The 59,070-nt window shown below is 38.4% G+C and overlaps 6 protein-coding genes and 1 pseudogene across 7 annotated transcripts in view; 6 read left to right on the top strand and 1 right to left on the bottom strand.

Annotated features, from left to right (window-relative positions):
- Positions 1 to 19,219: 19,219 nt before the first annotated feature.
- LOC309978048 (fibrous sheath-interacting protein 2-like) lies at positions 19,220 to 21,525 on the top strand (the record flags this gene model as incomplete). Its single annotated transcript, XM_082864406.1, is given in 2 exon segments — positions 19,220 to 19,526; positions 19,529 to 21,525. Coding segments are annotated over 2 exon segments (2,304 nt in total).
- Positions 21,526 to 21,713: 188 nt separating this feature from the next.
- LOC309978047 (fibrous sheath-interacting protein 2-like) lies at positions 21,714 to 23,983 on the top strand (the record flags this gene model as incomplete). Its single annotated transcript, XM_082864405.1, is given in 4 exon segments — positions 21,714 to 22,651; positions 22,653 to 23,040; positions 23,044 to 23,523; positions 23,525 to 23,983. Coding segments are annotated over 4 exon segments (2,265 nt in total).
- A 200-nt stretch (positions 23,984 to 24,183) lies between these two features.
- On the top strand, positions 24,184 to 28,803 carry LOC309978046 (fibrous sheath-interacting protein 2-like; the record flags this gene model as incomplete). Its single annotated transcript, XM_082864404.1, is given in 8 exon segments — positions 24,184 to 24,199; positions 24,525 to 24,912; positions 24,914 to 24,956; positions 24,960 to 26,378; positions 26,380 to 26,832; positions 26,836 to 28,003; positions 28,006 to 28,236; positions 28,796 to 28,803. Coding segments are annotated over 8 exon segments (3,726 nt in total).
- A 34-nt stretch (positions 28,804 to 28,837) lies between these two features.
- On the top strand, positions 28,838 to 31,912 carry LOC309978045 (fibrous sheath-interacting protein 2-like; the record flags this gene model as incomplete). The annotated part of the gene is given in 5 exon segments (XM_082864403.1): positions 28,838 to 28,847; positions 29,547 to 30,850; positions 30,854 to 31,386; positions 31,388 to 31,707; positions 31,710 to 31,912. Coding segments are annotated over 5 exon segments (2,370 nt in total).
- Positions 31,913 to 32,272: 360 nt separating this feature from the next.
- LOC309978044 (fibrous sheath-interacting protein 2-like) lies at positions 32,273 to 35,179 on the top strand (annotated as a pseudogene). The gene is made up of 2 exons: positions 32,273 to 34,092; positions 34,310 to 35,179. The product of its transcript is annotated as a fibrous sheath-interacting protein 2-like (transcript).
- A 787-nt stretch (positions 35,180 to 35,966) lies between these two features.
- On the top strand, positions 35,967 to 38,789 carry LOC309978043 (fibrous sheath-interacting protein 2-like; the record flags this gene model as incomplete). Its single annotated transcript, XM_082864402.1, is given in 6 exon segments — positions 35,967 to 36,066; positions 36,361 to 37,541; positions 37,545 to 37,966; positions 37,968 to 38,169; positions 38,171 to 38,415; positions 38,417 to 38,789. Coding segments are annotated over 6 exon segments (2,523 nt in total).
- A 13,708-nt stretch (positions 38,790 to 52,497) lies between these two features.
- Positions 52,498 to 59,070, bottom strand: part of RBMX2 (RNA binding motif protein X-linked 2) — a 9,576-nt gene continuing 3,003 nt past the window's right edge. The window contains exons 4-6 of the mRNA XM_082864521.1: positions 55,746 to 55,875; positions 53,881 to 54,058; positions 52,498 to 53,416 (exon numbers count right to left, since the gene is read on the bottom strand). Of these exons, the coding sequence (XP_082720647.1) occupies positions 52,914 to 53,416; positions 53,881 to 54,058; positions 55,746 to 55,875 (811 nt within the window). The 3' untranslated portion in view covers positions 52,498 to 52,913. The remainder of the gene's footprint in view (positions 53,417 to 53,880; positions 54,059 to 55,745; positions 55,876 to 59,070) is intronic.

Genomic DNA, 59,070 nt, shown 5'->3' with positions numbered 1-59,070 from the left:
AACTAACACACCATTGTAAAGCAATTATACTCCAATAAAGATGTAAAATATATATATATATATATATTTTAAAAATGTCTCCAGACATGTCCAAATTCCATTATCCCCTGGGATACAAAACTGCCTCCCATTGAGACCCACTACCTATCCTCTCTAATTCCTCCCCACAACCCCATATACAGATTAGGCTATGGCTCCCTCCTGTTGGGCATGAAAGGATAAATAAAATCTATCTTGAATAACTTTGTCATCAGCACTATTAAAAATAAATATTGTGTTTTTTTAAGCTTCTTATCCAAAGATCAAGGAAATGAGTATCACTGCCGGTCACCAGAAATTACACCAAGGACAAAAACGTAATTGTAATATTATGATTAGAAATACTAAAATAGTAATTTGTGTAAAGACTGGATTTGGTACTGATTGCTTTTGCTTATAAGATGGATAAATCCTCTGTCCTCTGTTATAAATGATGGATTTTGAGTAATGCTTACCAACAATGCTACAGCCTCTCTTGCGGTCCTAATTACTCAGTTGGAGTCACTGTCTCCACACGCCTCTGAACAGGACAGCCCACGTTTTGCAGCTGACAACTCTGCAAGCCCAGTGCAGAGCCCTGTCCCCTCCACACACAGCCCCTGCTCCTGATCTCATTTCTGTACTTTTCCATTCCCAAAAAGATCCCAAAGCATTTTTTTACGCTGTGCTTCACTGACTGCTGCCACCACAGCTCCCATACCTTGCTCAGCAGTTCTGCCTCCTAGTGAAGCTCATTGGTTTCACCTGGAGCATCATCCTTGCAAATTGTTCACTGGAGGTGCTTGCTACTGATGTTTCTGAAGCCTATGGCCCTAAAGACCTCGTGAGGATCAAGACCTGGACCAGTGCTTTCTCTCAAAACCCTGCCCTTCCTTAGGCTTTGGACTTTTCAGGCCGAAGTAACTTGTCACTTTACTAGCAGAAGTATTTCATTCTGCCACATATTTTTCTGCAGCAGTGGAGTGTGCAATCAGTGTCACCACTCTTTTTTTTGCGGTACGTGGGCCTCTCACTGCTCTGGCCTCTCCCGTTGCGGAGCACAGGCTCCGGACGCGCAGGCTCAGCGGCCATGGCTCACGGGCCCAGCCACTCCGCGGCATGTGGGATCTTCCCGGACCGGGGCACGAACCCGTGTCCCCTGCATCGGCAGGCAGACTCTCAACCACTGCACCACCAGGGAAGCCCCAGTGTCACCACTCTTATTCCCCTGTTCCTTTTAGAACTGCCCAACTGAGTAGTAGCTGTTGCCATTTTAACATTTCAACCTACTTCTTGAGTTGGCTTCTTTAGCACATGTAGGGCTAGCACTATTTGCTGGATCTAAGTGCCTTCCTTCCTTTTGTTTTCTGGCTCAGTCATTGATTTTTCTAACATACTCCTCTAGATTCTGCCTTTGTGGGGTCCCCAAAATGGCTCAGACCTTCAGAGAGCCTCCCCACTTTTCTGCTTCTTTCCGAAAGATGTTGTCTGGGGCAAGAGGTGTGGCTTATGTTCTTACTCCTTTAAGTGTTAGCAGTATGGGCATCACCAGGGCGCTTATTAGAAATGCAGATTCTCAGGCCCCACCCCAGACCTACTGAGTCAGAATCTGCATTTTCATAAGATCCCCAGTGTATTATATGCACATTAAATTTTGGGAAACACTGGCTTCCATGACCTCGTGGAGGTGGAATAAAGTAAGGGGGCTTGGATGACTTTTTTGTCCTCTGCCTTCTCTGGTCTTCAGAGAGATGCCCTTATCTCCACTGAGATAGTCCTTGGCCTGTTGTCATTCACAGCTGATTTGGCCATCACTGCCATGACTCATGGTCTAGTCTCGCTGGGCTTAGTAGAATCCTCTGGCTTTCCCATTCCACCTCAGCTCTGGCTGGCTGCTCCACTAACACTCGGGATGGAGCCCTCTTACCCCCAGCCTAGTGACTCCCCATGGCAAGCTTCCCAACTAGATTCTCAGCCCTTTCTGGGCCATGTGTATACCACATGGGAACCAAGAGTGGCTTAAGAAAGCAAAACCTCAAGGGGAAATAGGGAGAGGTTGGTAAAAGGGTACAAATTTTCAGCTATAAGATGAATGAGCTCTGAGGAGCCGGTGTATAACATGGCAACTATAGTTGAAACCACTGTTTTGTATAATTAAAATTTGCTAAGAGAGTAGAACTTAAATGTTTTCAACAACAACAACAAATGTAAATATGTGAGGTGATGGATGTGCTAATTAACTAAATGGGGGGAATCCTTTCACAGTATACATATATATCAAATCACCACAATGTATACTTCAACTATCTTACAATTTTATGTCAGTTGTAAGATAGTTAAAGCAAAACTTCAGAGAGAGCCTTGCTCTGCCTGACCACACTGTATTGCAACGTTTCTGGGTCATGCCCCAGGTGAGGAGGAGGCGGCAGGGGCGGGGGTAGCCGAAAAAATCTCTTTCTAGAGTCCAAAACAGAGAGCAGAGCAATAGCTCTTCTTTTCTCTCCATATTAACCTCAGTTATCTGAAGCACCAAGGCCCAAATGTGAAGCCCCATCTTTGCTCTCCAGCCTCTCCCACCACCTTTCCATTTTCCCACCATCTCTGAGCTGCTAAAGGAGTGGACTTTTTTCCCCCTAACTTTTCTTAAGTCATATCCCTTCTTTCTGAGCCCAGATAACTGTTATTGGTGGGCTTAGGGTATCTCCAGTACACTAAAGGAGAATTTTCTAAGTATTCCAGGCTCTTGCTACACAAAAAAGAAGATAAAATTTAGGGAAATTCTTGAGACAATTGCATGGCTTGCAGGTCATACTGTCTTGGCTGTGTCATCGTATTTTGGGATGACAGGTGCTGAATATTACCTGGGTGTTTATCGTGGCATTCCTCCTGTTAAAAATTCTAACCTCCCCTCCCCTAGTTCCACCCCCAGGCAGGTGGATATCCGCCTATGGAAGACTAGGGTAGAGGTCTTGTACTTAGAGAGTCAAAAATGAAAAAAATAATATACAATTTAAAAAATAGCCCTGTTGCATAATGGCTGTTTCGCATCTGTCAAGCCCCAAAAGTGAGCACAGCAAAAGATGGTCTCCAGACCTACATGTAGAAGGCATGATCACTGTAAAAAGTGTAAAATATAGAAAAACATGCAATATATGTAATGTGACAACCGAATAAACTTGGGCAAAAGGCATGAACAACCATTTTACTGAAGACGTACAGATGGCAAATAAGCACACAAAAAACTGTTTAACATTATTAGTCATTAGGGAAATATAAACCAAACCACAGTGAGATAACATTATACACCCTGTAAAATGTCTAGAATTTAAGTAACTGACCATACCAAGTATTTGCAAGGACGTGAAGCAACTAGAACTCTCTGACATTGCAGGTGGGAATGTAAAATGGTACAACCACTGTGGAAAACATTTTGGCAGCCTGAGTCAAACTTACATCTACCACATGATTCAGTCATTCCACTCCTAGGTATGTGCCCACAAGAAATGAAAATATATGTCCACATAAAGACTTGTACATCAATGTCCATAGCAACGTTATTCATAATAGCCAAAAAACTGGAAACAACCCAAATGTCCTTCAGCAGGCAAATGGATAAACTGTACTGCATTCATACCATGGGATACTACTCAGTAACAAAAAGGAAAAAACTATTAATACAGGCAACAATATTGATGAATCTCAAAATAATTATGCTGAATGAAGGAAGCCAGATCACCCCCCCCAAAAAAAAGGATTAGTTCATCCGGTTTGATTCCATTTATAGCAAACTCTAGAAAATGCAAACTAATTTATAGTGAAATAGATCAGTGATTTCTTGGGGGACAGGAGTAGAGAGAGGGATGAACTATAAGGGGGCACAAGGAAACTTTTGGGGGTGATGTAAATGTTTATCTTGATTGTGGTGATGGTTTCATAGGTTTATATACATGCCAAAACTGAACAAATGGTACATTTTAAATATGTTCAGTTTATTGTACTTCAATTATAATTCAATAAAGTTTAAAAATTAAATGATTTCTCTTTCATTTGCTATAGGACCATCTCACCATTTGTATAGTTCTGTAAATATTCCTGAAAAAACATCACCCTCATTATCTTCTCCTCATGATGTACAGAGTAACACAACAGAACAAAAGGTAGAAAGCTGTATGTCTCGGGTGTTTTGTATTGATCATTTATTTATCTGGTTAACTTTCTTGTCTATGGGATAGCCCCTTCACTGGCATGGTACTGATTGGTTAGAAATAATGGGGTTCTACACAGGTCTGGACCCTCTCCTTGGTAGAGAAGGTTCTGAGTCAGCTTCATGCTAAATGTACCATGTAGTTGAGCAGAAACTAACAAATATTCGATGATGATGATGATAGCTAACATTGATTGAGAACCTGCTGTGGGCCAGGTCCTGTGCTAAGCTAGAAGGAAGGAAAAGGGGGGAAAGTAGGTGACATAGGATACAAAGATGGAAAAGACATCATCACTGCTCTTGAGGACTCATCTTCCAGGGATCAGACACACATAAACAGAAGTCCTTACACTCAAAGGAGTGAAGAGTTTTGATTTGTACAAAATGTAGAAGCACATAAGATTTAGAGAATAGTCCTGCCAAGAGAAATCTAAAAATGCTTTATAAAAGGAGGGCTTAATTGAATTAGGTCTTGAAACATGAGTGGGAAGTTTCCAGATGAGTAGATGTGAGGATATGGTGAGGCCGTATTACAGACAGGCTTAAAGTGTTAAGTGAAGGCATGAAAGTTCAAGCCAGCAAAACCATGGCACAGGAGGAAAGCAGACTAAAAAGGTAGGTTGAAGACAGAACTTAGTATACCTTGCTGAGGTATGAATTTATTCTCTCAGTAGTAGGGAGCCGATGCAGGTTTTTGAGTAGGGGTGTGAAATAAGAATGATTTGGGTTTAAAAAGATAATCTGGTTGCAGTGTGTGATATAGATACATAGAGAAAAGAGATTAGAAGCAAGATAGTTTTGAGTCTATTGGGATAGTCCAGATAAAAGTGATAAAGGCCCAAACTAAAGCAGTGACAATGAGGGTAAACAAGAGGCCACAGACTTAAGATATTTCAGAATCAGACTATGTCAGGATTTGGTGACTCAACAGATGAGTAGAACCAGAGAAAGGGAGACGACGATGACGACGATGATGACGATGATGATGATGATGATGATGATGATGATGATGATGATGATTTAATTTTTGTGTATGGGTTTTCTGTGCTCCCATAGTGCTGAGGCTTACCTCTATCTCAGAACTCATTATACTCCATCATATATGCCTGTCCTTTCTACTGGATGATAAACTTCTTGAGGTCGGGAATTATGTACCTTATTTCAGTTACAAGCCGTGTACTCAATAAGCAACAGATTGGATTAAACTAGCCTTATCTGAAATAAACGGAACAATTCTAAGCTTTCTGGAATGGAGCACTGGATGGATTGTTAGGCCTTTAACCAGAATATGGAAGACTGAGAAGTAGCAAGTTTGGAAAGATGGGAGTACCTGAGTACACGATAAGCTTCATTTTAAACTAGTTAAGTTTAGGTACCTGTAAAAGATATCCAGTAAGAGGTTAATAATAGATATTAGCATTGAGACCAGAGCTTAGGAGAGAAGTAGGGGATGAGGGGAAAGGGGAGATACTGTATTAATTTGATTGCTCTAGAGTCAGCAAAAGTCTCTTTTAGAAGGCTGAGTACTAATTAATTTTTTGTCTTGAATGTTAAACCATACAGAAAGATAGAGAAACAATTAAGACATCATATCCTTTAAATGATGGAGGTAAGAAAATGAACAATATTTGCAATTGCTCTGATATCTTCCAGTTAGTTTTATCATATAGTTTTCCAAGTTATGCTTTTTACCCTGATTATAAAATCTATGATTAATTTGATAAAGGAAGATATAAAAATTATTCATGATGTAATTTAGGGCCAGAAGTTAGGGAGTTCAGGCTTGCCCCTGATGGCAGTGGTGGGCCACTGGAAGCTGGTAAGCAGGGGACTTCAAAAAAAGGCCTTTTATACTTAGAGATACTGCCTTAACTTCCATAAATAAATACATCGCTGACTATGGTAATTCTAGACATTATGGCAGCCCAACAAGGAGAACTATATCATTTTTTCTTATTTAAAGGTACCTCTTCTTTCCCCCAGAAATTACAAGTACTTCACTTCAAACTCCAGGTGTTTCTGCAAAAACAGCAAATGTCTATAGACACTCTCTACAGGATACTTCAAAACAAGAGGCAAGTAATATTTCTTCTGTTCCAGATAGACAGAACAAATGACATACGAAATTATGATCAAGATTGGCATAACACAGTTTCATGTATTAAATGACAATTCAGAACAGCCTTATTCCCTGAAATTAACCACCCTATAGTAAGATTTTATAAAAATTGAAATGTGAACCCAAAGGAATAATCCTGTGCTACTTCAGACTTCCAGCACTCATGGTTCTCAGTTATGTTAATGTTGCCATACTCTAAGTGTAGGGAATATCAGTAACAAGCTGTAAGCTAACAAAAGAAAAATGGTGAGCCTGAGAGTTTAAATGTGTTAAATAGATCCAAAATTTGAATATTTGTCTCAATTCTTAATAGAGATTTACCAGAAACAACTTGAGTGTTCCCACTTAGCCCTTAGGTTACAGTCTTCCTAAATGATGATCTTCAAGAGCTTCAAGGTCCATACCTATGCCCTGCAGAAGAATCAATATATTGGGCTTTTGTGAATCATTTCTCTTCTAGTGCTGATGGGTTGTGCAGAGACAGCCATACTGCCTCGCCCTATCCCCTTTGTGACCAGTGATCACTCATCTGATTGCAGGAAGTTGGCCACAGACATTCAGGGTACCTGGTCACAACATATATTACCTCTGTGGGTTGCCAATTTGTCATTCATTATAAGAATCAAATGTACCTCCTTGGCTCCGTTAGCACTGCATTAACTGGCTCACCTGTTCTAAAAAGTTAACATATTTTGCCATATTCTGTGTTAAATGCATAGAAAGTGACAGACCCGATTACATATCTCTTCAAATGTAGCATGTTAGCCACAATATGCTTCTCTATATAAACACATATTTATAAAACACCTGCTGTGTCTAGGGCACTGTGCTACTGTGCTAACATCCATAATCTGTATGCTTAGTATCTAATTCAAGAATCTTAACTACTTTAAGATAGTTTAGTAGTTGCATATCAGGAATTAATAACTTTTTTCACTAGCCTCACTATACAGTCAAAAAAGAAGTATTCTCTGAGTGTAGCATGGACGGCAAACTTAGTACTACATATGTTATCAAAAAAACCCAATAAACGAATTTAGACCATCTGTTTTTAAAGAAGGCTTTAAAATACATTGGACAATATGCATAAATCAAATGGTCACAAATACCTAATTTATTTTGAGAAATAGCATGACCACTTTTATTACAATAGAATCCAATGCTATTTTCCAGCTTATTTCACCCATCCCATCAGTGTCAGGAAATGTACTTCTGGTGGCTTGTGTTCAGCTCTCAGGCCTGGAAAACAAATAAAGTCTACTCTGTTGGATTTATCTTCCTGTATAATTACCTAAGCAGGTAGAGCTCTTGGCCAAATCAAAGAGTCACATCCCTTGTGTGCAGAAAACCTGCTCTGTGCTTTCCAGCTCTCTCAAAACATTTTCCCTATAGTTAACTTTCTTTTAAAACCACACATACTCTTTTTAGCTATTCAACTGATTACCTTCCATTCTGATCAGTGCATTCCTCAGTTAGTTAATTTTAGTAGATTAATGAATTCTATAAGCCTTTGAATTCTGTAAGTAATGTACGTAATGTAAACCAAATGAAACACGTGTATATTATAAATGGACTTTTTAAATCACTTTATTAAATTTCTGTGAGAAATAGATGATGTTCAAATTCTTTGAAAACTCATTTGAGGATTTTCTTTGTTTTTTCTTGTGGCATGTATAGGTGACATATGCTGATGTGAATGGGGAAAAGGCCAAGAAATCAAGCTTAAACTATGAGTCAGGTAAACATTAACAATAACTATTAAGGAAATCCTGCAATCCATTAATGCATTCATTCAACTAACATTTATTGAGCTTTTGCTACATGCCATGCACTATGCTAATTATTGAACACATGAAGTAGAGAAGCCATGGTCCCTATCCTGGATTTTACAGTTTAGTGTAGAACAGTCATGCCAGTAATCACAATCACAATATAATAAGCCCAATAAAGGAGGTATATAAACAAAGTCCACTCTCCATAGGGAAGCCAAGGAAGCTTTTACAGAAGGTGCCACAATTGAGCTGAGACATGAAGGATGAGAAAGAATTTTCTAAGCAGACAAATGGAAAGAGAACCTTCCAGGAGAAGGGAATACATCTACCAAGATATATACATTAGAGCATAGTGGGTTTGTGGAAATAGTTTTTTTTCAGAATTGCTTTAACTAAAAGTTCAAGTTAGAGAATTACAGATGAAGCTTGACTGGTAGATAAGGGTTAGATCATTAAGATTCTGGTAAGCTGTGCCAGGAAATCTACCTTTTATCCTGTTATCGAAGGGCAACTATTGAAGAATATTCACAGGAGCATAATATGGTCAGACTTTGCCTTTTCTGCTCACAGACATAGAAAACAAACATACGGTTACCAAAGGGGAGAGTGGGGGGGGATAAATTAGGAGTTTGGGATTAACAGGTACACACTATTATATATAAAATAAATAAAATACAAGGACCTACTATATAGCACAGGGAACTATATTCAATATCTTGTAATAACCTATAATGGAAAAGAATCTGGAAAAGAATCTGAATCACTTTCCTGTACACCTGTAACACAACATTGTAAATTAACTAGACTTCAAAAAATGACCAAAATAAAGAAAGAAAAAAAAGAATTTGCCTTTTATAAAAAAGGAAAGTGGAAGTAGACGTGAAGAGACTGGAGGCAATGAGACAATAAAAATAACAGTTAGCATATTGAACACTTACTATGTACCAGGAACTATACTAAACTATATTCTCTCATTTAACCCTCCCGACAATAAAAGTATTTTTATCTAACATTTTACACATAAGTAAACTAAGTCTCAGAGTGGTAAATTATCATGCCCAAGATTTCACATAATATGTGGCAAAGCCAGGGTTTTAACCTAGGTCTATCTTGCTCAACCAATCCTAACTGCAATACCATACTGCCCCTTATTACAATTAAGAGGCTATTACAATAGTGAAGGCTAGAAATGAGTCCTGAACAAAGTCAGTGGCAGTGAGGATGAAGAGCTGGGCACAGATTGGACTCAGACTAAGAGGGTCAAATGGATGAGATTTGGTTACTGATTGAATATGGGGGAAGAATGAATTGAAGACAACTCCCAGATTTCTAGTCTGAGCCACTTAATGGATAGTGAATAGTGATGCCATTCAGTTGACAGGCAATACATTAAGATGAACAAGTTTGGAAGAGAAAAAATAAGTTCAGCTTTGAATATGTTGAGTTTGAGATGCCTGAGGGCATCCAAGTGGGACATCTAAATGGAATAGTCAAGGGGGCAGTTGTAGATATTGGTCTGGGATGCATGGGAGAAGCAGTGAAAAGAACACCTTATATCAAAACCTACGGGAAATAATAAAAGCTGTTCCCATAGGTTTGATATAAAGTGTTCTTTTTAAGGTAGATTATACTTTCTCCTTTTTATTCCCTCTTTGACCTAAGAGTTATCCATAAGTATGTTTCTTAATTATCATGAAATTAATATTTTCGGCCACATTTTTAAAGTTAGGTTCAGAGAATGTAGCCTGTAGATCTTTAACACATTGAAGTTGTTAACGTTTTCTTTGTGGCCAAATATGTGACTGATATTTGAAAGTGTTCCATGGACATACAAAAAAATGTATAATTCTTTATTTAAAGGATGTAAGGCTCTAAATGAATTTTAAATTATATTTACTGATTATATTATTCAATTATTATATGTCTTTACTGATTTTTTTGTCTACTAGACTCTTTTCTTACTGCCTGCTAGATGTATCTAGCCATCAAAGAGGTGTATGGAAGTTCTACACTATAATTGTATTTTTATCAAATTCCCATTGCATTTCTAATAGGTTTTACACAGGCTCTTTAGGGTATTTACTGCACCATGTTGCTAGAAACCATAGAAGAGTTCCTTATTCTTTTAACCGCGCCATTATTTATCTATTGCTGAATAACCAAAAAAAAACCCTAAAACCTGGCAGCTTAAAAAAATCATCTCACAGTTTCTGTGGTTAGGAATACAGAAGCAACTTAGCTGGATGGTTCTGATTCAGGGTCTCTCATGAGGTTATGGTCAAGATGTCATCCAGGGCTGCTGCAGTCATCCTAAAGGCTTGACTGCGACTGGAAGATTCACTTCTAAGGTTTCTCACTCACATGACTGTTGGCAGGAAGTCTCAGTTCCTCACCATGTGGGCATCTCCATACATCTCTTGAGCATCCTCATGATATGGCATCTGGCTTCCCCCAGAGTGAGCAATCCAAGAGAAAGGGGCTGAAGCCACACTATATTTTACAACCTAGTCTCAGAAGTTATACACCATCACTTCCACTACATATTCATTAGAAGCAAGTCACTAAGTCCAACCCACACTTAGGAGAAAAGAATTAACCTCCACCACAGGAGGGAGTATTATGAAAGAATTTGTAGATATATTTCAAAAACACCACAACAGTATTATCTTCACACTTTTTTTCAGGTTTGTTCACTATTAATTCCAGCTCCTTCCTTTCCAAAACTGTACACACTCAAAAACATACTCATACACAAAGAAACTCAAGAAGGTACATAAAATTTAAGTAAAACTTCTATGCAGATCGTTGGAATTTACTGGTTATTCACAATACACTTTACATTTATTGGGAGAAAAATAAATAGATATTCACCTTGACTTTGAACTGGCTTTAATTGGTAATACTACCAATACTTTCTAATACTTTCTATTATTCAAAGTATTCTGTTTGTTTAAGACTGTTTAGTCATGATTGTGCACAACTGACATACACCATCCCAGTATTCCTATGGATGTATTCTACATGAAGACTTGCTTTAGTATCATTATCCAGAAATAGTTACTAAAATCCACTTATGGAACTTTGCTAGATGGCATACAAAGCATGTTAGACAGTATTTGAGTGGGAAGAGATTAATGACAGGCAGACTAATGAACAAACATTGAGCCAACGCGTGTGTTAAAGAATTAATTCAAGGGACTTCCCTGGAGGTCCAGTGGTTAAGACTCTGCGCTTCCACTGCAGGGGGTGCGAGTTTGATCCCTGGTTGGGGAACTAAGATCCTGCATGCCACGTGGCGCAGCCAAAAAAAAAGAAGAATTAATTCAACAAATAGATGTTCTTGAGTGCTTACTATATGCCAGGCACTGTAATCTAGTACTCACAATACAGCATAGTAAGTCCTATAACAGAAGGATGTATAGGGTGCTTCAGGAGCATTGACAGAGAATGCGTCTATCTAGGCAGATATCAAGGAAGGCTCTCTGAAGGAGGTGACACAAGCTGAATGAGTCCTAAAAATGAGAAATTTAAGAGGGACACTAGAGTTACAAGGGAAATAGTGAGGGCAGAGGCAAAGGGAACTGAGTGTTGTTCAGTATCTCTGGAGCATAGAATATATGTAGAATGGTGACCAGAGATGAGGCTGGTGAGGAAGGCAATCATCCCAGACCTTAAGGTGTATTTGATGCCTGACTGGTAGTCCCTGGAGGGTTTAAACAGAGCATTGACAGCAGGGAATAAAAGACCTATTAAGATATGTTAATTACCATTTTACAAGTAGCCCATGAAGGATACCAATAAATAGTAATTTTCTTTTTGTCTCTGAAAATTCACCTGCAGCTCCCGGAATCTTCTTTTCTCATGACTCATCAATTAAGTAAATATCTAAGAAAACTTAATAAAGTAATGTGTTGCTTTAAATTAATATTTAAATAATTACACAGGAGTGCTGTTTGAATCCTCCATTCTTGTAGTTTTACTTGTCTGTAGTAAAACTCTCCCCTTTTGCAACCTCTCAGGACTAAGCTAAAACTGTAAAGTAGGCAAAGCTAGCTGTTCGTACTCTTCCACCTCCTTCTCTCTTTGTTCTCCCTTTAGTCCTGTGCCCCCCTGATAGACAGTACTTTAACTCCCCTTTCAGGGAGCACTACTTCTGGGATCTGGACCTATTCTTTTCCCCTGTCCCCACTCAAAAATGCTGCATTACTTTTGCCTTTTCAGGTTACTGGTTTTCTAATGATGATAAATTAGTTTACTATATATTTATTTATTTATTTTTAACATCTTTATTGGTGTATAATTGCTTTACAATGATGTGTTATATATATAGTATTAATGACTTAATCTGTTACCCCCCCTAAGGATATTTGCACTGTAATCCGAAGTAATCAGTCTCTCATGATGCAAAATAAAGGCCAGTGGAGAACTTTTCTTTGGCCTGGGAGCCTTTCACCCCTCAAACCTTGGTGGCCACCCATTCTGCTGATGTCCTATTCCCCTCAAACTTGAATAATAGTTCATGCACATAAAATAACTCCTGATGGAACACACATACCCAACACCATCATCTTTTAAACACTCAACAAACCAAATGAGGTTCAGGATAGTTTTTATAAATCCCAAACTCTGATGCAAATGGTTGGGTAAAGTGAAGTAGTGTGTGGTGGTAAATGGTGTTGATGTTCAGACCAAGGTTTTTAGAAAAGGATTTGGGGGTAGGAGTGATAGCAGTCAGTTTGTCTAATTTGCTGAGGGCTCATGGGATACAAGGATGCTGAAGGAAGGAAACTGACTAGCTCAGTATCAAGGTAGTTTCAAGAAATAAAAGTGAGAGAATAATGATTATGTGTAGTTTTATACAGTGTTAATTCCTGCCTCCCTCTTCCTCCTGACCAACTCCCACCCTAGACTACAGAATCACTTGAGTCTTTTCAATAGCAAATGCTCTGGATACCCTTTTATTAAAAATCAGCTAAGATGCAGAACTCTGTATATGACCTGGAGCTTCTCTCCCATTCCTTTCAAATACACAGGGTTAAAATACCTTTAGCTATACCTAGGACAATTCCAGGACACAGCACAAGAAAACCTAGCTACAACACATCTGGTATGACTCTGCCCATTGCACCCACGTCACATTCCTTTACCTTACAGAAAAGAACCCAGGTTCAAGGCCTTTGGCTTAGTCCTCTTGTTCTGATGCAGCTCTTTGCTTCCCAAGACTCAACTGTGGACGCATCATGTCTGTTCCACCATTTACCTCCTCTCTCTTCTCTTCCTCCAACTCCTTGGTTCTGTTTTTTCTAATGCTAACGTAAAGGACATACATAGTAAGCTTAATAAAATAGAATTAGGAACCAAAGAAGTCAGGACAGGAGGAAGCAAATGTGATAAGATAGCGATGTGGTAAACAGTTGTAATTATTAAGCTTTGCATTTAGATACTGAGTATGTTCTGATGATTGGGATAGAAGATGAGAGGAGAAACAGAGTAAAGAAGGCAGTGAGTCTGTTGCCCTGAAGACTGTGCTCAGAAGTTTGTATTTCACTCATTGAGTGACAGTCTAAGGTTTTGAGGAGAGATGTAATATTATCAAATCAGTAACTTTGCTGAACACCCCTGATAGCATCATATACGACAAATTGAAGACAGACACTTCTTCTCTGCAGAAGTCCATTAATGATTTGCAGCCTGCACAGTGGCCTTCATTTGTACACATAGAGCTAAAATATGTTAAATGGAAATTTATTTACCAAACTTTCTTGAGAACCTACTATGTTCAAAGTATAGTGCTGGTTATTAGACAGATACCAAGATGAATAAAGCACTGCCCCTGACCTCATTTGTGCTTCACAAAGCACGAGGAGAAAAGACAGGGAGACATGAGCAATACCAGAGAGTGAATTGAGGGCAGGACAGTGGATAAAATGTTAGGCAAAGGGAGGGCCACCCATGGAACTACCCAGTTTTTGGCTTATCAGATTGGACCACTGATGTTAGGATACAGAGGTGCTGCTTTTAAATCCCATTCAACCACTGGAATGAGTAAATGGATTTGGCAATAGAATGGACTACATGTATGTATGATCAGGAGGTATGAGACATCACTCCAAAGCTGTGGGCCTGAGGTACCAGTAGAGGACCACCAGTTACATTAAAACTTAGATATTCAGAAGGATTAGGCAGACAGACTAAAATTCAGTCTTGTCACATTAATCTTCAAGGGGTGGTTCGCCAGTTATCTTTTGGACTAAAGTGAGGTTGTATGGAGGAGAAGGTTAGGAAGAGAAAGGTTATATTTATAGTTTTTTGACATAGCAAGTTAAATGGTGAAAAACTGTGCCTTATCTTTGGGGCTTCTAAACTAATTATCATTAATATCACTGCCCTCTTTATTTAAGAAGTAAAGAGTTGGCAGTACAAATGACCTAAACCTTAGACGCTTTAGTAGCATCAGCCTATTAGGGAAAACCACCTAAGACTAGGGAAAAGTGGATGGAATATTATAGCACTCCTAGAATTGTTGCGGAACTTTCCAACATAACAGTGAGTTCATTTGCATGTTTCTGCTCAATTGACTCCAAAGAGAAACTGATAATTCATTGCAAATTGCAGATTTGTATCCAATATTACAACTAGTTTCTAGTGGTCTTATATAAGGCTTTTCTGATCTATATGATTAGTTTTGTTCTTAGTTCTGTGCTATTTCCTTTTATCTAAATGCATGCCTTTGGGACAGAAAGTCTGTGGGGAGAAGTAGAAACATACACAGGACTCCACTTGCTGCCTGTGGTATAAGATAGGGAGAGCAGAAAAAAAGAATCTGGGTGCATTGGATTGCCAAGGATCTACAAAAAAGAAATTGTGCTGGAGTTGGCCTAAGAAACTGGGTCTTAGAAAAATGAATGAAGCCAAAGGATAGGAATTATGTCACTGATGTGAGCATTCATGTTCTAGGTTCTATATTGCAAAAAGGTATTAGTCTGTGGATGGGCTATTGATGCCTAACCCTAACTGAGACCTTTTCCTGCTAGGATTTAGGTTGTAATTTCACAGTCTGACTGTATGTCTCAAAATTAAATTGTTAGGCCTTGGAGGAAAAAGTAAATTTGATAACATAAAGGCAGGACAAGTAAAAATGAAAATAGAAGCACCATGTTTCCTTTAAGAAGGTCAAGAAGAAGAGAGGCAAGGGATCCATGGAGGCAGAAAAATATGAAAGTAAATCATAATTAGTCTTAGGCCTTGATTTTTTAAAACTTTTTGTTATTATTCTATTATTTACATGATTTTGTTGTTCTCTTGCTACAATTTAGTAAAATATAATTTTGGTTCCATGTAGTAGGTCATAACAAATAATTCTGATTAGAACACAGAATAGAATATTGTGATACCTAGAAAAGGGCTCCATCTAATTTGGTATTGCATATGATCTGAAACCCGTTATTTTAATCTATCATTGTCAGTGGATCATCCATAGATCTTTTCCTACTGTGGGGCAAGGAGAGGAGATTAGGAATTTTGAGGAGGTGGGTAGAAAGTGAATTATCAGAAAGCTCTGATCAAGCAGGACAGGCAGAAAGGACTAGCCCATCCCCTCTCTCGCCAACCCCATCCATGCTCTTCTCAACTCACTACAGAACAAACATGGCTAAGGTGGATCAACAGTGGTAATATCAGATAGGTGTTAGTTTACTCAGCACCTATTATTCTACTCTTTATGCAGCAATTATTCTACTCCTCTGAGTAATTAATAGAGCATGTCCTATACCCAGGGGCCAATTTCTAAATAAGAGGCTAAATAGGAGGGTTAGATAAAAAAATAAAGCTTATTCTTCTCTGTGAATTGCTGGGGAGGAAAAAAAACTCCCAAGCACAAAGCGGGTAATCTGATTCAATGATTAGGAATTTGGAGGAAAGTTACATAAATTATTAACCATAAGAAATAAAATCAATCTCTTTTTACTTTTTCAGGCAACAAGACTACCATCAAAATCACTGTCAAGAAAAAGTATGTACGATGAAACTCACTGATAAAGCAATTAACTATATTTTCTAATATGTTACTAGAGAAAAATCTGTGAATCAGACAACCAGCAAAATCATCTGCTGATATTAGTCAGTTTCCCTCTTGGCCGTTTTCTCTTCCTTGCCTTTCACTCTCAGTTAATCTTGAGTTTTGCAGAGGTCCAAAATTATTGTTAAAAGAGTTATTGTTAAGGGGGGTACAAAGTTACTGTTATTGGCCTTTTGCCCAGGGGGCTCAGGAGGGTAGATTGAGGGAGGCTTAGGAGGTTTAATCATCACGGGGAAAGCATCAAATACCACAAACCCACTTCATAATGGGAAGGCATTAAGGGAAATACCTTTGCAGACCGCTGCAGATCTGGCTCAGGGCTGAGCATCCTGCCCCTCAGGCAGGTGAGCCAGGATGCCTAGATCTGTCTCTTAATTCTCCTGGGAGTAAGAAGAGTCTTACGATAGCCACTCCATCAAAAGAAGGGACCTGGTCACAAGAGAGCTGCAACTTGGGCCTGGCAGAGAAGAGGGTAAATTTGATAAGCCCCAACTCTGGGGCTAGACAGAGGAATCATGAACAAGAAAGGGGTTCAGGGGAGTAGCACACTCACACACTCTTTCAAACATACACCTGATCAATTCATAGAATGTGCAACAAACACAAAGGCTGAGACATACTGGCACCAAAACGATATTTCTTGGTTTAATAGTATAGTGAAAATGAGCTGAATAATCAGATTCTACTTATCGCATTTCGCTTCATTAAAAACTTGATGAATGTTCCAATTTTATATGTCAAAGTTGGACATGCTTCTTCTCAGCTACCCTAAGAGTAGTAATGTAGGTCTGCTGTACATTATCTCTGGTGATAAGAAAATAATATATATTGAAATTCTTAGCTCATATGTATTGGAACGGATTTAGATCAATTTAGACCAAGAAGGTGAGTAACTTACTTATTAATGTTTAAACATTATTCTTAGAAGTGTTTGATTTAGGACATTTTACATAAGTAAAACAAGTCTTTTTCAACCATATGCTGTCATTTCAAACTATGTTTTTCAAACTCAGTAGCCATTTTCTGGTCTGCACAATAGGTGAAAAAAAATACATTACGAGAGCTAGATAGTAGTGATGTTTGTGCAACATTGTCAATGTACCTAATGCTGCTGAACTATACACTTTAAAATGGTAAATTTTATGTTATGTGTATTTTATCACAATAAAAAATGCATTAGGAGATTTGGGAAATGGACTCGAATAAAACAGCTTTTCCTTGAAGCGTCCCTCAAACCTTCTCTAATGGGTCAGGAGAGAATATGCTACATACGGCAAGGTGTTAACTTTGATTGTTGGCCTAAACCTGAACAATCTGGGGCTACCTTTGGAGATAATTCTGAGGCAACAACAACATTATAGGGAATCGGGTGCCCAAATGCCAGGATATCAAACAATGCACAGCTAAAATGCCAGGCATCCAGCCTTTGCTGCCACTGACTTGTAGCCACAGCCTTGAAAAGTAGAGTTCCTGTGGAAGGTTCACACTCCTGGTCTGGCTGTCTTGAGGATAACAACTTTAAAAAGAATACTGTTTTATTATAGGCAAAAGGATTTTTATGATCCCAAAATATATCTGCAATAAGTACACATACATAAACAGTTATAGAGTTTGGCAGGTGCACTTTGCATCTGCCCCTGGTCCAGTCTAAGCTGTAATAGTGAGCATAATTAACCATGAGGAAATGGCCATTCAAGTCTGGTCCCTGGGTTTCTACTTCAGCTCATACTAAAAGAGCCCCAACTTCCCTCCACTGCTTGGCCTTCTGGCCCTTTGAGTACGAGTTCTGGCTCAACCTTCTTTCCTTCCGAAATTAATGTGTTTCTTTATTTCTTGAGCTGTCCTCTGCCTCCCAATCCAAGAGAGTTTGCACTGATAATCTTTCGTTGGACCTAAGCCTGTTCATTTCCCTTAAATCATCAGTGCTAACCGTTGCCCATTGATTAAACTTTAACAACTAGCTGTAGTCGTTTGCATATATAAACACAGTCAATTGACAGAGGAAGGCAGCAATAGGCCAGCCACAGAACCCACAGGCTGATGCCTCCACTATGGGGCTTCATTTTTTACCCTCATCTCCTAGCTAAATGGATGCCTAAGTAAAAGGAGGCTATATCCACAAAGGCACATAAATGTTTGAACTGCAAATTTGTTTCATGAAATAGTTTGTTAGAGGTAACCTGGTTTGTATTTTTAAGAAATATTGCTTGGGTCATAAACACAGTCTTACTTCTTGCCAGGGCATTTGTTTTCTACGAGCCTAGACACCCACTTGGCTGTTTTTTTTTTTAACCAGGAAGCCATTTATCCTCAGCAATAAACTTTTATAGTTCCAAGGGATTTGGGGGGTTTTTTCTGCTTTATTTTATTTTAATGGGTGTACTATTTTATTAACATTTAAATTTCACCAACAATGAGCTCAAGTATATGCTAGCCCTGTGTTCAGATTTTTGAAACAAAGATAAAATGGACAGACAGCTTTAAGGGTGCAATGTATTTAACACTACACAATATATTCAACAATTAGACAATCTAGGTGGTGGTATAACTATACGCTTAGGAGCACAAGTATAGGGTCCAAGGGATTTTGAATCAAAGAAAATCTTATTCAAAAAATAGATCACAGCCACAGAGAATAAACCAACTTGAAACTAATCTGGTGTTCTAAATAGATTTCCTATGTTCTCTCTATACACCGTGGCTGGATTGTAGCTATGCATTGTTTGATAAAAGGAATTAAAGGTTAGTCCCTGTCCCTAAAATAGAGTAAATTCATATGTGATTTCCCTTGTATCCCCGCTCACCTCCTTTCCAGATAACTTCTGAAGTATTGAACAGTATAATTCAAAATATAATGACCTGCATTGTGGCTGCAGTGACTAGTGTATTATATCCAGCCATCACAAAATATGAAGAAAGGTCACGAAATATTATATACCCAATGCCTGATGACTCTACCCTCTCTTCTGATAGTGAGAATTGCTGTAGCACATGCCGTGAAACATTTCTATATGAAACAAGTAAGATAGATGGTTCAGGCAGAGCCCTGTGCAGAGGCAGCTGACAAGTCAATAGGGCAACCAGTGGCACCGTCAAAATCATCTTCTGCCCATAAAGAAAGAACAGATGTAGAAAGAATACATCATAGGAAAGAACACTCAGAAAAGAAACCTAAAACCCCCGAACCTAAATATAATGAGAAATCTGAACCCCCCAAGCTTAAAACCCGTAAATCCAATAGTCACCTTGTTGCACTGATTGAAACAGGCACAAGGAAATGTAAAGATGCTACCACTGAAACAGATGGCTTAGAACGCCCACTGTCTCCTGATGAAAAAGCAAAGCTGTAAATGAGATGCAGGAGTTAAATGATGTTTTACTTAACTTTAAATATCACCTAAAAAAGGAAACTGAGTTGATTTTAGAAAACATTTTTCATGAAATGGTGTCTGAATTAACCCAGACCATTCCCACCCTTTCCTTTGTTACGGCCGAAGCTTTGGTTGACCAAACTGACACTGACAAAGGAGACTTGCTCTCCAGTGTTGATATTTCCTCAGCAGCTGCTGAAATTATGGAAAATGTGCTTGAGAAGCTACAGCCTGCAGTTGAGAAAAAATGTACCGAGGAATTTTCACAAGAAAATGTATCCGTTCACTTTAAATCAAACTTAGTCAGTGGAGAACATTTCATTTCTCCAAAAGAAAAAACTTCAAAAGCTTCACTGCCCTATGCTTTGGAAAACATGAATGATATTGCAGAGAATATGGTTCATGCGATTTTAGAAAAGCTGACGGCTCTTGCATTTTCTAAGCAAAGTGAACTTTTTCATCTTGAAATCACAACTGAACTGGCTTATCAGCAACACAGGGAAGATCGAACATATACATTCCTTCAAAGAGCCAGCAAAAGGAAATCCAGTGTTGAACCTGATGCTGCCAATTTGATTGGCAAGGAAGAAATACAAAATTCAGTGTCAAATATTTTTTCCCAGTCCTCTCTGGTTGGTTATATAGAGGAAGCAATCAGCACTATACTAGGCTATATACAAATTGGACTTAATAATGAAAGGCTCATTGCAACTGAAGAAACAGTGATCATCCTTCAGCTACTTGATGATATCTTGGCTCAGCTACATCAGACACCAGTGAAAACAGATGTCCAAAAGAGTAGACACTCCAGAATGAGCAGTCCTTCTGGCACTGAAGAAGACAACAGACTCACCAGCACTAGAGTAACTAATGCTCCTAGGTATGTGTGCCTATTTCCACCTATTAATGTCCCTGGTATGGTCCTTTACTCTGAAGACAAAAATGAAGAAATAGACAAAATTGTAGAAAATGTATTGATTTCATCTATCAAAGATGAAAAAGCAAAATTACAAGAACAGGTTCCTGATCACTGGTTAACAAAGGAAAATGCTGGTTTTAAACACAAAAGCAGTATGAACTTACCTACAAAGCCTGCTTATCAAGACAAAGTAGTATTTCACGATCAGGGATTAAATACTGACCTTCCAACTTTTAATAATAAGGACCTTTTTAAGGACAAGCCTGGTGTGAATAAAGACATTTTACTTTTCAGCCAAGATGAAACGGATCAAATACAAAAAGCTTTAGAAAATATAGTTAGAAGTATTTTAGCACAGATGCTCAAAGATATATCTTCTGGGCTCTCTGAACACTTAGACTATAAAAATGGTAGAGAGGCTTCACTTCTTACCTCAGGAAAACCACAAGATCTGTCACATCAAGAATGGATGGACCAGATGTTCTCTGTGTCAGAAATCCATACGGTAGCTCAAGATATTATAGATGCTGTATTAAAAATACTTCACATGGCTTCTAGTCACATTATCGGACATTCTTCATCAGTACATCAAACTTCTCTAGATAATACTGACATACCAAATAAAGAGCCATTAGCAACATGGTTTGACAGTAAACAGAAGAAATTTTTATCTGCACTTGGTGTAGACACTACAAAACATACCTGGTTAGAATCTGGAGCAAGTGGCTCGACATCTGAACCTGTAGATCACATTAATGATAAGATCATTAACACGATTTTTAAGAAGTTGAACTCATTTGTTTGTCCAAAATTACAAAACCGCTTCAAACCAGAAAGCCATGCTGCCCATTCAAAGCCTGCGCCTGACAAGAAATATTTGTCTCGATCTCACCTTAGTGTTTACACAATTAAAGTGATAAAAATTGTTTTGGATGCTATCCAGGAAGAACTACAATACAATAAGAAAAATCTAAATCTTAGCAGGGGTACCCTCCCAAGAATTTTAGAGGTAGAGGATTTTTCACTGACACTGAAAATGAATTAGACTCTGTTGTCACAAAGCTAAGTAATGACATTATGACAACTTCATTAGCAACTTGCATTTGTGAGGTGTTAAGTGGAAACACAGATAAAAGCAATATTTTACTCCCTTCAGATAAACTAAGGTCTAAAATCTCATATGGAACTGGTGGCATCGATCAACAAAAACTTTTGCCTTCTCATTGCCAGCACATGCAGGAGGAAGTTCACCAATGTACTAGATTGCAAGTGCTAGATAGAACTGGAGATACCTTATATGACATGTTATGCAAGCTCATAGGAGACCATCCACAGTCTCCCCTACCTGATGAGCAAAATACAGAGAGGATCAATGAGAAGCTGAGAACAACCAGTACATTGCAGTCCAATCTTAAGCTAATTTCTCATACAATTCTACAAGGTATTGTTTCAAAATTATGTGGTGTTGAGATAGATTGCATTTTCAAAAATTCAGAATTTAAAGCTATCTCAGAGTATATTGACACTGATAGCCTGTCATTTGCTTTGCTTCTTGAGGAAATGAGCAGAGGCTCTGACATAATCTTCAGCATGGTGCCCAATGTGACCTGGCCAGGTAGCCAAGAGGTGACTAACAAAAAGGGAAAAACTACTGCCCCCAAAACAGGAACCACAAAAGAAAAGCATCTAAATAAACTGAAAGTCATGGCTTCAGATATCCTTAAAATGGTTTTTGTTAAATTGGAAGGGTTTGCCAATGGAAATTTAGAAACTCTGGATGCTATAATCAGTGGAAATAAAAAGAACAGCAGGACATACTGGGAAAGTGAAAATACCAACATTTGTGCTAACACACGTGAAAAACGATTGCAGTCGACTTTATACATGCATGCAAAGAAAGTGTCAAGTACTATTTTGAAAGCTATTCAAACTGAATTAAACGTGAGCTTGCCAGATTTGGAAACATGTATAAGCAAGCCACTACAAGAGAAACAAACACTTAAGAACTTAGTCAATTTCATTTTGGATGCAATTTCTCCAGATATCTTTAATGAAACTGAACCAGAAGAGAGAGGCATTGAAAATTATAGATACAGGCCAACCTATGGAAATTTTCTTCCTGGAGGAGCTGACCCAGAGTCATATCTAGAAGACCCTGCAGAAACAGAAAGAAAGTGCTGAAGAGGAAAGACCAACAGAAGAAGAAACTAAATCAGATTCTCTTAAGCAACAGGAACTCGAAAGAACATTAAAAAAATTTGAAGTAGAACTCAAAGAGCTACAAAAGTCCCCAGTCGTGCCCATTATAAGAAATATTTTGAATGAAATTTTTCAGAATGATTTAATTGATCAACCAAATGTGCTTCCTCTTCCCCAGTCCCATTTATGTGACATTCCTCATGCTGGTGATGAGCCACTTGCTCAAACATCTGTTCAACCCCTGGATAAAACAATGGGCCCTTTAGTGTCTGAAGCGGATGGAACCATTGTTGCAGATAATATTGTTAGAACCATATTTCAAAAACTTTATTCTGCTGCTATGACAGATAGAAATGAAAATTAAAATAGGTATAATACTATCACCTTTCCAGCAAATATCTCTTTTACTGAACATACCAGTGGAGGAAAGTCCCCTGTTTATTCTACCATACTGGACAGAAATCCATGTACACTTCAGTCCACACTCAATATTGGTAAACTGACCAAAATAAATGTAGTTGAAGATATTATACAGTCAGTATTAACAAATTTAGAAACATTTGCTAGCACCAAAGTAAAAGCCCTCTTTTGTCCTCTTATCAATTTCACAGTTCCAATGGCTTTACCTTTACAGCAGGATGAGACTGCTTCAAGCCAACCATGCTTATCAACCAAAGATTCATATTCTGATGACCAATTTTCTTGTTGCTCAGTGGATCATAATAAATCAGGAAAGACCACCTCAATATGTCAACTGAGTGCCTCTAAATTAAATATATATGCAACAGAAGTGGCTACACAAATTTTACAAGGAATCAAACGTAAGTTAGATAAAGAAATAAAAAAAAACTCCATTCTTAACACATAATGTTGTGGCTTCTGAAAGTATTCCAAGTCAGGTTGTTAACACAACGTTAGATATTGTGTCTACTAAAGGCAAATATGAAAAGAATATATTTGACAGAGAGACTGATCCAGGTCGGCCAGAAGATATTGTTGAAAAGCTGTTCAATAAAAGTGATTATCGGGAAAAACTTCAATGTCAAATACTAGATATCATTGAAGGTATCTTAATTGACATCTGTGAGGAAACAATAGATGAGAATAATCTCCCATTTGCTGTATCCACTCTTAAGTGTAATGTAAGTGGGAGACATTTAGAAACAAACTCTGAAAGGGACCCCGAGTATGCAAATAAGGCTATTCTTAGGCTTTTAGTTCCTAAGGAGTATGTTGCTATGATTTCCAATGTATGGTGGATATTGTTCTTCAAAATCTCACTTCTGCTATCATGCTTGCAGTAAATGCAAAGGATTCTATTTCTCCAAGACTGCCTCTGATATTTTCTGACGCATTTCCCATAGCAGAGGTCAACAATCTCCTGTTATAGACTCAATGAATGAAAGGAAAAGGGAGAGATTTCCATTTGCAAGAAATGAAAGAGATGTACAGCTGAAATCAGCTTATTCTGATGATAATCAGACAACTGTACTTAAGAAACAAGATGCCGGACTTCCCTGGTGGCGCAGTGGTTAAGAATCCGCCTGCCAATGCAGGGGACATGGGTTCGAGCCCTGGTCAGGGAAGATCCCACATGTCGCAGAGGAACTAAGCCAATGTGCCACAACTACTGAGCTTGAGCTCTAGAGCCTGCGTGCCACAACTACCGAAGCCCGGGCACCTAAATCCCGTGCTCCGCAACAAGAGAAGCCACTGCAATGAGAAGCCCGTGCACCGCACGGAAGAGCAGCCCCTGCTCGCCACAACTAGAGAAAGACCATGTGCAGCAGTGAAGACCCAACACAGCCAAAAAATAATAATAAAATAAAAATTTTTTAAAAAAAGAAAGAAAGAAACAAGATGCCAAGAAATCTGCTCCTGAGCCATGTGAGGAAAATGCTCATTTCATTACTAAAACTATTTTGAATAGATTAAAATCTTTTGCCACAGAAAGAATAGATTTGCTACTTATTCCTCATATGGAGACTAGAGAAAAACCATATGTTGGATCAGAATTTACAAACTGTAAACAAGATGACAGCGTATTTCTTGAATCAAACCAAATGCCATTAGATATGAATATCCTGAAAATATCAACAGCTAAAACCGTTCTCAGTCAACAAGTCACAAATTACATATTTGCTAATTTCAGAGAAAAACATGGACCTGCAATTCATGTATCACAAGCTAGTCTTAAGGAATATGCTGACATAATCGCCAGTACCATTTTGACACATAAAAAATGACATATACCTAGAAATCCAAAAGATGTATACATAACAAAACAATACTTCATTCCAAGAAAACATCATTGCAAGTGAAACTGTCAACAACATCTTAAAGAGTTTACATGATAAAATATCTTTAAAGGCAAGTAGCTTTTACTCAAAGCAGGACCCTGGTCTTTTTACACAACTAACTGTACAAAATGAAATATTGCCTGCTCAAAGAAAAATGGAAGACAACACTGAACTGCCTCTCTTTTCAAAATGCTCAGATCAAAACCAAATTATATCAGAAGGAGAAAACCAAAGAAGGACTTTGGAAGAAATATTTAGAAATGGAGAATATGGACAGGAAAAAATAACTTCTTTGTTAAGTGTAGTTAAGGATATTTTAAAGAAGGTATATCAAAGGGTAATGGAAGATACAGACCATTGGCCTCCATTTAATGAACTCCCCCACTTTACATCTGATTCTAAAATTAAAACATCAGCACACAAAAAAGCTTTCCAGTCACATATAAACAGTGTCGCAAATGACATAGTTGAAAGTGTTTTCAGAAAAATGTTCTCAATAATTATGACATCTTTATATGAAAACAGTGAGACCAGGGGAGAATTGGAAGCATCTGGCAATGAAGAACTGATGATGAATCCATCGTGCTTTAGAGAATTGAAACAAGCAGAAAAAAGAAGTGTTCCCCCTGAACCTGTGATACCGCAAGTTTATCCTTACACAGGTATTGGAAGTGTCACTTCATTGGAAAACACTGTATTGCAATTTTCTCCATTGCGACTGGGTGAACAATTGGTCCAAAAGGTTCTCAAAAAGAACACAGATTTTGCTTTGCTGAATCTAGAAGAGAGTTCATCCCTTAAAGGTCAATCTGATGAAATTCGATATCTGAGGCCATGCAGTTCTAAAGCTAGCCCCAAGGGCAGCCCTAAGGCAAGTTTTAAAACAAAATCAAAAGTTACCTCTTTGGCTAAATTTGGAACAAAGCCACAGCTAGGACCTGGTGGAGCTAAAGCCAAAAGCAAAACCAAGTTAGGTCTTAGAGAGAAGACTCTAAGAGGCAACCAGTCCAAGACTTCCATGGGGCTACCAGGTCTGCTATCCACAGGGGATGCCAAAAATCTCTCAGTGAGAGCAAAACTCCCCACTGTGGAGGTAAAAGTGTATTCCAGGGATATAGTAAGTAATATTCTGGAAACAACTGTGAATGAATTTCAAGAAGTGAGGCAAAATAGAGCAATGGTAAATGTAAATACTTTACCTTCTGATCAAATTGAGATAGCAAGTGAAATAGTTGATGCAGTTTTGCAAGGATTATACGCTACAAAGAATAATTTGGCCCATCCAATAAAAGGCTCATACTCAGATGATCTCAAACTTTCACAGGGATATTTTAGTACAATCTCTTTTGCAAATCCAGAAGCCCATTTCTCTTCGGAGAATGTTTCTTCACAACTAGAAAAAAATCTTTCCTAAAGAAAATATTTTTAAACAAATGTTTGATAAATGGCAAACAGAACCAAGTGACGTGGATAACGAAAAATATAAGCTATCGACGATAGCTGAGGCTGCTTTGAATGAAATTTCAATGAAAGCAAAAGAATTAGAACAATCTGTTTCACTTTTAAGTTTGTCAGTTCTTGAGCCTTGTGAAAGCAGGCACCATAATTTTAAAAGAGCTGCTTCTAGAGTTGAGGATTCCCAAACACAAATTAATACATTTGGCCAGGAAATTGTTGAAAAACTATTCGAAAAATTAGAGTTGTGCTTCTTGACTCAGATGTTCACAACAGATAGTAAAGAAACCCTAGAAAGCAAGAAAGAAACTGCTGCTACAAGTAAACGTAGTTCCTTGAGAACAAACAATCTCAATTATGTACCATGTTATAACACAAAGTTATATTTGCTCAAGAGATAAATTGCTCAAGAGATCTTGGAAGGGGTTCTGAAGACCTTAGAGTCATTTGTAGACCTACAGTTTAAACATGTCTCTACATATGCTTTTTCCAAAATTGTGAGAACACCTATTGAAAACTTTTTTGCTGTGCAAAGGAAACCATTAATGAAAATAATATTGCCCAAGTTACAAACACTGAATAAATTTCCTGATGAATCTAAATCAAGTAGTACGATTTCCCAGGAAAACATACAGAATACCCTTCAACAGCTTTACTCATTCCACTCAGAATTGCTTACTTATACTGTTAATACTGTCAATGACATGCTTAGTATAATTAAGAACAAACTAGACAAAGAAAAATGCCATGAGGAACCATCTTCAATTAGCATGTTTGAAGAAAACATTGTAGCAAGTCAGATCATCTGCACACTGATGGACCAGTGCACTTATTTCTATGAGCTGATGAGCCAAAGCCGCCCAAAGGAAAATCTGCTCCAAGGAGCTAAAAATGCCTGCACTGCTAATTGGTCCAGATTTGCAACTGGAATGGGAATGTCCACTTCAAAGTCAAAGGGAATTAGCTTCCAGGATGATCCTCCACAAATCCCTGCCTTGCCTTATTCAGAGAAAGATATGAAAATAAAGGACAAGACTTCCTCAAATATACCTTCAGATGTCAGATACTCTGCAGGAAATTCAACTAAAACCACAGAGCCAATGGAAGGGCTCGAATCTGACCTTAAACCATCATCTTCTAGAAGTGAAGCTCAAGTCTTCAGCCATTTTGATCAAGCTGTGAAAGGATACTGCTCTCTCCTCGAAGGCACTGTCTTACAAAAGCCATCTCAGAAATCTAGTGACTCTGCACAAGCAGCACTAGAGCACCCCATGTCCTTCAGAGAAATGGGAGAAGGTAAAAATCAAAGAATGCTTCACTATGATCCCCCCAAACCAGTTGTTAATCCAAACCAAATACAGACAACCATTTCTCCACTCAAAATATGTTTAGCTGAAGACAATATTGTCAATACCATGCTGTTGAGTTATGGCCTTTCAAGTCAAACCCCACACACTAACGAAAGTATGAAAACTATGAAGCCATTTTTTGTATCAAAGGAAAGGCCTTTCTCTGTAATGTGTGAAGAACAAAAGGATGCGAAAAGCTTGCTTAAAATATGGGGGAAAAAAACAGCTATGAAATTGAAGAAGAAAACAAAAGCTTTGTGGCAAGTGGAGAAGATTCCACTTTACAGGAAAAGTGGAAAAATAAGTACCCAAAGTTAGAGAAAATAGCAACTCTCGAAGAGGCTGAGGTCATTGCTTTTGCAGATCAGGAACTGGGACCACATGAAATCCATCTAGTAGCAAGATATGTTACTATATCTGTGGTCACACATTTCAAGAACTTCGAAACCAGAGGTGAGTGAGGACTGGCTTATAAAGAGTTGGCATCATTTTAGGGAAAAAAAAGTTATTGATAATTTTAAGAGTTTTATTTTTAAACCTCACACGCAAGAAGCTACATTCACTGCTTCTCTGAAAATAGCCTTAGATTTGGGGTGGCTGTTTATTTACTTGTGTGTTTTCAACTGGTCAGTATGATAAAAGAAAAAATGTTACCCATTTACATAATTTTTATATGGAGGAGTGTTTTTCAGTTTTCCCTATCTACAGATGAGATTAAATGGGCATAATTTGAGGTGGGATATTTTGGTTGGGCATGAGGTATGGCTATGAAATGATGTTTTGCTTGGGACATACAACTGCTCTAAAGGCAATTCCCAAACAGAAGTTCCAAGAGGGTTTTTTTAAAGTTCTTTAAAAAAAGACTTCTTACATTATAGTCAGACCTCATGCATAGTTAATTGACTGTAATGATCCAACTTCTTTTTGAGGTATACAGTTAAAGTCTTTACAATTATTGATGATAGTTTATAAGAACAGTGGCGTTAAACTTCTTGTTCTGTTCATGTTCCAGTGTTCTGACCTAAATCCTTTTTAGGTATAATACTCTAAACCCATGCTTACGAGTATGATATCTGCACTCCCTTTCTATGAATGCTTACATGCATATATTGGGTTGAACCATATGAAATAGCCATTTTTATATGTCAAACATCAGCAGTTTCATTCTGTTCTATTTATTATATACTATTTAGTCCCAAATGGGATAATTAGCTGAAGAGCCAAAAATGTTTTCAAGAATTATATGAGACCTCTAGATATCACTGGAATCACTCTAGGGCCTTGTAACACTAAAAGCTAGAAATCATTTCTCTGCCCCAGGATTTCAGCTTCTTAAAGCAACATAGCTATCCAAGGAAGAAACCAGCAATTAGAGATTTGAATTCTAAATGGGCTGCCCAGCAGAAGTAAAGATTCCACAGGTGGGAAACAGAGATTTGAAGAAAACCCAGTTCCTTTCTTGACTAGTTTTTCCTATTTCTTGAGTGAGGTACACCCAAAGTGAAATTCATATGTAAAATATTGCCAGTATTTTGAATGGTCAACATTTTTCCTTAATGCATGTTAATAATACCAATGTTTTCTGTTTCAAGGTCCTCTTGATGAAAAAGTGTCTATTATTTCCATGCTGTTAAGCAAAAAATACAAATCAAAACAGCCTCTAAGAAGCATAAACAGTGATTCTTCACTTAATTAACTTTGTGAACATCTCACTGAATTGGTTATTTCCTATATAATTTCAAGCATTTCTGATTGCACCAAAGATGGTGGAACAATACAGAAATCACTGGAAAACCAAGATGCAACTTTTAGCAAGGTTATTTTAGTTCATTCCCAAGTGTTTGAGAGTTGGTCAAGTTCTATCAGAGGACTTGCTTTAAGCATTTCTGAAATCATTATTCGAAGCCTTTTAAATAGTGACATTTTAAAGGCAGAAGTTACACAAGTGGTTTCTGTAAAAGCAAAATATATTTATTGCCCAAAACCAGCTGTGGCTGACTTCAGCGATCTCTCTCAGGATCTCTTAATAGGAGTAACCCATGTTCTGTCCAAAGAAATAGGAATAAATCATCACCTTGACAGCAAAGGAAGAAACAAATCACCGTCCACACCTAAAAGCCATAGTTTTCCCATTTGCAACAAAACCAAAACTATGAAAAGACAGATAGGTGCCAGAGGTTGGAAATCAGCTCCTACTCACCAAATTAATCAACTAGCACAGAAAAATAAACTAAATTCTCTAGCATGTAAGTTAGACATTCTGGTTGGCAGCCTAAGAACTCATGAATTCAAAGAAGTAGTCAACAAAATTTTCAATATTGTTTTCAATTTGTTTTTGCCAGATGAATGCCCAAATTGTGATACAGATTCTGGTAAAATAGCAAGAGAAATGTTCCTATCTTCAAATAACCAGCAATGTCATAGAATTCCTAGAAATAACCTAGGGCTCTCCCCCAAATCAGCTTTTCTTCTGAATGTTGTGTGTGAGAAACTTATTAGAATACTCTTGGAAGAATGCACAACCAACAACTTCCTTACAGATGGTCCTCTTTCTGATGAAATATCAACAGAATGTCAACTGTTCAACATACTTCAAAATGTAGAGGATTATTGCAGGGGAACAATGGACTATGGCTTACCAGTTGAAGGATATGACATATCAGACCTTTTGGAAAATCTGGCAGAAATAGATCAAGAATCTATGCTTAGTATTATTTCCCATAGCTTGGTAAAATCCTTAATGGAAAAATTGTCATGCAGTATACAGCAACCTCCCAGAAGTCTACCACTTAGAAACAAGCATTTAGCATATAGGACAAGAGAGAGACCTCCTAGTTTCCCAAAAGCAAAAAGGCCAGAATTAAAAGAATCAGGACAGGGTAAAGACTCTGTGAGATTCATGAGTTATGACAGCAAGCCTCTGACAGGACCATTGAATAATCGTAGGGTGATTCATTCCAAAATGCAAACCCCATTCCGTAAGCAATTTTCAGGAAAATTCCCTTCTCTACCTCCTCTTCGAAGACCAGGTAAAAAGGAATTGAATGCAACAGCCTTTCTTAACATGTGATATCCAGGAGGCATGAACACAGGAGTGTACTCTGCCACGTTTCTGGAGGAAATAATTGCAGACATTTTTCTTAATCTCACCACCTCGGTGCAGGGCAAAAATGTAAATATCACTGAAGCCCAGCTCAACGAGATGAATATATTAGATGTCAACTCTGTGGTGAATGAGTTTAATAATGCTCAAGTCACTGTTTTACAGGATGTTGAAGAAAGGATATGTTTTCCACCAATCTATAAAGAAACTGTTAGTAAGATTGTTGACTCTGTTTATAATGATGTATTGTGGGACTATGCATTTCAAGTTACCTGTGGCAATCATCTGGCACATGCTGCCACGTCAGTAGCAGAACAGATAACTAATGGCATATTGAAAGAGAGTATAGACTACCAACTCCCACTGTACTTTGTTGGAAAGCTCATGCCTAATTCATATTACCCTCTCAAAGCTGAAAATATACTACAGAAACTTCAAAACAACCTGAGTGAACTTAATTACCAAGGTCAACATTCAACAGGCTATACTACCATCCTAACATTCAACAGGCTATACTACCATCCTAACACACGCATTTTTAGAAGATGTCATCAGAAGACTATTATCTCAGCTCATTCCTCTACCCAGCGAGGCTTCATGCTTGGGAAAGAAATACTTAATGACTTTGGATTTTAATGAGATGGCCACCTATATAATAAATAAGGTTTTGTTAGCCATTTCAAAGCATAAGATTTGGCTCACTAAATACGATTGTCAATATCTATATACAGAAAAAACCCTTCAAAATATGCTGGAGTCTGTTTATAATAATATTTTGCAGATGTCTGGCTTGATTGCGTCAATACAGAAAAGTATAGAAACCTAATAATGGTTGACCGAATGGCCAGTCTTATTATTCAAGAGATTATTGAAAATCATCTTCAACCCTTTTTGTGTGAAGAGGGCTTACCTCATTCAACGACTCTATTGGATGAAATACCAAATATGGTTAAAGAGGTTCTCAGTGAAGTCACAGGGTCACACAGACCCCAGAAGCCATCATCACTAGGTATGGACTTTTTTTAAAAATTTTTTTTAAAACTAGATCCTTACTCTATCTACAGTTTCCCCTTTCTTCTTTGCCTTTAATATTTATTTATTTATTTATTTATTTTTGGCTGTGTTGGGTCTTGGTTTCTGTGCGAGGGCTTTCTCTAGTTGCGGCAAGAGGGGGCCACTCTTCATCGCGGTGTGCAGGCCTCTCACTATCGCGGCCTCTCTTGTTGCGGAGCACAGGCTCCAGACGCGCAGGCTCAGTAGTTGTGGCTCACGGGCCTAGGTGCTCCGCGGCATGTGGGATCCTCCCAGACCAGGGCTCGAACCCATGTCCCCTGCATTGGCAGGCAGATTCTCAACCACTGCGCCACCAGGGAAGCCCCACTAGGTATGGACTTTTATCCTAATGCATTTGTAGAAGAAATTGTTGCCAGACTATTTGCAAAGCTCTTCGATCCAAAATATAACACTGAGTGTGATTTGGATAAAGTGACCCAAAAAATAGTAAACTCAATAAACAACCATTTTAACAAAGCTAAAATCTGCATTCTTCATGATGACCAAGAGCAGCCATTCCCCACTGTAGATACAGACACTGTGGATGAACTTGTCAATCCAGTTTATGAAAATGTTCTGAAACAGCATGGGCTGGCCCCTGAGGTTGATAATAAAGAACTCAAAGACAGTGATATTTTTGTGGAAAACATTACCAATTTAATCATAGCAGATATTTCTGATTATCTTTTCATCCACTGTTTTCTGGGGATTTGTCGGCTTCTTCCTATGCTACTTTAACAGCAGAAAACATTATTCAGAACATCTTTAGTGGCATCACTGAACCTACCCAGCCAAGCCAGCATTTATCTCCATATAACACCTTGCTGCCATACACATTTTTAGAAGACATAATCAGAGTATTATTATCTAGAATCTTTCCTTCTTCATCTAACATGGTTCTATACAGTGAAACTCCAAGATAGATCAGGAATTAATCACAGCGAAATCTCTTCAAAGTTAATCAGTGATATTAGGATGAAAATTTCCCAACGTGAAATTCGATTTTCAAAAGAAGGTGAAACCGAATCTGTTTATTCAAAGGATGATGCTCAGCGTCTCGTTGATTCCACATTCAGAAATATCTTGCAAAACTCTGGGTCTCAAGAAGCAGTTGAGCACGATAACACAAGCAGTGACAATGTTCTTATTGATAGAATAGCAGGTTTTATCATTAAAAATATCTGTCAACAACATCTTCATCCATTTGTGTATGGAAAGTTGTCATTTCCCTCATCATATGCATACTTTGATAGTATGAGAAGAAGGCAATGTTTTTTTGCCAGTGTTTACTCCTCAGCCTTTTTGGAAGATGTGATCTCTGGGGTTTTAAGCAAAATATTCCACAGGGTATTAGGTATTGTGCAAACAAAATCACTAAGAGATTCAGAAAAAGAACTGTTGGAAACAGCTGGAAAACTCATATATTTGATAATGGAAGAATTCTCAAAAGTTCAAGTTAGCATCCTAGAAAATGCTAAGGAACAATTGTGCTTGCCCCTAGTAGATAGAGACATAGTGATAAAAATTATTGACACGGCATATAGCAAAGTTTTACAAGAATGTGAACTGGAACCTAATAAAGACCTTCTCGGTGACACCAAGACACTGGCGGAGAGGGTAACTAAAATTATCCTGGCTGAAGTTTGTGATTTCCGAATTCCTTCACATTTCATAGCAAAGCTGCCTTTTAAATCATACTCAAAACTCAATGCTGATGTTTTGATAAAGAGAGTTCATTATGCGATCAGTAAATCAAGACTCCGAAGACAGACTTGTACAATATATACCACCATATTATCATATACACATTTGGAAAATATAGTCACTCGGGTTTTATCTCAGATATGTCCATTGAACTGCAGTGCAGAAGACCCATGCCTTTCGCAGTCACACTTCAGCAACACAGTTGTGAGAATGATCGATGAGATCATGTCAATAATTTCTAAACATGCAACATGCATTATTAAAGATGGAAGTGAAAAACAAAATGTGATTTCAGAAAAGATATCCAGGCTATGGTTGATGCCATTTATAATGACATTTCTAATTCAAATCTATACCAGTCTCTTTCAAAAGATAAAAAAGGCATAAGTAATATACCTGTTACAAAAATAGCAAGTTATATAAGGGAGATATTTAACCATCATCTTGAGTCATTCTTTTTTTTTGCGGTACGCGGGCCTCTCACTGCTGTGGCCTCTCCCATTGCGGAGCACAGGCTCCGGACACACAGGCCCAGCGGCCATGGCTCACGGGCCCAGCTGCTCAGCAGCATGTGGGATCTTCCCAGACCGGGACACGAACCCGTGTCCCCCACATCAGCAGGCGGACTCTCAACCACTGCACCACCAGGGAAGCCCCCATCTTGAGTCATTCTTATCTGGAGATAAAACTCTTCCTTCAGGTACAGTGGATCAAACTTATCAACAGAGAGCAATAGATCCTAAACAAAGAGAATTATCTTTCATTGTGAATTCAGCCATCTTTTTGGAGGAAGTAATTTCTGAGCTTTTATGCAAAATCCTTCATGTATTCTCACATAATGTCCTGGCTGCCGAAAACCCATGTAAAGCAAAAGCCAATGTTACTGATATTGTTACAAGATTAGTAAAATCAATTGTGCTGGAGTTCACCAGATCACAAATTTTAGTTGCAGATCACTTGGATGAAATCTGTATTTTTCAGAAGGATATAAAGAAATGGTTAAAAAACTATCAACATTATTTATGAAAAAATATTAGATGATTATCGATCTCTGGTTCATGTTTATAGAGCTATACAAAATGATGCTGTCAATTTGGGGGAAAAATGTATTATTTGCTGTTAGGAGAATTTTATGATTATCAGGTGGAGTCATTAGTTACAGGAGAATTAGCAACTTCTTCCTATTCCTCCCTCCAAGAGGAGAACATCATCAGAAATGTACTTGACACCATCAACGATGATAGCCATGACTTGCCATCATGCATCACTGTATTGCCTCGTTCCCTTTTAGAAGATATGATTTACAAGCTTCTAGCACATATGTTCCCTTCATCTGAGACTGAAACAGAACCAAATGAGGAAGAGGTGCTACCAGATTATGAGTTTGTGAACAGTGCTTCAAAACTAACTGATGATATCATAACAGAAATTTCTGAACATGAGATTAGACTTGCCAAGGCAGAGGAGCATGTGGAGAGTTGGCAATTAGGGGTAATCAATAACTTCGTTGACTCCATATGTAACAATATTATTTAAAAAATTAAGTTTGAAGATGAAGTACAGAAAGATACATGCAAAAGAGGAGGCTCATTCCTCAGGAGAATAGCTGGTTTCATTATGGAGGTAATTGTGGACCACCATCCGCAGCTATTTTTATGTGAGGAAGAATCATTTCCCAGTGACTTACCCCAAAATGACCATGTCACTGAACTCTTGAATCCCATGAAAGAAAAAATACAGTCCTTCCCACAGGTTTCTGTATACTCTGCTGCATTTTTGGAAGATGTTGTAATTGACCTTGTTCGCAAATTTTATACTCTACCAAGAATTGCTGAAAATCCTAAGGACAAAGAGATATCAGAAAGAGATATCATGGGTCTAGCTATAAAATTTGCAAATGCCCTGATAGGGGAATTTAGGAAAAGTGAAATTAAAGTTCTAGCGAATGCTGAAAAAATGTTTTCATTTCCACCGATAGATAAAGAGACAAGTCGATAAAGTATCTGATTCTGTGTATGATGAGGTCATAGACATATATGGATCTAAAAATGTTCAGAAACATGATAGAAGTAACATTGTTATAGAGACGATTGCTGTTTTGGCCAAGAAGGCAATCTCTGCTTTCCAGATTCAACCACTTTTTTCAGGAAGCTGGTCTTCCACCTTCTTTTCATTTCTAGATGTGGATAGCATCATCCAAAGAGTTCAACAACTACCATATAAAACCTTTACAAAGATAAAGAGAAGCTTGAAGGAGAGCCCAGTTTCTTCACTAGAACAATTATCTACACTTATTCCTCTAAGCTCAGACCTGAAAGACAAAATGGACACTTCGGAAATAGACGGAAGAGCACTTAACGGAAAAGAGAACTTCAAAAAGGAGAAGACATCAAAGAAAACAGGCAGCATCCAGAAGCCAGTATGTACCAATATACATAGCATTATGAAGAGCGAAGTAACTACCCTAGCATCAGGGTGAGGTGGAGGTGTGCCAAAGAAAAAGAAAGAGGATGAAAAGAAAAAGGAAAGTTCAATTGGAAAAGATAATGAGAAGGTATCGAAACTCACTTCAACAACAACCAGTGTGAAAAGTAAAGATACTCAGGGGCCAGATTTGGGTACAGAACTTACAAAGAATGAAATCAAGAAGAAAGACCGTTTGGCTAGAAAAGATGAGAAAGGGTGAGGTGATGAGGTATACCAAAATCTTTCACCAGCTATCGATGATACAAAAAACAAGGTTGTCCTGGAACCAGATTTTAAAATAGATGATAAAAAGAAGAGTGACAAGAAAAAAGAAAGTTCATTACGAAAAGGGGACAAACCTTTTGAATTACCATCTCTGAAATCCAAGGTGAGATATAGAGAGATCCAAAAGAAGAGAAGAGATTCTCCAGCTTACGCAGTTACAGATGACAAACAGATCTTGCATTCTAAACATGCCCAAAATGTCACTGGAATCATTTACAGAAATGTTTTAGAAATATCTTCTTTCCAAGGACCAGTGGATGACTCAAAATCCCCAAATCCTGTAGGTGATAAAGCAGCATATGTAACTCAAGCGGATGGCAAGGATTTTGCAAAACCTGCTTCAATGAATTCAGCTAAACAGAATGCTCCTGCAAAAGAGGAAGAGAATGAGAAAAGTAAAGATAAAGAGATTAAAAGTACACCTAGTAAACGGGACAATCCTCAGAACCCACCAGAATATAAACCCGGGATTTTCCCTGCTAACTTTTTAGAAGATGTTATCTCTGAAATAGTTAACAGATTGATTTTTTCTTCCTCATCGGATACAGATGATGCATGTCAAAATGTAAGCAGAGGTGTAAATCAAGCTGAGCTCTATGACACGGCTATGAAACTGATTGATTCCCTGTTAAAGGAGTTTTCAGATGCTCAAATTAAAGTATTAAACCCAGATCAAGGAAGTAGGTTCCTACCATCTGAAGATAACATTTCATCAGTTCATAAAGTACCTCTCAGGCAAAAAGAACTGTCTGTGGAAAAAAGACCTCCCAAGAAAAAGATAATTATGGATAATATACCACCCATGCATAACACGGCACCTGCAACTAAAATACCTTCTTCAGATCAGGCATCTTTTATAGCTAAAATACCATCAATCAATAAAATTTTGGTCAATAAGATTGTTCACTCCTCTATATGCAATATTTTGCAGGAATATAGATCTCAAGACTCTATTTGCGAGGACATAAAGAGTAATGTTGAAAAATTAGCAAGAAGGCTAGCTAATGCAGTAATAGAAGAAACTTTTCAGTATCAGCTAAACTTGCTACTTTATGATGAGACTCCAGATTCAGTATGTTTGCCTCTAGAATCTAAGGAGGTTATGAAAAATGTCCATAAGGTGGCCCAGACAGCCTGCAAAGAATGTTAGACATCATCGCTATATACCATAATGCTGCTTTATGAATTTTTAGAAAGGATAATTTCTTCTCTTCTTTCAAAAATTTTCTCAACAGTAGCCAATGCTAAAACAGAAATATCTGAGGATAATTTGTACACAGAATTGGACTTCCTTCAAATGAAATTAGCAAGTATAGTTATAACAGAGATCTCCAAAAATGAAGATATGATTATACATTATGTAGAATCTTTACATCCTAATGATGATGAAATTATTCAATTAGTGGTTAAGACTATTTATAATAATCTTTTGCAACAATTTGGATCTCAAGAGAGCACACAAAAGTGTGTCAGCAGTGGTTGCAAAATCCTTTCAGAAGGCATAGTTAATTTAGTTGTACAAGAAGTGACCAGAAATCACCTACAGAACTATTTTTCTGGAGAACTAACGCCACTGTAAAGAAGTTGACAGTGTTGTTGAAAATATCCTTAAAGATGTTATCCAAACCACTGAAATTCCCCAGCCTCAGCCATCACAGGCTTACAAACTGCCTTTTAACATAATAGAAGAAATTGCTATAAATTTTTTGTCAAAGCTTCTATTTAAGTTTCCAAAAGCGGATAAGGAACAAAACAATTCTCTAAATGCTGAAATGCAAAAAAATAAGCTCAAAAATCTTAAATTCATTTCAAGAATATATCTCTAAAAGTCAGATTACAGTAGTACCACAGGTCAAAGAATCATCCACTGTATCTTTAGCAGACAGTGCGACTATTGAAAAAGTAGTTAATTCTGTTTATAACACTGTTTTAAAGCACTCTGGCTCCCATATTTCAGTATATAAAGATTTAACAGGTAAGAACAATGTCCTCTCTGATATAATAGGATTTTTAATGGTGAAGGGAATTTCATCCTCAAGTAGAGGAAGAAACATCAAGTTCAGAGTTAGCTCTGGAAGCTGTCAAAATTATGGAAAAGATGGTTAAGATTACTGATGATCTTAAGTCAAAGAAAAAACCTTCATCCAAAAAAGAGGCTGTATTAGATGCCAGGTTTTTAGAGGAAACACTTGCCTTGTTCTTGGCTAAACGAGTAAAGTTGCCAAGTGCCTCAAGCAAAGATGCTAAAAACTTATCAAAGCCTGAGTTAAATAAAATTGCATCTCAATTGACAAAATCCGTGACAACTGAAATTTCCAGAAAAAACATTAGTATTGTAGCTGCTAATCCTGAAGAAAAATTTTTAAATCCAGAAAGTATAGAAATTATTTCTTAGATGGCTGATTCTGTTTATAATCATGTACTACAACAATCTGGAACACATGAAGAACTTTATCATGACATGAAAGGTACAAACCACATCTTTCCTAAAGAGGTGGCTTCTTTAATAATCAGGAAAGTTTCCAATTGTCCATTAGAAACAATTAGCCCAGAAGATTCACATGCTAATCTCTTTGGCGATCTGGACATTGGTCAAATTGTTGAAAAGGCACATGAGCATGCTGTCAAAATGGAACCTGAGCTACAGCAAAAAGGGTTACATCAAGGTTTAAGGCAAGAGGAGTTTTCAGTTAGGATAATTCTTCACCGTGGGAAACAACCCATCAATATTGATCCAGACATTGTTACAGAACACTTAGGGGTCATTTCTATAAAAACTCAATCGCTTAAGAAGCTGCAGGTGGAGTGTTTAGCTAGAACTGGACACAGCATTGAAACACTGAGAAGAGGGTCAATAAGTGGGAAGAGTTACTCAACTGATACACCTGATACAAGAAAGAGAAAGACAAATGCATCTCTTTGGATCAGGCGGGACGACTGAACATAAAGCTGTTAGAGGTAAGTGCAAAAGGCACTAGTGAAAAGAAATGAGCAGTCAGTGAGACCTGGCTGTCCTTCTGTGATTTCCTTCCTCAGGTAGGTCTACGGGAATGCATTTGTAAAATATGGTCAATTTTCTCTTGTGCATCCCAGTAGAACCGAGGACTCTGATTCCTCCAATACAATCCTCTGCTTTCCTGGGACTAACCCCATCAGCAATGTGGCTCAGTGTAAAGGTGGCAGGCTAGTTTCCATTAGCCAGTCAAACTGAACTGCCATTTTCTGAAGAACGGGAGTACAGAGAAATACCCTTAACAGCAAACAAGACTGATTGGAATTGTAGTCCTCATTTGGCAACTCAGAGGAAATGCAGTTTTTACAATCACCACAGTTCTTTTTAATGGATATACATTATCATAGTACTATATGGATCTAGAAGGACCAGTTAGAATATCAGCTAAACTAGCCTCTATTAGAGATTGAAATCCTCAAACTTAATTTAAGGTTCCACAGTAGTATTGTTTTTATTTAGCAACATTCATCAACAAACATTAGACTGCAAGCTCTTTAGAGTTCGTTTCTCCTTATTTCACTTTTGTTACATAACACCTTCCCAGTTCTCCATATTCTTACATCCTCAGGATGTACTCGGTTTCTTTCCTCTTCTACCCTTGTCCTAGACCCAGTTGTCTTCATGCTGCTATTTTTATGAACTAGTTTCTCTGCAGTCCCATATTTGGGCTCCAAATGTACTTCAATAACGGGGACCTGAAATGCAGAAATGCTGTCCCTGGTACAACGCATCTATTGAAAAAGTAGTTAGTTCTGTTTACTGATCTTAGGGATGATGTTGCCAGGAGATGGAGTTACACCGATCCAGCCCAATATTCTCATTTAACGCCAAAGCTCCTAGGTAAAAACTTTGCAAACGGAGCAAAGTTCTATGGGACCAGCCTGCCTGAAGCCTAGGCCTAGGAGTATGTTTTCATTACCATTATTTTCCAACTCACTGAACTAAGTCTAAGAGCTGGTGAATACATTGATGGATACTTGTTTTGTCTCAAATACTGAGACTTTCATAGACACTGATGGAATCGCCTTGGTCCTTAGTTTCTTGGACTAGATGAAGGTCTTTTCTAGCTCTAAAATGTCCTTTTCTCTCTGGGTTCTCAAAGTTATATTAGCATTTACTTAGTAGTCTTCATTTATATGTAAGTAACTCCGTGGGCACAAAACCTGTTTGTCTAAACTGTAGAACATTACTCCCAAGTCATTACTTCTTAACCATGTGCAGAAATATCTATCAGTTCTTCTTCTTGGCAACCTGCTTTCTTCTCTTACATCCTTTATCAGTACTTTAACTATCTCTTTATAGCCTAGAGGAACTTGGAAGAGAATAGCTAATCCAAAACAACTACCCCTGCTAATCTTAAGGGAAGCAAAAACTGTCTTAAGGAAACTAGACGTAGATGGTGCAGCAAGTTTCAGCCATGTTTTGATGCTATCTGGATAGCAGTGCCATCCATCCCCAGCATGAGGATGAGGGTTGCAGAAAGAACAGATCAGTTTAGGGAACCCAGACAACTCCCGGGCTATTGCTCAGTCAGAAGTCCACAAGCAGGGTTTCATTTGCTATTTGGAGGTACCAAAACTTCCCAATACACCAGACACATGCCTATTAAAGGCTCATACAGTGTTACATTCCAAAGCCATATAGAATGATTTTTGATTTTTTGAACCACTTTCCTTCCACCAGCACAAATACCCAAAATTGATTGTGTTTCCATTTCTTACAGAAGTTCTTTAATTTTGTATTGCACAAAAGATATTCCTTTAAGGCAGCATTTATCTGAAAATCTGGTTTGCAGTGTTGCAAAGAGATCTAAGATTGATAACTCAAATTAACTTAAAAGTTCTGTGGCATCATCAAAAGGCTACAGAAATGGGAGAAGTCATTTGTTTAATTAAAACTGTCTCTTCCTTGATCTGTCTTTAACATTGCAAAATGGAAAGTGACACTTGACTAGGGAGGTGAGGAGAATGAAGATTTGCTCTTTGAAGCTTCCTTTAGAAAATACATTCAAAGGATTAGGGTGTGGAGGGGTGAGGAGTGAACATTCAAAGTCCTTCACAATTTTGGCTATTACTCATCATTTTAAAAAATCCAAGTCAGCCAATACTTTGTCTTTTTTCATGAAAATTTCTGTATTTAGTTGGTCTATTAGTTCCCTACTAAGAAGTTTAGAAAAACATTTAATCATGTCTAAATCTGTTAAAAAACTTTCAAGACAAGTGATGAAAACAGTGTAATTAAAGTATTTATGCATTTTGCACCTCTTGGCGAGTAAAAGGTAAAATTTGAAGTAAGAGAAAGAACCTTAGGGTTTCTTCTTTGAACTGGAGTGATAATCTTGAATGCAAAACAAATTATAGAAATGAGCAAATATTGCTTGTGATCTTCATTTATTTCTTCTTTTAAATATATCACTAATATATAAGTAAAAGCACTTGAAGATAAATAATTTTACTAAATTGAAACTAGATACCATGTGAAAGTTGCCTTATTACAATAGAACCACAGCAAAAAAGACTGAGGCGATTGTTTTTAATATTCATTGTCTCTTTAATTCCAGACTGCTAGTAGGAATTCATTTCAGAGTTTAATAAAGCCTGACATCACCAAAGTGGAGCTTTTAAAAGATGTCCAAAGCAAAAAAGATCTTATCATTCGGTTGATAACTCATGATATTAATCAAGAAGTTTTACAAAAGAAAGCAGAAGAGAGCTTTACTTCTGATGAAGATGAAGTTGTTTTACAAGAGGTTGTAAAAGAAGAATTTCCAGAAGGCCCACCTGAAAATCAAATAAAAGAAGACGTGAAGCCCACTGCCAGCACAGGGGCTTTTCCCAAGCCACTGATGAGCAAAAGCAATCTGAAAAAATTTTTGTCACTAGGAAAATGTTGTCAGCCAAAATCCAGTGTAACTACAATTACTGAAGCATCACCAGCTCAAAAGACAGAATCTAAACAGACACAAATAAGAACTGTTTCTAAAGTTGATGTAACTACCTCAAAATTCTCGACTGACACAAACTCCTCCTCTTGGGAGAAAAAGACACAACTGAGCGTAAGTGTGAGAACTTTAAGTATCAGTGACTGGGTTTCTATAGAAAGGGTAGAGAGTTTCACAAACTTAGTACAAGTAATATACACTGGGTAGGAAGACAAGGGCACAAACTAGATCTAGGCAGTCTCTCCCACCTCTGACGATATTTACAACAAAAGGGAAATGATTAACAGATGAAGCCAGGAGCTTCAGTTGAAGAAAAACAGATCATGGAAAGAGTCCTAGGCTAGTTAGAAGGACAAGAAAAACAGAAAATGGAAACCAGTTAGGAGAAATACAAGCTAATTATTTAAAATGATAGATTGCATTCTTTTTTTGTACTCTTAACTATAAATATTCATTGGAAGTTTTGTGCATACAAACTCCATGCCAGTGGGCAGGACCAGAAGATGGGCTTGGAAGGGAGTAAAAAGATTCATGCAAATTCAGCCTATCTGGGTTTGAATTCTGACTTTGCCACTTAGTAGCTATGTGACCTTTGGGCAAGTTACTTAACCAACTATTTTCTTAAAAATTACTTACCCGGCTTGTTGAAACATAGCAAGTTAGTTGAATATGTTGAATGTTCCTCCTGTAATCAGCCCATAAACTCCACTATCACTTTGACACACAGCTCTTGTCCCTGGTTCTGTATCCTTCTAGTGATGGTCTGGGCCTCACTGACCTCTTGGGTTGGCCCTACCCCCAAAATTGTATCTTATCATGTGTATGGAGATTACATATGATTTAGAATTTCCTGGTAAGACAATTCCCTGGATTATCCATTTGCAGTGATTCCCACTTAACCCAGAAGCTGCACTGAACCAGAGAAAATAAAACACAGGGATACAATTCTGGCCAGTTCAGGAGCTCATCAGGTCAATAGCCTTAACACAGACTCTAATCTATTTATTGGGATCTATTTATTTACTGGGAAGCCATGTGAAATTTCAGGACCAAACAAAGTGTGCTTGGTCAGAAATGCTGGCAGTATATGTTACAGTATATTTTATTTGATTTGTTGTAAACTCTCCTTTGTGTTTTACCTGACTTGTACTTTTCCAGGGAATAGAAATGAAATCTAGCACCAAACCGACACATTACTTCATACATAGAATTATGAGTTCATCCTCATATAATGAAGAGGATCTGCCTTCATTTTCTCGGTATAGTCAGTTAAAGCAATACTAGTTGACTAAGGAAATAGAAATCTGAAATGAAGATTATGCTGATCGAAGAATGGGCCACTCAAATAAACCTGTGAGGAAGCCAGTGTTTAGCCCTTCAACCTCCCCTCACTCCTTCCCCTAACTCCCCTCTGTGGTTACTTCCTGGGCCTTCCCTTCCCATCTTCTCTCCCATTCCTATTTATCTGGTCTCTACTTCTCCTGGGACCTACTTTCTAGTATAGTGATCTACAGTATGGTTAGATTAAGTCTTTAACTAATGTGTTAGGTTCTTGAACCCGGGAGACAGGCCCTGAGTCAATAGTCCCCACTCTAATGGCCCACCTAAAGGAGTTCATATTTAGTTCCCATATGTCCCTAAATGCTCAACTGGGTGGCACTGTCAGAAGAATCCCAAGAATGGAGGGGGCGGTGTAAGTTGGAGCATTCAGGGAAGAATTCTCAAAAGCAGTGGAGTTTGAGTTGGGCCTTAAAAGATGGATAAGATTTAGATAAGACCATCCAGGTTGGAGAAGACTACAAGAGAAAGGCTGGACTATGCAGTACCTATAGGGACAGGGCAGAACAAAGTACACTGCAGACTTGAAGTCTGATTAATACTTTTTCTAGAATAGCCAAAACGTGTCTAAAATCATTCTTGTGTTTATAAGAATATTCACAAACTGGGAACAGTAGCACTTTGTATCATGGGAGAAATAGGGCATAGGAGAAAAATCAACCTTGTTCTAACTATATTCTTTTCCACCTGGCACTATGAAATTAAGTTTTCTTTTTGACCTGATGCCATTTTAGGACATCGCTCCTGGCCTACCACTGGCCCTATCTCCCGTCACGATTGTTTTAACATAAATAATTAGTAATGCAGGCAAATCTCAATTATTTGTATCATTGCATAAGAAAAGGGCAAACATATAAAACCAAATAAAGTCAATGCAGCAATCATTTTTCATTATTTCACAATAATCATTTTATCATTTTTACTTGAGAACTCAAAGACATACCATTCCAGGTTTGCATCTATATGAATAATGACTTTGACAGGTTGTTCTTTAACTAGTATTCCTTTAACAAGTATAAAATACAAAGAAAATGAAATGTTTTTTACCTTTTTCTTTTAGTGGTGATGACGAGCACCCCTCAGATCCAACTGCCAAAATAACAGAAGGTTGGATTGATTATTTTTTCATTCAAATTAGATAGTATTTAAAAAAGAGACTTTGTTCATTGAATTGATGAATTTTCCTGTCAAACCTAAAGTTAATACTGAGCCTTCTGGTAGGTTGATCTACATTGGGGGAGTACTGGGTCAGATAACTAGTTAACATGAGCCAACTAGTTTGCTTTTTCTGAAACACTAATAATATTTCATTAATAATTTTGGTGGAAAGTATGTGGTGTGACTATAATTATGAGTTTACAATTACCAGGCTCCTGTGGGAAATATCTAGGAAATAAGGGTTTATCACATCTATATGTGGACTACAGCCCATGCTACTAGGATTTAATCATCTCTTTAACAGTGTATGTTTGTATTTAAAGTGATGAAATGGAAAAACCTACAAGCAAGATTACTCTTCCCAGCAAGGATCTCATTCAGATTCGATGGAGAAATTAAAACCTTTATAGACAAGCAAAAGCTAAGAGAATTCAGCACCACCAAACCAGCTTTACAACAAATGCTAAAGGAACTCCTCTAGGCAGGAAACACAAGAGAAGGAAAAGACTTACAATAAGAAATCCAAAACAATTAAGAAAATAGTAAGAGGAACATACATATCAATAATTACCTTAAATGTGAATGGATTAAATGCTCCAACCAAAAGACATAGACTGGCTGAAAGGATACAAAAACAAGACCCATATATATGCTGTCTACAAGAGACCCACTTCAGACCTAGGGACACATACAGACTGAAAGTGAGGGGATGGAAAAAGATATTCCATGCAAGTGGAAATCAAAAGAAAGCTGGAGTAGCAATTCTCATATCAGACAAAATAGACTTTAAAATAAAGACTATTAGAAGAGACAAAGAAGGGCACTACATAATGATCAAGGGATCAATCCAAGAAGAAGATATAACAATTGGAAATATTTATGAACCCAACATAGGAGCACCTCAATACATAAGGCAAATGCTAACAGCCATAAAAGGGGAAATCAACAGTAACACAATCATAGTAGGGGACTTTAACACCCCACTTTCACCAATGGACAGATCATCCAAAATGAAAATAAATAAGGAAACACAAGCTTTAAATGATACATTAAACAAGATGGACTTAATTGATATTTATAGGACATTCTATCCAAAAACAACAGAATACACTTTCTTCTCAAGTGCTCAGGGAACATTCTCCAGGAGAGATCATATCTTGGGTCACAAATCAACCCTTGGTAAATTTAAGAAATTTGAAACCGTGTCAAGCATCTTTTCCGACCATAACGCTGTGAGACTAGGTATCAATTACAGGAAAAAATCTGTAAAAAATACAAATACATGGAAGCTAAACAATACACTACTAAATAACCAAGAGATCACTGAAGAAATCAAAGAGGAAATCAGAAAATACCTAGAAACAAATGACAATGAAAACACGATGACCCAAAACCTATGGGATGCAGCAAAAGCAGTTCTAAGAGGGAAGTTTATAGCACTACAATCCTACCTCAAGAAACAAGAAACATCTCAAATAAACAATCTAACCTTACACCTAAAGCAATTAGAGAAAGAAGAACAAAAAAACCCAAAGTTAGCAGAAGGAAAGAAATCATAAAGATCTGATCAAAACTCCTGTATTCAAAATGACATAATTGAGAGCTTTATTATAAAATGATAAATATGTTGTACATGAAGTGCCATCTTTTGAAGAATATAGGCTGGCCAGGGCACTTTCACATTGATAGAAGGTGATAAACTACATCTCAGAATTGCATCTCAGAATTGAGCAGTGACCAAGGACAGCCTGCAGAGTTCAGTGGCAAGTAGAAAAGATCCCATCTAGGTTTCTAACTAGCATGTCCAATCAAAGAGTAAAATCATTCTTCTGTGCCTTTAGTTTGACAGGGACACATCCTCCCAACCCCTGCATTCGGCATATTACAGGAACTCACTGGGAAGCAGTTATAAATTCAAATAACATACTTTTGCTCTGATAAGGACTTTTGGAGGAAGAAATGCAGAAATGGCCACCTTGTGCTAAGATGCTCAAAGTAGTAAAAGCCCCATAGAGGATAATTTATTAGAAATTACAATGATGCCTGTTTATGAAAACCCACAAAAAAGGGGGGACTTCTGGACCAACACATGCCCATTATAGCTTATGGTGTATTTTTTACAGATAGGGTTTTATTGGGAATCTAAATCAGTTCATGGTGTGAAGTGTCATTCTATAGCACTTGGCATGCATCACGGCCCATCCACTTTTGCCATAAACACCCCAGACATGTCTCTCTCTTCAGAGTGACCAGTACCAACCAGGTCTCTTCAGAGTGACCACTGTGCTGCCCACAAGCTGATCTAAGCAGCATCAGGGTGTCTTGAAGGAGAGCTGGTCTCACCAACCTTGCTCCATTTTGACATATGTAACTCCTACTTCCAATACACTGAGAATGCCACACCTACTACTTGATTTCTCTTTTCAGCAGCTTTGCTTTGAAACGAATATGACTTGTTAGCCAAAGGGTTCATTGTGCCCCTAGGGATGAACTTTGTGTGTGCTGTTATTCTAGCCAGTGCCCATCTTGAACAATATGCAGAATCTATTAGTGACTGCAAACTAGGGGCAGTGTCTCAAAGTGTCATTCAGAGACTGCTTGCACCAGCATCACCCAGGATGCTTATTTGCAGAATCCTGGCCCTTCTCCAGACCTGCACAGTCAGTGTTCTCAGGGAAATCGTGTCCAGGCATCTGCATTTTTAACAAGACCCACAAATTGCAAAAACAAAGCTTCATTTTTCCCCTCAACATTTTCAGAATGTGGCTTTGCGGTACATGTCTCAATCCTGTAACTGTCTTTGTCTTGCTTTTTCAGAGATCTCTCCATTCAAGCCTCTATCTTTCCCTCTGCAGATTTTGGCTTTTTCCTTATTAATTTCTTCATTGTTCTTATTTTGTTTAAACTACCAGCACATTCCAGTACTGCATTATTAATCTGAAAACCTGAACTATTTTCCCCCTTATTTGGGGGTAAATTTGCTATCTGCTACCTTAGTTTTAATCATAGATCCTTGAAGTTCCTAAGGTTATACTGCTAGAGAAGATAAAAACTAGGGAACTGCAAGAGGTATAGGAGAACTTTGTCTTTTACTAGAAATAAGAAGGTATGTGCTTTATTGCCCTGTGTCTTTTCATGACATCCTGTCATGATGCATCAGCAACATAGATAACTGCTCATTTCTGTCCTTACAGATACAACAATCATTTCGTTAACATAAACTATGATATACTTTAAATAAGAGCCCGTTGCATAAAACAAGTGGTGTAGAAAAATTGGTCTAAATGGAGACTCTTATTGGCCACACAAGTCCTTTATAGCTCACACAACAAACAGATCACTTGGGGTTAGTCAACTGAAAATTTATCCAAAGTGAGTGAGAAGTGATAGCCTTTTTAAATGCACTGCTGCTTCTGCCTGGATATTTTGAAATGGACACCAGTACTGTTGAGAGTTGAAAGTTACCTTTTCATGTGGAATTAGCTCAGCAGGCTTTTTTGGATAGTTATCTGCTAGCACGAGGGAGGCAAGGCACTGCTGAGCTGGCTCAAGAAGCATCAGGGTGCAGGGAGTGAAGAGCTGGCCTGCACATCAGAAAGCCTTGGCCCTAGGGCAAATCTGGCCACTTTCTACCCACATGACCTTAGATGAGGCATCTGACCTCACTGAATTTCTCCTGCTTCCTTCCCAGGGTTGTCAGAAGGAGAAAAATACTCTTTGTGAAAGCACTTTAAAAATCAAAAGCTATTATATAAATACTTCTTTCTGAATCCAAAATTATCACTCCCCTTGCCTGACAGCCTCAATTGGAAAGGCTGATAACTGACCACATTTCTCTTTTGGTTTGTTCACAGACTCTGATAAGCCCAGTACTTCCAAACAGGGGTCTGAAATGATGAGGAAGGTATCATCAGCTCTCTCCAAAGTGTTTTCAAGACCTAATGCCAATGTTCCCAAATCTTCCTCACCCTAACCCCCTCACCAAGACACAAGCTGACGCTGCTACACCTGATATCAATTAGCATGTTGACCTTCCTCAAAAAATAAATGGTTTTTGAAGCATGACATTGTGTCCTACATGCTGATTTTTATACATACTGAAAACAAGAGCAAAGAAAAAAAAAGGCAGCTGGAGAAAAGGAAGGCTTGATAAATGCTTTTGATAAGCATTTTGGGATGAAAAGAGAAGCTGTGCCTCACATATAGATGCATCTAACAGGCAATGTGGGGTTTAAGTTCTGCTCTTGAGGGCCCTGCAGCCTTGCTGGGAAGATGAGACTAACTTAGAAGCAAAAGTGTAACACCAATAAAACAACGTGTCATCACACATTTCAGGTGCCGTAGGGGTTCAAAGAAGGGAGTCATCGCTGTGAGCTGGAGTGGTAAGGATAAGTTTCCTGAAGGAACTAGAATTGAGGCAATCCTCAAAGGACCAGTAGGATTAGACAGGCCTGGAAAGCACCAAGGCCTTCCCCTTAGGTCACATAGCTGCATACAGTGCTGCCATGCCTGAATGATTTAGTTAGCACTGTCTGATACGATGTTCTACGATGATAGAAATGGTCTATATCTGCTCAGTCTGATATAGGAGGCACTAGCCCCACATGGCTATTGTCACTAGTATGATTGAGGAACTCAGTTTTTCATTTTGATTTATTTCAATTGAAATAGCCACATGGGGCTATTGGTTCCCTTATTGGACAGTGCAAGTCTAATTGGTACATGGCCTCAGGGCCACCAGCCAATTCTGATTAGATTGAGGGATCCCCTGGAAGTTCACTTCCAAAGTCTATCCTCAAACACCTAAAGCAGTGTAGAGATCTGACTCCTCGGTGGCGGGGGGTGGGGGGGGCTTTGAAGCGTCTAGGCATCCTCTTGGTCCCTTTAAGAGACACGAACCACCAATGTGGCCAGAGGGAAGCTCATGGTTTCCAATCATATTTGTGCCCCTGCACTTGCCAAAACTCAACTGATAGAGAAAGGATAGGCCCCATTGAGAACACCAAAGTCAAGGAATCACAAATAGCAAATTGGAACCTCACCTGCCAGCTGGCCTCAAACACTGCTTGGCTAAAAACTGCTTCCATGGGACAGAAACGTATGACAAAGATCACTCACTAGTCATTCTCATACCAAGGCTTTATCCAGGAATTTAGGCCAGTGGAAGGACTCAGATTTATACAAAATGCCCAAGGGAAATATTTCAAGGAAAGTAAATGTCTCTTATGCTGTACCTGTAGTCCATAAATGTTATGTTAACTGAACTTTAGTAAACAGAATGGCAGGCACTTCTGCCCAAATATCACATATACCCAAATTTGGCTGCCTTCACCTACTCACTCATTTCTGCCCTTACATACTGAAGTTCATCACAGGCAGCAGCATAAGTTTTAAAGTTAGTTTGTAAAGGTTCACAATAATGACCAACGCTGATCTTACATATGGCTTTGTTTTTGTTAAAAAGTAATACCAATCCAGTTTGGAATTCAAAAGTTACAAAAGGTACAGTGCAAAGTAAGGCTCCTTCCCTCTCCTTTCCCAAATGCTACCTGGTTCTCCTCTCCAGAAGCAATTTCTATTACCAATGGATAGAGTATCCTTCTCGAGATAGTCTATGGATAACAAGTGTATTATCGTATGACTTTAGAAAGAAGTCTAATTGAACATCCTCCCTCAAAAAGGCAGAAAACAGAGAAAGAGGAAGAGAGGGAGGGAGGTGAGAATGAAGGAGAGAGAGAATGTGCACATGCTATCTGGCAGCTACTATGTCCTGATGTCACTGCTTGGGTCTGTTTCAATGGCTGCATTTGTAGCTTCAAATAAAGTCAGTCCTCATTTTTTAAAATGCTCTTTTGTCTAATGAACTAAAGGTCAAAAGGTGAGCAGCAGAGTGGTAAGAAAGGCACCTACCATAGCTGTTCAAAGCCTGCTGGCCAAAATACATTAAGAATGTATGAGCTTGCAGCTCAATATCAAAAAAACAAACAACCCAATCCAAAAATGGGCAGAAGACCTAAACAGACATTTCTCCAAAGAAGATATACAGACTGCCAACAAACACATGAAACAATGCTCAACTTCATTAATCATTAGAGAAATGCAAATCAAAACTACAATGAGATATCATCTCACATGGGTCAGAATGGCCATCATCAAAAAATCTAGAAACAATAAATGCTGGAGAGGGTGTGGAGAAAAGGGAATCCTCTTGCACTGTTGGTGGGAATGTAAATTGATACAGCCACTGTGGAGAACAGTATGTAGGTTCCTTAAAAAACTACAAATAGAACTACCATATGACCCAGCAATCCCACTACTGGACATATACCCTGAGAAAACCATAATTCAAGAAGAGTCATGTACCAAAATGTTCATTGCAGCTCTATTTACAATAGCCAGGACATGGAAGCAACCTAAGTGTCCATCATCGGATGAATGGATAAAGAAGATGTGGCACATATATACAATGGAATATTACTCAGCCATAAAAAGAAATTGAGCTATTTGTAATGAGGTGGATGGACCTAGAGTCTGTCATACAGAGTGAAGTAAGTCAGGAAGAGAAAGACAAATACCGTATGCTAACACATATATATGGAATTTAAGAAAAAAAATGTCATGAAGAACCTAGGGGTAAGACAGGAATAAAGACACAGACGTACTAGAGAATGGACTTGAGGATATGGGGAGGGGGAAGGGTAAGCTGTGACAAAGCAAGAGAGAGGCATGGACATATATACACTATCAAACGTAAGGTAGATAGCTAGTGGGAAGTAGCCGCATAGCACAGGGAGATCAGCTCGGTGCTTTGTGACTGCCTGGAGGGGTGGGATAGGGAGCGTGGGAGGGAGGGAGACGTAAGAGGGAAGAGATATGGGAACATATGTATAACTGATTCACTTTGTTATAAAGCAGAAACTAACACACCATTGTAAAGCAATTATACTCCAATAAAGATGTAAAAAAAAAATTATACTAAGTGAAAGTCACCAAACACAAAAGGCCACATGTTATATGATTCCACTTATATGAAATGTCCAGAATAGGTAAATCTACAGAAATGGAAACCAGACTGGTGGTTGCCAGGGACAAGGAGGAAGAGGAAATGGAGAGTAGCTGCTCAATGGGTACAGGGTTTCATTTTGGGATTATTAAAGTTTTGGAACTAGAGAGGGTTGGTGGTTTTACAACACTGTGAATGCACCAAATGCCACTGAACATTCCCTTTAAAATGGCTAATTTTATGTTAATTTCTTCTCAATAAAATAAAGTTGTAAGGAAAAGATGTGGAGACATATCAACCAAAACAAAACAAAACAAAACGTCTAAAATTTCAAAAAAGGGGGAGGGGAGGGGAGGTGGGAAGGGAGCAGGCTGATGTTAAGAATCCTTACCACATTCACCGCAAGCTGTCTGAGCCTAGTGAAGCCACACTTCTCTACTCTATGGTTATACCTGCTAACTGGAAAGGTTACTGCAAGGGTTTTAAATATCTCACAAAGACTGGAATTCTAGAATTGCCTTCCTGGCCATTTCATCATAAATTGGGGTCACAAATTCAAGGGCCATATTTATGAACCCAAATTTAGGATACATACTCTGGTTAAGTACCAAAAGTACCAAGTATACTCCCAGGGACAATGGATTTTGCTCAAAAATCCAGGACATTTAGCTGTTAAAAACTACAGCTCTCTCAATGATTCTAACACTCAAGGGATTAAAAGAACTCATCCTCAGATATTTTACATATAGAAATAGTAAAAGCATAACTGAATTTCACTGCATTTTAAAAACACAGCTCAGGGGCTTCCCTGGTGGCGCAGTGGTTGAGAGTCCACCTGCCGATGCAGGGGACGCGGGTTTGTGCCCTGGTCCGGGAAGATCCCACATGCCGCAGAGCAGCTGGGCCCATGAGCCATGGCCGCTGAGCCTGCGCATCTGGAGCCTGTGCTCCACAACGGGAGAGGCCACAACAGTGAGAGGTGCGCGTACAGAGAAAAGAAAAACAAAAACAAAAAGAAAACACAGTTTATTTCCAATTCTACCATGCAGCTGAACAGGCTGTGGCTTCAGTGATGCCTGTGGTCACTAGGATTAGAGGACTCCCGGTCCCGGGAGTGCCGGGCCCTTTTATGCCTGTGAGATTTATCTTGACTCCTACTTCTACTTCTGTGACTACGCCCCTCAGAGCGCCCACTGTGCCAGCTGCAATGTGCGTCTGAGCTTCGACCTCTGTCTCTATCTCTGTTCTTGTCTTCTCTCTCTTCCCTCCTGCTTGATGACTTGTGTTCGTACTTGGGCTTCTCCTTCCTCAGCTCCCTCTCTCGGTCCTCTGTTCCACCACAGCAGGTGGCCCTGATCTCAGGGGAGCTGGGGTGGGGCTTCCACACCTCCCTGGACTCTGACTTCTGACCCCTCTCTGAGTTCTTGCCACTGTGCTTTTTAGAGCCAGGGTCATCCTTTTCCTTTATCATCTTGCTTCTGGGCGATGAAGAGGAGGCTGGCTGCTCTGCCTGTACCTCCTGGTCAGTCTTCTCTTTTTCTTTCTTTCTTTTCTTTTTTTCCTTTCTGTCTGGAGGAAAAGAAGGGCAAAATAAGAAAAGGAAGATGGAAAAGATGGAGGACATGCAAAAGGAAAGCATCCTTGGCAGCAGCGTGAAGCAGTCACAGTCTCTACTTCCAGAAACGTGCCCCCGAGAAGCCAAGCTGGATGTCTGTCACCCTTGATATGTCGAGTTGCTGTATAAGGCAACCCCCACTCTTAATTACTTCTTTAAAGACCCTACCTCCAAATACAGTCACATTCTGAGTTACTGGGTGGGGGGGGGCGGTTAGGACTTCAACATATGTATTTTGGTCACAGAATTCAGCCCATACCATTAGCCTTCTGCTGATACCTCTCCTTTCCCAATTAAAGTAAGCTTCCCCACACCTTCCCCCTTCACACTTAAGAACTGATTACCAACTCTCAGTGAATGCTAAGAAGAGCAAACACTAAGCCTACCCAGAATCTTCTCTTGGGCCTTAATGCTTTACCTTTTTTGTGTTTTTTGGTGGGTTTGCCATCTTCAGAGCCCTCAGATGAATTCAGTGAGGGAGTGTGAGCCCCGCAGCCCCTCTCCTGCAGCTCTCTGGTCACATCATCCATTTCTTCTGAGTCCTTAGGAGCCCGATAGTTAGACACATGATCCACTCGGATAGTTCTTCCTTTGATCTAAGACAGACAGGCAATGCTTCAGCAAAGACAGCCCTCCTATCTAACTATTTGAACCCAGCTGCAGAAATCCATGGTTTGAACCATACCCATTACCCTCCCGCTATTCTATTTCTCGGGAAATCTTGAAAGCAGACCTGCCCAACTGGTGTGTCACAGCACATATCCCTACACATTAATTCGCTCAGCCCTTGGGGCAGCCAGGTGGGGCCTGGCGCAGCTGGAGCCCCCAGGGCAGTTGTACTAGGCAGCCTCATCAGTTTACCCCAGAGTGCCATACTAATATCTTCACGTTCTACGTGTGCCATGAAGTGAAAAGAGCCTGGGAAGTACTGCCCCAAAGCACAAGCAGCACGGAAAACTGTAAGAGTTCAGACGCACAAACAATGAATTACCCTCAATCTGTAACACCCACAGTGAAACACACCATGAAAAAGCCTGGCAGCAAGAGGGAATTCCTGAAATTGAGCTCACTGCTACAGCTGCTTTCCCGACACAGCAATTAGGACAAGGCCAAAGCAGACCAATAGTTGGGAGGGGGGAAGGAATCTAGAAAGGACTACTTTTTTTTTTCTTAAGCCCTCACACCTTGCTCTACCCCCACCATACTGGAACAACTGGCTCACACTGATACTATCGCTGCAAAGCACAACTCTCCAGGTGAACAACAAAAAATTGACCCCTTACTTAAAACAAAAACATTCAGGCAGATACAGACTTATTCTATAGACAAAGTCATCTGAAATTTGAAATGTCTGGCTTTTACTGTTCCATTCAAGAGCAAGTTTTTACTCTTACCTTTAAGCCTGAGCACTTTCTATCATCAATCTTATTCCCCATTTCAAAACATTTTTGAAAACCTTCCCTTTATGGTGACTCCCTTTGACTGCCGGCTCTCTTAAAAATCAAGCCTAGAACCTTTTTCCACCCTGTCCTATAATCTCCAGTTGTTCCACACTGGTGCAGTGACAAACTCTCCAAGTCAAGAGTTACCCCTCTGACCTGTGACAATGCTCGTTCAACGGCAATGCTTTTCCTAAACAAGCATAGGGACCACGTGGAGCACAGATAAGCCTGACTTGCCCCATCCCCTTCTCTTAGCCAAACGTCTCACTTACAAGGGTGGAAGAGAGAGGGGATCAGAGGAGAGAAAACTTCAGAATGAGTTACTTTTGTAGAATTTGTCATCAGATTTTAACTAGAGAATTTCCAGGGCCCAGTACTGCTAAGTCAGTGGAGACATATGACAGACATACATGGCTATGTCCTCAGCCATGAAACCATGATGGAGCCCCAAATTTCCTGACACAGGACAGCATGGAAGAGCAGCATTTGCTAGTCTCTTTGTTCTCCAGTATACCAGAAATGAGACTGGAGTGTGAGGAGGGAAAGGTGAGAAATAGAGGCCTGGTTGGGTGCCGGGTGAAGGGGAGTGGGGGGTCATGGTACCTATGCTCCTGAGGAGATGGTTTGCTAAGAGATGGGTAAAAGGAACAAGTGCTGGCAGAGTCATGAGCCAATGGAATTATTTTCTGGGATCATTTCCTGGTCAATATGTCCCCAAACCTCTGCAACCCTCACAACACACCCAGCTGACCAGTACTGCCCTTGAGCCTGTGGCTATCAGGTGGGAAATGAAACTGAAGCCCTACATGAAGGAAAAGTTCTGCTTAGTAAGCATACTCACCTTGATCCCATTAAAATTGTCAACAGCCAGAATTGTGCTCCTCTGGTCTTCATAGCAGAGGAAACAGAATCCTTTGGATTTCCCAGTCTTCTTGTCCCGTACCAAATTAATGTTAACAATTTCGCCATATCTATTTATTTTATAAAAGAGTAAGACACTATTGATTTAAAATGCAAAAACTTTCAGATTGGATGACAAAACAAAATTCAAATAATATAGTCTGTACGGGAGACACATCTAGAACAAGATGACAACGAAAGGTTAAAAATAAAAAGTTAGACAAAGATATATCAAGAACACCCAATTAAGAAATGGGTGGTAGTATTAAGATAAAAGATGACTTCAAGGCCAACAGAAAAAAACATTTACATGTGACTAAGAGGGCTCTTTTGCTCTGAAAAAGGTCCTAATACATAACAAAAGTCATGAAATTTTATGCATAAATCAACAAATCAAAAATTATAATTAAAAATAGGATGAGCAAGTAAGAGTGAAAGTATGAGAGATTTTAACACACCACTTTGAGTTCATAACACATAAAATTGACAAAAATAGGCCAGAGGAATTAATTAATATAAAATTATATAATATAAATACAAATAAACATATAACTAATAATATAACAATTATATTGTTAAAAATATTAACATCAGACTAGTATATGTACAGATATATTTGATTGTACAAAAAGATGAGTTTCTTCTCAAGAATCCATGAAACACATATTAAAATTGACTGTAGACTAGGTCTCAAAGTAAACCTCAATCATCTCCAAAAACAGCACAGACCATATTCTCCAACCACAATGTTAAACTGCTGGAAATAATATTTTAAAACAAAAAATACCCTACCTAGAACTTGAAACCTATTCTCCAAGCTAACAACTGGATGAAAGAGAAAGTAAAACAAAATAAAGGAAAGAAATCAATGGCAGACTCTTTAGAAAATAACAAAAATGGGAATATATACCAAAATTTATGGGATGTGGCTAAAACCACACTCAGGAAAATCTGTAGACTGTACATCCCCTAAAAAGTCAATGTTACCATAACATAATTTAAACATATGAATAAATGAATGCATAAAAATTAAAAAAAAATAATTTTGCATAGCAAAAAGATCACAATAAGCAAAGTCAAAAGTGAAATGACAAACTAGGAGAAAACGTTTGCAATTTATATCACAGATTAAGGACTAGAAAGCCATTTTTTTCCTTTTGCTATAAAAGACATTATCAGGACAACTGGTGGAGTTGAATAAAGTCTGTAAGATTAGATAATAATACTGCAACAGTGTTGATTTCCTGAATTTGATCACTATACTGAGGTTAAACAAGAGAATGTACTTGTATTTTGGGAAATACACATTGAAGAATTTAGGAGTAAATGGGCATCATGTCTGCAACTGACTCTCAAAAGGTTAAAAAAAATATGTATAGGTGGCAAGAAATAATAACAAAGCATATGTGGTAAAATGCTAACATCTGGGGACTCCCAGTGAAGGGGGTACAGGTATACTTTATACTATTTTATAACTTGCCTGTTTTAAGCCAGAAATTATTTCAAAATAAAAAGTAAAAGAAAAAAGAATACAGGAGTTGGCTTGAAGGGACTACTACAGACCAAACTGGGACAATTTGAGCATCAAGAAATAAGAATAACAGCAATGTAGTATAACACATCAAATAAAAAAAAAGTCCACAGCAATACAATACAGGATAAAGTGTTACAACAATAAGTTAATACCCTTAACACATGAACAGCTCTTGTAAAATCAGTAAGAAAATGAGGAATACAGTAATAGGGAAAAAATAGGCAAATGATATTAATAGACAATTTACAAAGAAAAAGAAATAATAAGGGCCTGTAAATCTATGAAAGGATGTTCAACCTCCCTGATGATGAAATAAAGGCAAAGTAAAATAATACTGAGAGGCTGTATTGCAAATATTTTTTTAAATAACGATTACTGATTTGGATTCAGAAAAATGACCATTCTAGTGAGAGTGGAAATTGATACCACCTTTTCAGTGGAAACTGAAACAACCTTTGCAGAGAGTAATCTGGCAATGTTTATAAAACATCTTAAAAATGCTACCATACTGATCCAGTAATTTCACTAAGGAAACCATCAGGGATGCATACAAAGATGTATACACTACAATGTATATTGCAGTATAATTTATAACAGCAAAATATTAGAAATAATGCCCAACTTTGAAAAGAGGATAATAAAGAAAAACACCAAGATGTTAACAGCTTTTCCTTAAAGTACATTCTATTTTCTTTTTTATACTTTTTCTTTCTGCCAAATGTTCTTTTTTTTTATAACTATAAATTTTTTTTAAACATCTTTATTGGAGGACAATTGCCCCACAATGGTGTGTTAGCCTCCACCCTACAACAAAGTGAATCAGCTACACACACACACACACACACACACACACACACACACACACACACACACACACACACACACACACGTCCCCACATCTCCCCCCTCCCGCATCTCCCTCCCTCCCACACTCCCTAACCCACCCCTCTAGGTGGTCACAAAGCACCAAGCTGATCTCCCTGTGCTATGCGGCTACTTCCCATTAGCTATCTATTTTACTTTTGGTAGTGTATACATGTCCATGCCACTCTCTCACTTTGTCACAGCTTACCCTTCCCCCTCCCCATATCCTTAAGTCCATTCTCTAGTAGGTCTGCGTCTTTATTCCCATCTTGCCCCTAGGTTCTTCATGACCTTTTTTTTTTTAGATTCCATATATATGTGTTAGCATATGGTATTTGTTTTTCTCTTTCTGACTTACTTCACTCTGTATGACAGACTCTAGGTCCATCCACCTCACTGCAGGTAACTCAATTTCGTTTCTTTTTATGGCTGAGTAATATTCCATTGTATATATGTGCCACATCTTCTTTATCCATTCATCTGTTGATGGACACTTAGGTTGCTTCCATGTCCTGGCTATTGTAAACAGAGCTGCAATGAACATTTCGGTACATGACTCTTCTTGAACTATGGTTTTCTCAGGGTATTGCCAAATGTTCTATAATGACTATACATTACTCTGATAATCAGAAAACAAAATACTTTTTGAAAGCCACTGTTATCAATCGCAAAGGCAATCTTCATGGAGAGCAACGTGTATAGCCAGAACAGAGAACTGGAATAAACACACACACTAGCTGTGTGATATAAACACACTCAATGCAAATAAGACAAAAACAGCTCCCAGATGGAAGGCTGGATCAGGGAGAGGTATCACAAAGGAGTGGAAATTATAGGCTGTACCTGCTGTGAACTTCCCAATACCCAG

This window comes from Leucopleurus acutus (genome assembly GCF_964270905.1).
Source record: "Leucopleurus acutus genome assembly, chromosome: X".
Classification (NCBI taxonomy): Eukaryota; Metazoa; Chordata; class Mammalia; order Artiodactyla; family Delphinidae; genus Leucopleurus; species Leucopleurus acutus.
This window is presented reverse-complemented; position numbering and strand designations above follow the sequence as displayed.